Raw genomic sequence first — 70,908 nt, 5'->3', positions numbered from 1 at the left:
TTTGCGGCTAGAGCAAAATTTGCCACCGCAATAGTAACCTGGTTATGGTTATCGGCCAGGAGCTCAACCACCAAGTTGCCGCAAGGTGTCCCCACTCTGGAGCTAATCAGAGGCGCTAAAAATTTATGTCTGGGGTTCCTGAACAAGGGGCAAATGAACATGTAGTGCACAACATCTTCAGGTACCTTACAGCCAAAAACGCAACAGCGCTCTTTGGTTGGGATACCTAAATACCTGCCTTCCAGATAGGCCGTGGGCATTGTTTGGAATCTAAGTTCCGTGAACGCTCTTCATAAAGAGGTGCATGTCAAGGTATCAAAGTACCATGGCTTAGCATGATTGGGTTTAAAGAGGGGGAACCAGGGTGAAAAAGGGGCCCCAACTATCGTTGCCCTGTCTTGGTTCGCATCATGGTCGAACATGCAATTTCGGAGCTCAGAAGGGTTGAGGCCTATAAATTTCCTTTGTGGGAGATCATACGTTTCTAGTATTGCCTGACCCCCTTGAGCCCATCCCCCAATCTGATGTTGCTCCTGCCAGCAAAGCTTTGTGAGGGAGGTGTCCTCCATGGTAGAGATCTTCCTCCAGTACCTTAAGTGGGCCAGATCAATTTTGGCTGTCAATGAGGGGAGGCCTAATTCGGCTCTTAGATGGGCAGCCGGTGTGCCTCGAGGGAGGCCCAAAATCTGTCTCATAAATGTATTTTGTAGGGGCTCAAACCTGGATTTAAGTGAGCAACCCCAGAGCTCCGATCCGAATAAAATTTTCGGCAGGACTTTGGCCCTGAAGATTTTCAGCATCGGGTTGATCAGCTGGCCCCCATGGGTATAGAAAAACCTTTTTATTTGACCAGTCACTCTAGCGCCTGATACTTTGGTAGCCTCCAAATGGGATCTCCACGAGAGCTTATCACTAAAATTTATACCTAAATATTTAAAGGTGTGGACCTGATGTAGGGGTTGCTCCTTTAGGGCCCAGTTTGATTTTGCCTTCTTATGCTTCCCGCAGATCATTATTTTAGTTTTGGAGTGGTTAACCTGCAGCCGGTGGTCTTTGCAGTATTCCTCCAGGCGGGTCAGCATTCTTTTTAAGCCAATTTTATTTAGGGAGAGCAGGGCCAGGTTGTCAGCGTATAATAAGGACGATATTTTCCTGGACCCCACCGCTGGGGCGAAAAAGGAAGGAGAGGCCAATGCTGTGACGATATCATTTATGAAAAAATTGAAGAGGAAAGGGGCCAGAATGCACCCTTGTTTGACTCCTCTCTCTACTGGAATTGCTCGCGAGAGAATTCCGTTCCTCCCCAGTCGGACTCATAACAGGTTTGCCTGGTGAAGAGACCGGATGAGCCATAATAGTCTTTTGTCAATATTAGATTGGCTTAGTTTATGCCATAGCAGATTTCTATCGATTGAGTCGAAGGCGGCGGTAAAGTCCACAAAAGCCACGTAGAGGGACCTGCTTGGCCCTGATACAGACTTTTTTATTAAATGGTAGAGGACAAAGGCCTGGTCTATTGTGCTGCTGCCTTTCCTGAAACCGGTGTGTTCTTGATGAATGATGGAGTACTTGGAGTCCCAATCAAGCAGTTTGTTTAACAAGTAACGCCCATACATTTTAGATGTCACATCTAATAGACTCATGGGTCTGTAGTTACAGGGGTCCGAAGGGTCGCCTTTCTTGAATATGGGCACCAATATACTGGTGCGCCAGCCTGTGGGAATAGCGCCAGTAGAATTGATGTTTGTGAAAAGTATGGCTAAGAGAGGACCCCACCAGGTGATTTCAGAAAGAAATAATTGTGGGGGCAGCACGTCTTCCCCTGGGGCTTTGCCAGCTCAGAGGGTCATAATTAGATCCCCAATATCCACGCTAGTGATGGGGGGCCATGCTGGAGAAGGGCCGGATCATCGGGGGGAGACAACAAGGCAGATGCCGTGCTCCCAAAGGTAGCGCGATAGTGTGCAGCCCATGTTTCTGGGAGAATGGGGGGGATTGGCACAAAGTAATTTTGTGCCAGCCCTCCCTGAATTAGCCTCCAGAATTCAGAATCATTTCCTTGACGTGAAGCCTGGCCCAGGGCCCGCCAGTTATTAGAGAAAAATGCCTGCTTTTTTTCTTTAAGTAATCTTTTATATGCCCTTTTTAATAAGAGCAGTTGGGAAATTGCTTCGTCAGTATTATCTCTCCTGGCGGTTCTAATTTGGGTGCATAGTTCTCTTTTCTTAATTCTACAGTCCCTATCAAACCATGATTTAGGGCCATTTGGACTCCTGCCTAGAGTTGTTGAAGTCACCAACGGTTTGAGGGCCTTAATAGTATCCTCATATACCCTGGGGATATCCTCCAGGGTGTCTAGAGCCAACTGGCGAAGCTCTCTCAGGGTGCTCGACTCTAATAATCATCTTGTTGCAGACCCAATATCTATAGACCATTTGAGGCGCTTTGTCCCTTGCAAACTGTCCAACAGCGAGGCAAATGTGTGTGAATGAGGGAGGTGGGAAAAGCCACAGAAGGTTAGTCTCAAAGGGAGATGATCGCTGTCCGGTCTGGCTTCGACAGAAAATTCCTTGACAAAGGCGGCTAAGGGAGGCGACCCAAGGATATAGTCCACTACACTTACTCCCTTTCCTGTGATGGAGGTGTAATATCCATTAGAGATGTCCAAGTACGATCCATTGAAACAGATTAGTTGGGATTTAACAATCAAATGGAAAAGAGCATGCCCATTTTTGTTTACAGTCTTATCCCGGGACGACCATGATAGGGTGGCCATGTCGCTTGATAGGGCCCCAAGATTATTTTCTATGCTGGGATAACTAGCACCCATTCTGGCGTTGAAATCGCCGCCGATGAGCAGGAGATGGGAAGGTTAGTCGCATAAGAGCTTGTCCAGATAAGTCTCCAATTCCGACCAGATAGGCATTGCGAGGTGAGTTTGAAGATCCGGCGATGTTCCATGAAAGAAAATTAGTGTAAAGTCCAGGGGATTTAGGATGTCTTATAGAAGGTGTTTTTGGCGCTGATAACAGTCCCGAGGAAACCCGTTTGGTTTTTGGCTCTGTCATTCCATAGAATTTCCCAGAGCTGTAATTTGCTCTATGTCTAGAATCAGGGTGCTTACATTGGAGGAGATTGGGCCCTCCTGGCGTGCCGGTCTAATAGGTTGGGGTGCTGGCATCCCAGGAGATCCCAGTTCCTCCCTGTCCAGATAGCACATTTCTAACCAGGAGGGACCGCCCGCGGGCTTAGCCCTATTGCTAGGGGGCCTGGCCGAAGCTGTGGTCCCCTCATTTTGAGCTGCATTGTTGGAAGGAATCAAGTTAATTTCAGCCGTTAACTGATGGGTGGAGTGGCTTATAAAGGTTGGCCTGAATTGATTGGCCAGCCACCCAGTTTGTAGGGCTGTACGTGCAGCCAATGGTTTGGGATGCTGGGGCCCTCCGTTATTGACAGGAATATGGTTACCATCTTGCAATTTTCCTAAAAGTGTTTTTAGGCGAGTCAACCTCAGGACAATTGCACTTTGCTCATTCTTTGGTAATCCGCAGAAGGATTCAATCAGTTGGGTTTCTTCTGGTCGCAGTGAGTCATCGAGGGAGATTGGTATACCTTCCAGATCTTCTAGTGGGGGAGAAGTCCGATGGGCCGAAACCCTGGGCAGAGTATGACATAACAGGCTTCTCAGAGCTGAAGAGGCTATGCCTTGCCTGCTGGCAGTTGAGTCCAAGTGGGTGGGGTCTAAGGATTGGGGTGGAGCCGCATTCTCAAAAAATCTCCTGATTGAAATCCCAAATCCCGCCCAAGCGCCCCTGCTGTCATAAACCAGTCTGGCTAGACTTGCATTCTTGAAAGAGACAATGGCGCATGCGGTCCTGTAGTTGTTGAAAAGATAGTCAATAAGTTTAATGTGGAATGTGCTAATCTGTCCAGGGAGAATAGGCTCCAATAAGTCCAAGAAATGGAGTTTCCGATGGTATTGTGATTGGAAACCACGTGGCTTTGGGTAATTTATGAAGGCCAACTTATCCTGGATCAGGGTCAAATTCCAGAGTGCTTTGGGTGGGTGCCTCTGGACCTCCCCCCTGTGTAGTCCAGTGGTGGAAGAGGAACAGTAGCCTTGAGAGTGCCTCGAGTCGTCGTCAGTTGATGTGGGCAGGGGGCCAGGCATTTGAGAAAATAGTGTAGGAGTGGCTGCTGCCATGGGCTCGATTGCCCTCTTTCCCTTTGGTGGCTCTTTGGAAGCCTCGGCTGTGTACATCTCAGGGGTCTGAGTAGAAGAATCGAGTAATTTGCTTGTAATTCAATTTTTTATACTGGGGAAATCTTGGGTTTTTTATGTTCTTAGTCTTTTTTGCAGTTGACCTCTGACGTCTAGGAATGATTTTATGCTTAGGAACTCCTTTCCTTGTCTGGGAGAGCTGGCTAGTGGTGGGGTCCACCTCTTTGTCTCCTTTCCCTTGGAGTGCCTTCCCCACGCCATTCACCAGGGTACTCAGCAGGCTGTTACATTCAGAGATGAAGGATTTAATGAGATCGAGTTCCTCCAGGATCAGAAAGGACCAGCCTGCTAGGGAGATGTTATTTGTGCAAGGCGAAGGAGAATCTGGTTTTTTTTGTGGTTTCGATATTCAAATTTCTCCTTTTAGGTGCAGAGACAATTGATTCCAAGACTTCTGGCTGTACAATCTCCTTGGACTGTATGGAAGCCTGGTAATCTGCATCCGCTAGTTCTTTTGCTAAAATTGAAGAGGGGGGGATCTTTTCTTAGCCCATAGATGTCGCTTTTAGTGTCTAGGGACCAATCGAGAATGGGTCCCGCTGGCGATAGAAAGTCCTGCGACACCTCCTGGGGCTGGGTCTCGCCCTGCTTGGGCCAGAAGAATTGCGTAATCTTTGCCTGAGAGTCATTTAAAGGAGCCTCTTCCATTTGAGGTGTTATACCTAGTTCTTTACACCTCTTCCTTGTAAATACCATGATAGTGGTGGTGGTCCCGAAACCCTCAACCAGAGCTCAATGAGGGGTGCGTCGGGGTGAGGAAGAAGAGGCTACTTGGAATACAGCAAGCCTTTATCTATACTTATCTTTTATCAGTGGGAGGACAAGTTCCTCCCTAGTCATTCCGCGGTCTGGTGACTTTAATCCCTCTCCTCTCTCTTCGGAATGGGGCCAAGTTGCTTCTGTTTTCTCTTTTCTTACCCTCGGGTCCTCCCCCCACCATATAGTGTCCATTGAATAATGACTGTCCGGATGCAGGATTGGGACCCTGGGAGTTCAGAGGATGAGGAGGAGGGGGGAGATGTTAGTTTCCCAGAGTTGCAGGAGAGAGAGAGGACAGAGATAGAGATGTCTGCCGACAGAGACCTTGAGAGCCTGGTAACCAGGGAAACAGATGGCTCCCAGAAGTTTCCCACACCCTCCCCTCTCTCCAGCCCAGAGCAGTTAGAGACGGAAAAAGGAGGGGTTCCAATTCCCCCTCAAGCGGAGAAAAACCTGCCTGACAGTTTAAACCTTCCCCTCCCTCTTCCCCACATCCTAGAAGCAGATACTTTAGAAGAAGAGAAGGCCATGCCCCCACCCTCGCCTCGTTCCAGGAGGCGTCTCAAAGTAACAAGGGAAAGAGAAAGGAGGAGTTTAGAACAGGGCGCTTTGAGACGAAGTGAGAGAATTCGCGTCAGAAAAACCCCTTTATAAAGAGTGGGGGGAGCAGAGCGCCCCTGTTCTGTCACCTTTCTTCCATGTTGCAGGTTCTTGTTTGCAGAAGTTGTTCATGCGACGGAGGAGTCTATGTCTGGAAATTACTTTAATAAAAACTGATTTGCTTTCACCAAGTGATCTGATTCTTGAGTCCCAACCTGAACACGACAATGACAAGGAGCCCCCCCCCGGGGAACTTCAAGCACTTTAACGAGGGGCCATTAAGTTAATAGCCTTGGGGCTAACAATAAACAAGCAAACGAGCGAGCAATCAGGACTACAGCTGTTCCCAGGACAGGGCTGGTGTATATCAGTGCTTTAAAAAGTAAGTGAGTTAAGACTATAGGAACTGTTAAAACTATTAAGACTGATAAAACTGTTAAAAACTGTTAAAAACATCCGAACCTCGGGGAGGAAGTAAAACAGCCTGTGTTACTTGCCGCCATCTTGCTGCTCCCTCCGACCAGAGTCTACAATTTAAATAACATCCCAGAAGCATATAAAGATTAAATAAGGAAGAGGTTTGAGGCTTTAAACTTAGTTGACAGAGAACCAGAAGAACTATGGAAAGAAGTCAGAGATGTTATCAGGGAAGAATGCAAAAAGACAATACCTCTAGTTAAAAAGAGAGAAAGACCTCAATGGATGACTGAAAAAACTCTTAAAATGGCTAAAGAAAGAAGGAAAGCAAAAGCAAAAGCAAAAGGAGATAGAAACACAGTCAGAACCTAAATGCAACAATACAGCGACTAGTAAGTAGGGACAAAGAGAACTATTACAATAGCTACTGTATAGAAATAGAAGAGGACAACAAAAAGGGTAGAACAAGAGCCCTATTCCAAAATATTAGAGAAATGAAAGGGAAATTTAAACCAAGAGTAGGGATGTTGAATAATCAAGAGGGGAACACACTGACTGACTGAGATGAAATAAAAGGAAGATGGAAGCAATACACTGAAGAACTCTATAAAAGAGATGCAAGGATGACAGATTCATTCACAGAGGAACCGTATGATGAAGAACCAGAAATTTTAGAATACGAGGTGAAAGCTGCTCTTAAAATACTTGGAAGAAACAAATCACCAGGAACAGATGGCATACCGATAGAGTTGCTACAAGCTACTGAGACTGAACCTGTCCAAATGTTGACAAAACTCTGTCAAGAAATATGGAAAACTAAACAATGGCCCACAGACTGGAAGCGTTCCATATACATCCCAGTTCCAAAGAAAGGGGCCCAGGGAATGCAATAATTATCAAACTATTGCCTTAATATCCCATACAAGTAAAGGAATCCTCAGGATTCTACAACAAAGGCTCTTACCATATATGGAGTGAGAAATGCCAGACGTCCAAGGTGGATTTAGGAAAGGAAGAGGCACCAGAGATCATATTGCAAACATACGTTGGATAATGGAATGGACCAAGGAATTTCAGAAGAAAACCACCCTGTGCTTTATAGATTACAGCAAAGCCTTTGACTGTGTAGATAATGAAAAACTATGGAATGCTTCAAAAGAAATGGGGGTGCCACAGCATCTGATTGTCCTGATGCGCAACCTATACTCTGGACAAGAGGCTACTGTAAGGACAGAATATGGAGAAACTGACTTGTTCCCCATCAGAAGGTGTGAGACAGGGGTGTATTTTATCACCCTATTTATTTAATCTATACGCAGAACAGAAAGCAGGATTGGACCAAGATGAAGGAGGTGTGAAGATTGGAGGGAGAAATATCAATAATTTAAGATATGCAGATGATAATCAGAGCTTGGAAAAGTTACTTTTTTAAACTACAACTCCCATCAGCCCCAGCCAGCATGGCCACTGGATTGGGCTGATGGGAGCTGTAGTTCAAAAAAGTAACTTTTCCAAGCTCTGATACTACTAGCGGAAACCAGTAATGATTTGAAATGAATGCTGACAAAAGTTAAAGAGGAAAGCACAAAAGCAGGACTACAGCTGAACTTCAAAAAGACTAAAGTAATGACAACAGAAGATTTATGTAACTTTACAGTTGACAATGAGGACATTGAGGATTATCAATACCTTGGCACAGTCATTAACCAAAATGGAGACAATAGTGAAGAAATCAGAAGAAGGCTAGGACAGGGGAGGGCAGCTGTGAGAGAACTAGAAAAGGTCCTCAAATGCAAAGATGTATCACTAAAGTCAGGATAATTCAGACCATGGTATTTCCAATCTCTATGTATGGATGTGAAAGTTGGACGGTGAAAAAAGTGGATAAGAGAAAAATCAACTCATTTGAAATGTGGTGTTGGAGGAGAGCTTTGCGGATACCATAGACTGTGAAAAAGACAAATAATTGGGTGTTAGAACAAATTAAACCAAAACTGTCACTAGAAGCTAAAATGATGAAACTGAGTTTATCATACTTTGGACACATAATGAGAAGACATGATTCATTAGAAAATATAATAATGCTGAGAAAAACAGAAGTAGAAAAAGAGGGCCAAAAAGATGGATTGATTCCATAAAGGAAACCACAGACCTCAACTTACAAGATCTGAACAGAGTGGTTCATGACAGATGCTCTTGGAGGTTGCTGATTCATAGGGTCGCCATAAGTCGCAGTCGACTTGGAGGCACATAACAACGACAAAAGAAAATAATGATAGTCTTGGAAGTGCCCAGAGACTGTTACAACCCTGAGCCTCTGATCAGAGTTCTGTGAGTAGAACTAACAGAGGGGGTTGCCCAAGAGAAGCACTCTTTAAGACTTGAGAAAAACTATTGATAGCCTGTAATATTCAGGTGATGTGCCTCAGTGGGAGCAAAGAAGGTCTAGGAAAGCATAGGCGACAGGCACAGATGAAATCCTTATTCTTCATCCTGTAGACAGGGGAAAGAGGTGAGTCTGAGTCAGGTGTGTGTAAGCAGGAAACAAAAGAACAAGCTTGCAGTTTTTGAAGATTTGGAAGAAACACACAATGAACTGAGTTGTTCTCTGCAAAAATCCTATGGTGTTAGTGGTTCCTCTAGAAATCTGATGGGGAGGGCTGTATTGGGACATTAATACTGTGAATCTCTGTCTAGTACATGTGTGTAAATAACCATATATCACAAACACCAGTCAATATCCAGTAATCTCATTCCAAGGAAACTTAATCCTGAGTAAGTGCTGGAAACCTTGTAGAAAGTGCTTTGAAACCTTGTAGCTCAGAGAACTGGGGTGCACATAACATACTTCTGGATTACCACTCCACCAATCTGAGGCATGTCCAGAACAGGTAACGAGAGAGGAAGTTCTAAGCTTAATGGATAATATAAAAACTGACAAATCACCGGGCCCGGATGGCATCCACCCGAGAGTTCTCAAAGAACTCAAAGGTGAAATTGCTGATCTGCTAACTAAAATATGTAACTTGTCCCTCGGGTCCTCCTCCGTGCCTGAGGACTGGAAAGTGGCAAATGTAACGCCAATCTTCAAAAAGGGATCCAGAGGGGATCCCGGAAATTACAGGCCAGTTAGCTTAACTTCTGTCCCTGGAAAACTGGTAGAAAGTATGATTAAAGCTAGATTAACTAAGCACATAGAAGAACAAGCCTTGCTGAAGCAGAGCCAGCATGGCTTCTGCAAAGGAAAGTCCTGTCTCAGTAACCTATTAGAATTCTTTGAGAGTGTCAACAAGCATATAGATAGAGGTGATCCAGTGGACATAGTGTACTTAGACTTTCAAAAAGCGTTTGACAAGGTACCTCACCAAAGGCTTCTGAGGAAGCTTAGCAGTCATGGAATAAGAGGAGAGGTCCTCTTGTGGATAAGGAATTGGTTAAGAAGCAGAAAGCAGAGAGTAGGAATAAACGGACAGTTCTCCCAATGGAGGGCTGTAGAAAGTGGAGTCCCTCAAGGATCGGTATTGGGACCTGTACTTTTCAACTTGTTCATTAATGACCTAGAATTAGGAGTGAGCAGTGAAGTGGCCAAGTTTGCTGACAACACTAAATTGTTCAGGGTTGTTAAAACAAAAAGGGATTGCGAAGAGCTCCAAAAAGACCTCTCCAAACTGAGTGAATGGGCGGAAAAATGGCAAATGCAATTCAATATAAACAAGTGTAAAATTATGCATATTGGAGCAAAAAATCTGAATTTCACATATACGCTCATGGGGTCTGAACTGGCGGTGACCGACCAGGAGAGAGACCTCGGGGTTGTAGTGGACAGCACGATGAAAATGTCGACCCAGTGTGCGGCAGCTGTGAAAAAGGCAAATTCCATGCTAGCAATAATTAGGAAAGGTATTGAAAATAAAACAGCCGATATCATAATGCCGTTGTATAAATCTATGGTGCGGCTGCATTTGGAATACTGTGTACAGTTCTGGTCGCCTCATCTCAAAAAGGATATTATAGAGTTGGAAAAGGTTCAGAAGATGGCAACCAGAATGATCAAGGGGATGGAGCGACTCCCTTACGAGGAAAGGTTGCAGCATTTGGGGCTTTTTAGTTTAGAGAAAAGGCGGGTCAGAGGAGACATGATAGAAGTGTATAAAATTATGCATGGCATTGAGAAAGTGGATAGAGAAAAGTTCTTCTCCCTCTCTCATAATACTAGAACTCGTGGACATTCAAAGAAGCTGAATGTTGGAAGATTCAGGACAGACAAAAGGAAGTACTTCTTTACTCAGCGCATAGTTAAACTATGGAATTTGCTCCCACAAGATGCAGTAATGGCCACCAGCTTGGACGGCTTTAAAAGAAGATTAGACAAATTCATGGAGGACAGGGCTATCAATGGCTACTAGCCATGATGGCTGTGCTCTGCCACCCTAGTCAGAGGCAGCATGCTTCTGAAAACCAGTTGCCGGAAGCCTCAGGAGGGGAGAGTGTTCTTGCACTCGGGTCCTGCTTGCGGGCTTCCCCCAGGCACCTGGTTGGCCACTGTGAGAACTGGATGCTGGACTAGATGGGCCACTGGCCTGATCCAGCAGGCTCTTCTTATGTTCTTATGTTCTTAACAGCTGCATTCCATCTGTGTGTGACTTGTTATGTGCAGGCTGACATTAGTGAAACACTTTGTTTGCTAAATTTTATACATCAGATGTTTAAATATCCGCCTCTGATTCACTACATATAGCATGTGCAAACCCACCATTTTAAGGGAGAAAATTCAGCCAACTGCCACAATTTCTACAGAAGGGAGTAACAAAAGAGGAAGGCCAAACAAGAGATGGATTGATTTCATAAAGGAAGCCAAAGACCTGAACTTACAAGATCTGAACAGGGTGGTTTATAACAAATGCTTTTGGAGGTCGCTGATTAATAGGGTCACCATAAGTCGTAATCGACTTGAAGGCACATTGTGATGTCCTTATATGTTAAAACCTGTAAATATGGTAAGTGCGGGTTTATTAAGGGATATATGGTAAGTGAATTGAATGAGAGGGGGGAGAGCATGGGTTGGAAGGCTGGAGAATGCTGGATGATTGGCTGAGTGTTTGAATGGCTGAAGGTATAAATGGGAGGATGACAGTTGAGAGGAGGTTGGTTGGTGAGAGTTGTTGGAGAGTCGTTAGTGGAGAGTTATTTGGATGGGTTGGTTGGTGAGAGTTGTTGGAGAGTCATTAGTGGAGAGTTATTCGGATGGGTTGGTTGGCAGAGTTCTGAGGGAGGGTTGGATTATATTTGGCTGATATTTAGACAGTATATATATGACCAGAAACATAAAGAGCAGAGCTTGGAAGATTACTTTTAAAAAGTAATAAATTACCGTTACAGTTACATGACCCCAAAAAAGTAGTAATTATCGTTACAGTTACAATTGCTCTGAAAGTAACTGATTACTTTACTTTTACTCAAAAGTAATTGCTACAATTACATTTTAGTTACTTTTTAAAAAATTGCCTACAAGATGCTGGCCTTGGCTGCTGCACATCTAAGTAGCCTAAAACAACATTAAAAATAAGCACACACACACAGAGGGTAGAATATTTTTTTTTATCCATAAGATTAACAGAATGGCATAACAGAATCTCACATCCCCTCACCCCACCCCAGCAATGATGATACCCCAAAACACATATTTTTTGGGTGTGTGTGTGTGTGTGTGTGTGTGTATCTATATCTATAGCCTCCAGCTCTTTTCTCCTTCCACTCCTGTCCATTTTTAAACAATTGTTTTCTCCACGCTGTCTCGCTCTCCACCTCCTCCCTTGTTGCCTCTTAAGCACCCATAGAGCATGAAGGAAGAACATGATTTTTATTCACAAATCAGAGGAGCTGCACAGAAGCCCAATTTGAAGCACATGATTTTTATTCACAAATCAGAGGAGCAGAAGACTTCCCCTGCTCCCCCCCAAGTAATGCACGAAAATAATTCTGGAAACGTTACAATTACTCCTCAAAAGTAATGAAGTTACTACTCGTTCTATTACCAGCAAAATGTAATGAAGTTACCCACTCGTTACTCAAAAAAGTAATAAATTACAAGTAATTCGTTACTTGTAACTAGTTACTTCCAAGCTCTGATAAAGAGTGACACTATATGAAACCATATGCTTGTTAAACATTCCTAAAGTAATCTTGTTATTTCCTGGTGTTATCAAATAAATACTTTTATTGGTTTACCAAAAGTCTGATCCTTGGCTGGGAATACACAGACCAGAAGGGAGGGCACGGTAATTACCAAGGCTGAAGGGAAACTGTATCATATGGTGGCAGCGGTGAAGGGAGATACTGTAACATCAAGTATCCAGAGCAACCCAGGATTGTATGCTTTATAGACAAAGATACAAGGGGGTTGTGGACAGCAAGGGCACCCAGACACAAAGTAACAAGCTACAGAGAGACTGAGGTAAAGTCTCAAGCAGTATTGTTTACAGGGAGTGACTGGTGGTGCTGCCTAGCAGTGGTATCTTGAGAGATCTGTGCTAGAGCGGAGTGAAAAAAAATAAAAACAACGATCCTGACTGGTAGTGTCCTGAGGTGGGGCCTTGAGGTGGGGCCTAGTGAAAGGCGGTAGCCACAAGCAGGTGGGAACCTGATGGGAGGAGCCAAAGGTGGGAACGTCACATACATAACAGCCACAATTTTATTGCCCTTACAATGGCAGCTAAGTTTGTTTTTGGGGACACTGGCACAGCAGTACAAAAAGGGGTTCTTCCCTGTTTGCTCCTGTAGAGAAGCCAGAGTGCAATTTTGGGATCTGCATATGGAAGGGCTGGGAAGAGTAGTGTAGTTGCAGCAGGCTGGCACATCAGGTGGTTGTTGACCAGATGGCAGCTTTTTGTTTTAAATGTTATAACTTGTTTGCTGTCCAAGTCCCATCCCTTTAAGCTGGAGGCAAGGGAACAAAGAATTGGATGCACTGAAGGAGAGCTCTGGGCTAGCATGAGTCAGTTGAAAGGGAAAATGTGGCTTTTACTTCTTGAAGGACAGGACAGAGAGGGAATTAGTATTTTGGAGATAAATTAAATTCAAGGGGAAATTGATTTGGGGAGATCTAGGCTGTAAATGATTGGGGGGTATGGATGATAAATAGAATGTAAGGATATATTAAATTAAGAGGCAAATTGATTTGAAGGACCTGCATGAATATTTTTAGGGTAGGGGATGAGTGTACTGTGTGGATTAACTGAAGACGTATTGATTTGGGCACGACTGGATGGGAAATGACTAGGAGTACAGTTAATAGAAAAGGAAATGGTGTTTGGAACTCAGACCCCATCTCTGCCAAAGACTGTGGGGAAGTCTCATGTCTCTTACTCTCTTCGGATTGCTGTTTGTGAAATGGATGATGTGCTACAACAGCAAATGAAGAATTCAACAAATGATTTAATTTGATGTTGGGGGCTCAGCTCATGCTGGGGTGTGGTCTCAGGCACATCACTTATGTCCATCTAGTCCAGCACCTTCTTTCCAGCATGGGCCAGCCATATGCCTCTGGGAAGCAAATAAGGCAAGTGTTCACTTTCTGTTGTCCCCTGGATCAGGCATTCGGAAATACATTGTTGAAAAGTAGTAATGCTATAGCCAGTAGATGGCAGTAACAGGGACTTTCTTTTATGGCTTTGTTATGCCATTAAACCAAAGGAGAAGGGACAAACTACATTGTATAGTTTGGCTATGAGGAGATCTACTTAAACTTTCTGTAGTAATCTGACTGTTGGGGCTTTAAATTTAGAACATACTATTATTATAGACTGGAGCAAGACTGTACCTTTAGACTTTTCTTGTCAGTTGCTGCCCAGTGTTCTCGCAACAAACTGCCTATTTTGTAGTGTCAAATTGTGTAGGACATAAAGGTATTTCTTTAGAGCAGTGATTCCCTAAGTTTTTCTCCATGGACCACTTGAAAATTGTTGGGGATCTTGATGGATCTTGTATTTATTTTTCTGCCTGTTATAGCAATTGTAATGTGTTGTGCTAGACGCTATAAGATTTTAAATTGTATTTTTATTGCTTTTAATTCTTACATATTGTATCTTATTTTGCTCCATAGAATTCAAATTGTAATACAATAAAATACAATAGAAGAAATAATCAATATGACTATTTAATACAAGTATGGGGAATGTTTGGCCCTCTAGATGTTGCTGAACTCTGTGTGTGTTATGTGCCTTCAAGTCAATTATGACGTATGGTGACCCTATGAATCAGCAACCTCCAATAGCATTTGTTATAAACCACCCAGTTCAGATCTTATAAGTTTAGGTCTGTGGCTTCCTTTATGGAATCAATCCATCTCTTGTTTGGTCTTCCTCTTTTTCTACTCCCTTCTGTTTTCCCCAGCATTATTGTCTTTTCTAGTGAATCATGTCTTCTTATTATGTTTCCAAAGTTTGATAACCTCAGCTTCATCATTTTAGCTTCTAGTGATAATTTTGGTTTAATTTGTTCTAACACCCAATTATTTGTCTTTTTTGTGGTCCATGGTATCTGCAAAGCTCTCCTCCAACACCACGTTTCAAATGAGTTGATTTTTCTCTTATCCACTTTTTTCACTGTCCAACTTTTACATCCATACACAGAGATCAGGAATACCATGGTCTGAATGATCCTGACTTTAGTGTTCAGTGATAATCTCTGCATTTGACGATCTTTTCTAGTTCTGTCATAGCTACCCTCCCCAGTTCTAGCTTTCTTCTGATTTCTTGACTATTGTCTCCATTTTGGTTAATGACTGTGTCAAGGTATTGATAATCCTTGACAAGTTCAATGTCCTCATTGTTGACTTTAAAGTTACATAAATCTTCTGTTATTACTTTAGTCTTTTTGATGTTCAGCTGTAGTCCTGCTTTTGTGCTTTCCTCTTTAACTTTCATCAGTATTCGTTTCTGATCATTACTGGTTTCTGCTAGTAGTATGGTATTGTCCGCATATCTTAAATTATTGATATTTCTCCCTCCAATTTTCACACCTCCTTCATCTTGGTCCAATCCCGCTTTCTGTGTGATACGTTCTGCGTATAGATTAAACAAATAGGGTGATAAAATACACCCCTGTCGCACACCCTTTCCGATGGGGAACCAATCGGTTTCTCCATATTCTGTCCTTACAGTAGCCCCTTGTGCAGAGTATAGGTTGCGCATCAGGACAATCAGATGCTGTGGCACCCCCATTTCTTTTGAAGCATTCCATAGTTTTTCATTATCTACACAGTCAAAGGCTTTGCTGTAATCTATAAAGCACAGGGTGATCTTCTTCTGAAATTCCTTGATCCTTTCCATTATCCAACGGCCTTGGTCGCCCTGTATGATGACCTATGTCGGGAGAGAGACAGGGGGAGTGTAACCCTGTTGATTCTCCTTGATCTCTCAGCGGCTTTTGATACCATCGACCATGGTATCCTTCTGGGGAGACTCACGGAGTTGGGAGTTGGAGGTACTGCTTGGCAGTGGTTCCGCTCCTACTTGGTGGGCCGCCTCCAGAAGGTAGGGCTTGGGGAGCACTGCTCAATACCCTGGACTCTCCATTGTGGAGTCCCACAGGGATTGGTTCTGTTCCCCATGCTTTTTAACATCTACATGAAGCTGCTGGGTGCGGTCATCAGGAGTTTTGGAGTGCGTTGTCATCAGTATGCTGATGACACGCAAGTCTATTTCTCCTTTTCATCTTCCTCAGGTGAGGCTGTTGATGTGCTGAACCGTTGCCTGGCCGCGATAATGGACTGGATGAGAGCTAACAAACTGAGGCTCAATCCTGACAAGACTGAGACGCTGTTGGTGAGTGCCTTCTCGGCCCAGACGGTGGATGTTCAACCTGTTCTGGATGGGGTTACACTCCCCTTGAAGGAACAGGTTCATAGCTTGGGGGTTTTGTTTGATCCATTCCTGTCTCTTGAGGCTCAGGTAGCCTCGGTGGCATGGAATGCGTTCTACCACCTTCGGTTGGTAGCCCAGCTACGTCCCTATCTGGACAGCGACGACCTCGCCTCAGTTGTGCATGCTCTGGTAACCTCTAGATTGGACTACTGCAATGCACTCTACATGGGGCTGCCTTTGAAAACAGTTCGGAAACTACAGCTAGTGCAAAACGCAGCAGCCAGACTGTTGACGAGGACCAGACGGTCCGCACATATAACACCTGTTCTGGCGCGTTTGCACTGGTTACCTATCAGTTTCCGGGCCAAATTCAAAGTGCTAGTTTTGACTTATAAAGCCTTACACGGTGCGGGACCACAATACCTAGCGGCACGCGTCTCCCGATATGAACCTACCCGTTCACTACGTTCAACATCAAAGGCCCTCCTCCGAGTTCCAACTCACAGAGAGGCTCGGAGGGTTGTAACGAGATCTAGGGCCTTTTCAGTGGTGGCCCCCGAACTATGGAATAGTCTCCCCAATGAGGTTCGCCTGGCACCTACACTTTTATCTTTTCGGCACCAGGTTAAAACCTTTTTATTTTCCCAGGCTTTAAAATTTTTTTACATTTTATTGTTGTTATACAGACCAGGCTGTTAATTGTTTAAAATATATGCTCAGTGTTACTATTGTCATTTTAATGTATTTTTATTGTATTGTATTTATTGTGCACCGCCCAGAGAGCCTCTGGCTTCGGGCGGTATAAAAATTGAACAAAATAAAATAATAATATGATCTCTGGTACCTCTTCATTTCCTAAATCCAGCTTGGACGTCCGGCATTTCTCACTCCATATATGGTAAGAGCCTTTGTTGTAGAATCTTGAGAATTCCTTTATTTGTATGGGATATTAAGGCAATAATTCAATAATTACTGCATTCCCTGGGATCCCCTTTCTTTGGAATTGGGATGTATATGGAACGCTTCCAGTCTGTGGGCCATTGTTTCATATTCCATATTTGTTGACAATTTTTTGTCAAAATTTGGACAGATTCAGTCTCAGTAACTTGTAGCAACTCTATCGGTATGCCATCTGTTCCTGGTGATTTGTTTCTTCCAAGTATTTTAAGAGCAGCTTCCGCCTCACATTCTAAAATTTCTGGTTCTTCATCATACGGTTCCTCCGTGAATGAATGAACTACATGAATTAACTACATAAATTAACTCTGTGAATGAATGAACTACAACTCCCATAATCCCTGGCCATTGGCCATGCCAGATGGGAGTTGTAGTTCAACAACATCTGGAGGGCCAAAGGTTTGCCACACCTGATTTAATGTGATGGATGTGCCATCTGCCGACTTCAACCACAAATCCACAGACCTGCTGTGGACTACCTGAATGAAGCTTGCTGACCCACTGGTGGTCCATGGACCACAGTTTGGAAACCTCTATAAGAAATAAAAGAAGCAATTAAAAATAAATATGACTAATCTAGACACACTGCAGACCACCTGAATGAAGTACAGATTGGGAACTCTTACTCAAATACAGAGCCCTATTCATTTTCCCTTGTTGACGCTAAGTTCATACCAGAGATACCCCACCTTTGTTACCCTCGTCAGCTAAGTAAGGAGAGTTACTTTCAGCGCAAACCTGCGCATGTTTACTTCTAAGTAAGTCCCTCTGGTTTCAATTGGGCTTAGTTAGCGTGCGTAGGGCTACTGCCAAACGCGAAAGCAGGACGGTGTCGCTCCGTACCTCCTCTGATGGGAGCTCTGTTCATTTCAATAGGACTAACTCCCGAGTAAAGGTATGTAAAATCAGGTCAGAAGTTCGCCTGGAGTAGCGTGATCCGCCGTGATGGCGCTTCTTAGTAGCTTTCCTTGTACTGTTTTTACTTGTTCAGCAGATGGAAATGGAAGCTTCCATTTCCGCCAGAGTGCTCTGACCCGGTGTAGCCTATGCATGTCGACTCTGAAGTAAGTTCCAATCAATGAGTCCAGTAGGACTCACCCTCGCGCAAGGGCGCACCGGACGACCTAAGGACATTTCCCCTCTCGGCATATGCCTTTGTACAAGGTGCTCATATTTCTATGTACTGTTGTGATCTGTTCATATTCCTTCCTGTCGGATTTTATGATTGCTTCAACGGGCTGCCACTTATTTTCTTGCCGGTTGATTGGATCGGGTGTTGTCACGCGCTATGGGTTTCCATAGGGACGCTTGGCTCAGGTACGTAGGTAGTAGGGGACGTCCTATTCCTCTTATTGGTTGGGTATCTGAGACCGGATTCCTGTGATTCGCCGTTTTGATCCTCGTGCCGCGCCCCCCTCAATGAGGTTGGTGTGTCACGTGAGGAGAAAAGGTGCCAGGCTGTGGCAGCGGCGAGCGCGGAGCCATGAAGTACTATGAGGTGAGGGGACGTTCGGTGGCCCGGAAGAGCGGGTGTGTTTGGGACGCACACCAGTGGTTGCCCTCTTGTCCCGCGGGAAATTCTGCCCTTTGCGCTCTGACCTAACGGGAGGTGGTGGGTACGACGCACGCGTGGGATTGTGGCTCATGGGAAGCGCACGCGCGTGGATTTGCGCTCAGGGGCGGGCGAGTGAAGGTACGCATGTGCACAGAGGAAATGGTTGTGGTGTGAGCACGTTCTTGGTATTGGAGGGAAGCGATAACTTAACCTGATTCAATGTAGATATATTCCTTTATACTGTGTGTCGCTTCTGTGTAGGACATGTCCTCTTTTGCCTTCCAGGCTGCTTCCACCATGCCTAATGATACTCCTGTAACACTTGAAGGTTTCCATAAAACACTGGGTTAAGTTGGTTTGCTACCATTTTTTTAATTTAAAAAGTCTTTTGCGTGGATTTTCCCTTTTCATACTGTGTTCTTAGTGCTGATTGCACTAGTTATTTCTTGCACACTAGATATAGAGGTTCCCAAGCTGTAGTCTGTGAGCTTCATTCAACTGTGGCAAGTCTGTGGATTTGTGGTTGAAGATGGGAGATGTCACATCCATTGCATTAACTAATCATACTGCTTTTAGTGCTTTTCTTATTTCTTATATTTTATTGTATTACAATTCGAATTCTATGGAATACAGTAAAATACAATATGTAAAAAATAGAAAAAGCAAAAATATACAAATAAAAACCATACACCATTTAACGTAACACATTACAATTGCTACAGCAGGCAGAAAAATCATTAAGTGTCTGCCAATACCCCCAGCAATTTTCAGATGGTCTGGGACATTTTTTTTGAACCACTGCATTAGAAACAGTTTTCTACCTTAGTTTGCTTGTTTTCTTCATATTTTAAGTGGGCAACTGCTACTTTCCAGAGATAAAAGTTATTTCTTTTAAGTGAGAAGTATTTGGATAACCATACTGCCTCTTGTTTAGGTAACTATATTGCCTCTAGTTTTCCAGATAAATGATGTCTTTCTGCAGATATTCTTTTACTGTATCAGATTAAAAAGCCTGATCAAGTTCTGACACTTCCCAGGAGAAAGTTCACTGAGTAGTAGTAGAGGAGGTTTACAGTGCAGTAGCCATCATTAGAAAACTTTTTGCATTCTTGAAATTTGAGCATATGCCTTTTAGTATAGTGACTGCAGAAAGTTTTTTAATAAACTTTATTCAGATTATTTCATACAAAGATACTGGGGAGCCAGTAGTGGCTATAGTGTTGAACTAGGACCCGAGAGACCAGGGTTTGAATCTCCACTCAGCCATGAAGCTCACTGGGTGGCCTTGGGCCAGTCACTGCCTCTCAGCCTAACCTACCTCACAGGTTTGTTATGGAGATTGAATGAGGAGGGAGAGAACCATGTACACGACCTCGAGCTCCTTGGAGTAAAGATGGGAGAGAAATGCAATAAATAAATAATACTTGTTTCACCTGTTGCTGTTTCTTGATTATGCTGTTCTTTGGCTCACACAGCCCTTTTGATTGCTCAAGAGAACCTGTTTCTTCAATACTATCTTCTTCTCATTGTGCAAAGATGGCCTTGATGTGTTAATTTCTTGGCTTTCCTGGCAGATTAATAGGTTGCAAACGGGTTCATTTGTGTACAAAATTTCATTTAAATAGTCAAGGTGGATTGATGCAAGCATGGAATACTTTTTAATAGCTGTAACTGTATAGCAGTCTCTTGAAAATGTCAACATGTGTTAGGCGGCTGGGTTTCCTAAATGAGTGAATGTGAGGGAAATCTTTCTACCGAGCAGTATGAATGTGGATCCTCCTGGTTGCCTTTTTTCTTTTTCTTTTTAGTCTGGCATCTACATATGGTTTACCAATAAGTCTGGCTTCTTTATGCTACAGCGGCCTCATTTATAATAATGCCATAGAGAGTAGAATGTGTATGGTGCAGTTATAAGTTGCTGTAATGCATTGACCATCCTAGGTCAGGATTGTCCAAAGACTCATGTTCCTTCCTGGAAAATGAAAGTACATATCTATATGTAAGATGCCTGAAGGGCTTGCTGCCTTTATAAATTTGTTGCAGTGAAGAACTCTGATGTTTGAAAGAGAAGAAGGAACACACATCAATTCAGAAAGCAGTGCAAACAGAACTGTCATTGGAAAGTTAGAATCAGGACTTTCTGAGGCATATTTTATCTGTGTTGGATGCATGAGCTTGAGGCTTCTTTCATAGTGTTGACTGCTGTCTCTTCTTGGAGATTGGCTGTTGAGCTAGCTAGACCACAGGTCTGATTCCAGCCTGGAAATTCCTGTATTTGTAGATTTCCAAACACCCCAAGCAGGAACACCTGCAATCCATGCATCAAGCCAACATGTGGGATAAATTGATATGAGGTGCTGTGCTTTGAGCCTGCATGTATCTATGTAGTGGTGTAATTTATTGAGATACCATCAAATAAGGTAGACTTACTTAGGTTTAGTCAGTGCGGGCTTTGATTTTGCTTATTACTTATGGCTGACAAGTACTGCGCAGGTTCTGCTTAGAGGAGGCCAGCCAACTGTCCAACTAAACAAATCATAAGTACTTGTGTATCTTCATTATTTAAGAGTGTGAGCTGCAGACTTGGCCTCCATGGTCATGAAATGTCCAGACCAGAGTTGGATAGAAAATAACTGAATTGATTCCAGTATTCTGTTGTTAATTGGGTTCATAGAGTATATACTTTCATTTTCTATTGGCTAAGGGAAACAGTGGCTTTCACATTGTGTTTTGGGGGATCCTGAGGTTTCTTGGAACCTTATCAACTTCTCAGTGAGAAGATCTGTAGACAAGATTTCCTGAAGTTCAGTTTACAACCACTACCATTCTTCCTATGCAGCTGCAGAAGGATATTGTGTTCGTAGGGCATGCTTACATGGGGGTAATGATAACACCCAACAGGCCCAGCTAGTGTCCAGATGAATTGGGTGTACACCTTGGAATATGCCCCAAGTTCTGTGTAGCATATAAGGGTTCCATGGCCAATGCTGAGGGGTCCCTTGGCAGACAAATCTATGTAGAAAGGGTTCCCTGAAAGTAGAAGGTTTTGATACCATTAAAGTAAGAGAATCACAATCGGGTCTGCAGAATAAGTTTGAAGTGAATTTTTTGTGTTAAATGTCTTCCTGTTTTTATTATGCCGAGACCACGATTGCTAGCCAATTCTCAGCTCCTGCCTGGAGAGAATTTCATTTTTCAAAGTTTATCTCAGTGTGTTAAGAATTTTTAAAAATACAAACATAATGTAGAGAAATGCCAACTTGAATGTGGCTCCTTTTTTAAAGCTGTGTTGTGGGTTTGTAACTTTTAAGGAACTGAAGTTTGTAAGGCAAGTGTGCAAGTATTCTGCTGCAATCTGGAGAAAGACCTGAACCGTTAAGTCTGTCTCTTCGGCAACGAGGTCAGAGCAGCCTGTGCACCTGTCCTGTAAATGGATACATGCGTAGGAGTGCAACACTTACTAAGATTGGCTGTATGTACTGCCTCTCCAACTAGCTCAGCACTTTCTCACATATACTGTGTGGTGAATGATCCTATCTGAATAGTGAGCAGGAGAATATTTAATTGCTTTCCAGTACCTCGATCTGGAATAGGGCAACATCCCCTGCCCAGAAAAAAACATGGGATCCTTTTTTTCTAAATACAGACAGATGTGCTCAGCCCCGCTATCTCTAGTTAGCAACAAGAACAGATCTAGTTACATCAGAAAGGGCAAATAAGTTCAGCACTTGCATCCATATTATCATTCTATTCCTGCTGTCAGTTTCAAGTTAAGCCTTTCATAAATTAGTTATAAATCTGATTTCAACCTGCTTTATCAATAGAGAAAGTTTGCCTAGGGATATCTGTTAGTTGAATAGGATGTTATTTCTACTGTTCACAAGAGCCATTTGTTATCTTGGAGATGGGGAAAGGGTCAAAGATCTGCTTCAGGCTGGAATTATGTAGTAACTGTTGCTGTTGCTTTCTTTCTTAGAACTCGTCTAACCAGTGTATTTGCTTATGCCTGGTACTGAAGTCTGTCCAGCTAACTATTTGCACTGTGCTTCTAAGTCATTTTAACTGCTACTGCTTAGTCCTCAGTTACAGCTGGTTACTGTTTATATAGCAAGTTTTAAAAGCTGGAAGTTCAGAGAACAGAGAAAAAAACCTTACATTTAAAGCAGTTTCTAGTGGCCTGTGTGATGTCCTTATATGTTAAAAACTGTAAATATGGTAAGTGCGGGTTCATATAGGGATATATGGTAAGTGAATTGAGTAAGGGGGGAGTACATGGGCTAGAATGTGGGAGAATGTTGGATGATGATTGGCTGAGTGTTTTGAATGGCTGAAGGTATAAATGAGAGGATGACAGTTGAGTAGGGGGAAGTTGAGAGGAGAGTGATTGGAAAGGAGTTGAAGTGGGAGGCAGTTGGGATTGAGTTGACAGAGTTCTGAGGGAGGTGTTGATTCTATTAGGCTGATATTTGGACAGAATATATATAACTGGAAACATAAGAGTGACACTATATGAAACCATACACTTGTTAAACATTCCTAATCTTGTTATTTCCTAGTGTTATCAAATAAATACTTTTATTGGTTTACCAAAAGTCTGATCCTTGGCTGGGGATACGCAGACCAGAAGGGAGGGCACGGTAATTACCAAAGCTGAAGGGAAACTGTATCTATTGGTGGCAGCAGTGAAGGAAGAAATTGTAACATCGTCAAGTATCCAGAGCAACCCAGGATTGTATGCTTTATAGACAAAGATACATGGGGGTTGTGGACAGCAAGGGCACCCAGACACAAAGTAACAAGCCATAGGGAGACTAAGGCTAAGTCTCCAGCAGTATTGTCTACAGGGAGTGGCTGGTGGTGCTGCCTAGCAGTGGTATCTTGAGAGATCTGTGCTAGAGCGGAGTGAGAAAAAATAAAAACGATGATCCTGACTGGTGGTGTCCTGAGGTGGGGCCTAGTGAAAGGCGGTAGCCACAAGCAGGTGGGAACCTGACAGGTGGAGCCAAAGGTGGGATTGTCACAGTCTGTCTCTCTGTTTTGTGATTGAGTTATCAAACACTAAATAAATTAGGAGAAGGCTTGATTCTTACTGGTCACCAGGAAGCAGGTTTAGCTCACAAAATAATGGTGTTCCCAAGTGATCCTATTTCATTTCTCTCATAAAAGTGGATAGTTGAAGTTCATTTCCAGGGAAAAGTAAACCACTCCACATGGATACTGTCATTGTGAGGGCAAAAACCTGTTCTCCATCCTTGATGTTGGCTTGTGTGGTTCCTGTTGATGACGGTTATCTACACATACTGCCTATCTCAGTGATAGGCCTTTAGCAAGAAGAATAGTCATATACCCATTCTATGGCATACTTCTATAATTTCACACCTAAACATAAATGCCCTCACATAAAGCCCAGATAGTACATACGTTTAGATCAATGAGTAAATCTGCACAGTTCACCTTTATCATAAAAGACCACTTGGAATATTTGTCAAACATGTCTCAAAGAATCTTTGATGTGCGCACAACATAAATCTCATTACTAGTGGCATTATTTTTATGGAGATTGCATATGACATTGTGTGGACATCACCTTGCACAATTTCTCTGCATACTTTATTCTTGTAAAGATCAGGGATGAATTCTGGAAGTTGTTCTTTCTGATGGGTTTATTTGATTATGTCTCCAAATCCAAACTCTTGGACAAGTTCATGAAAAAGTTTGACAAGATATGACAATGAGAAAGGAGCCGTGTTGTACACCTGCAGATCTTGCATGTAGACCAGGGATGGAGAAATTGTGGCCTACCAGACTTTTAGACTACAACTCTCATTAGCCACAGCCAGGCTGCCCAGTAGTCAAGGATATAGTCTAGCAACATCCCTAGTGTAGACCACAATCTCACTGAGAACCTGTATGCAATTCAACTTTTTGTTTTCTTGTAATACTTACTTTTCTTAGGCCACCTAATCTGTGAAGGACAGCTTAGGGGACATTTCTGATCTTCAGCTACCGCTACATGTGCATAAATTTGGACCAATTAATGGGCATGCTTCTTATTACTTGATGCTTCCATCATCATCATCATCATCATGAAAGATAGATTTGGCGATATTAACAGAACAAGTCTGAAAGAACAACTTCTTGCTTTCCTCAGGTCTTTGTGAGGACAAAGTTGGCTGAGAGATTGTGCTTTCGCTTGAATGGCCACAAAGCAATACACAGTTCATTAAAAATGAGGCTGGCATGTACTGTCTGGACTTTGAAACAAAGTTTGTTTTTTAGAGTTCATTTACTCTTTTATCATAACTCAGGGGTAGCTAACCTGTGGGCTTCCGTACGTTGTTGGACTCTAACTCCTATCAGCCCCAGACAACATGGCCAGTGATGATAAGAGTTGTTGTCCAACACCTTCTGGATGGTCAAAGGTCAGCCACCAAGTCATAACAGTTGAAACGATGTACTCTTACTCAAGACCAATCTCATTAATTCTTTGGAACTTACCTTCTCTCTGCTAAGTGTGATATATATGCCTTCTGAGTGATTTGCAAACTCATATATGCGTGACTTCCACAACCAATGTGCAGCAGGAAGACAGAAGGGAATTTTTTTTGCACTGAATTTCTGCACTGTTATAAATGAAACATCCCATTCTTTTCTGTTTTATCCAAGCCATAAAGACACCCTATCCTCCATCATTAGCATCCAGGCTCTGTCCATAGGAGAGGGGAAGAAGGGCACTGGAGGAGAGTGAGTGTGTTAGTTTCTTGGGCTTAGATGATCACTTCAAATCTCAAATGATCACATTTATTGATTATGAGCAGTACTTCTGTTAGGTGAAATGTATTATTTTATTCCTCATTATAAGACCTTCAGCTTGAGCCCTTTATTCCCTCCCTGTAATTCTCTTTATTACAGCCATAATTTTTGCCAACCTAAACTTGACTATATAAAACATAAATCTACTTCTCCCTTTTTGTTTTCTGCTGAAGGGCAGTGGTGTCTCATTCATGCATGTCGTGACCAGTTTGCTACTGCAGCTTTTGTCTATAAGCATAAAGAATTGGGGTTGTTGCAGCTGTACTGTAGCTCAATAAACTCATCAACTTGGAGGAGTCTGAGGTTGCAGCAACACATACACACAAATAGAATGGCAGGCGTTAAGAGGTATATCCCATTAGTCTGGGGAAATTGAGACCACTATCCATAGCTACAAAAACAGTGTTAACGTGATGCAGTCAAAATGTGTTTGCATGGGTGGCACCTTGGCACTCCTGATGCACAAGGTCCACCCATCCTGCTTTTGGTCAGCACAACATAGGACCTTATGAGATCTTCAGACAAGGGGAGATGGACCTTGTTAAACCAGTGAATGGGAATAAGATGCCTAAGCAAACTGGAGGTGCACACTTGACTTATAGAATATTCTCTCCTTGGTTTTCAAGGAAAAGCTGGATAGGCACCATGTGGGACAGGGATAGGGAGCCTGTTGTCCTCTAGATGTTGTTGGATCCAACTCCCATCAGTCCTAGCCAACATGGCCAATTGTCAGGAGTGATGGGAGTTGTAGTCCAACAACATCAGGAGAGTCACAGGTTCCCCTGATATAGGATGTTCTACCTTAATGTCAGCTCTACACTGCATCAGCAGTGTCAGGGGGGGCTGGAAATTCCTGGGTCTTTGGCGGGGAAGGAAAGTCCTTAGCCAGCAGTCGGGTTGTAAATCTGCCAGGCCTATCCGAAGCGTACTTGCCGAGTCAGAAGTCCAGAAGCGAGGTCAGTGGAGGTCCAGGATCAATTACCAAGGAGGTCAGTCAAAGAGATGCTGCAGGGAAACTAGGTCTACACAAAGCCACGCCTGACGTTGCAGTCAGCAACAAGCTGCAGCCAAGGTGTGCCTTATAAAGAGCAGGATGGACAGCAGGTGTGAGCCCTCAGCGTTTGGGCCTTAAGGAGACAGGCCTGCCTCTCTTCTGCCTGACCTTCTGCTGTCTACGTTCTGCAGGTGAGGGGGGAGTATCCTGTTCACTGTCTGTGTCTGGCTGCAGGGCCTCTGCTGTCCCTGGGGTGCTCTGCAGCTGAGGGGCAGAAGGAGCTGGATTCTCAGGAGGCTCCTCCGTGTCTCCTGCTGCTCCTGGGTCTGCTGCTGTTACTCCCGAGTCGTCCTCATCTGAGGAGTCCTCTGACGGGGCCATGACACTTAGCTGAATGCACTGGCTTCTCCATGATCTACTTTAAAAAAAAGAAAAACCACAACCAATCCACCAAACCACTAGAATCCCTGTGGTCTACCAACCTAATTCAAAAGCAAGAGCTCATGTCACTATATTTTAATAATTAACTAATCTGTGCTAAGTGATCCTGGGTATGCACTTTTACTTAGAATATAAGTGAATTGTTGGATCATAACATTCTGCCTAGTTCAGTGTTCTTGACAAGAATTCCAACAAGTAGCAGACTTTAAGTGGTTCCTGGAAATTGGTTGTTGGACCATGGTGTATCTGCTGCCCATCCCTGGCCCACTGGATTTCTATCTCTGACCCACTGCTTTCCTTCCTTCTATCTTTCAAAACCTTCTTCACTAAGAAAAAAAATCTTTTGAAAGAATCGCTTTTTCTACAATATGTCTGTTCAGCCTTTTCCTGAAAACCTAGGGGAGGAGATTCTGCAAGTAACCTGTGCAATTTTTCCTTCCTGGGATGTAGAAGGATAAGTTATCTGAGAGAGCTGGTGTCCTTAGCAGCTTGCTTAGTTTGTATTTGAAAGATAACAAGTCTACATGTGTATCTTGCAGTGTGTATCTGCAGAGTTTTAGGGTAGTGTTGGCAGCAATAATGACTCATTAATTCTGGATTTCACTGGCTTGATTTGTTTTTTTCAGATTTCTGATAGTTGAGGCACACAAGTTTTCCTCCCATTTCGATTCAGAAAAATAAACTCCTGCATCTGAAAAGACGGGGTGGAGTGAGGGCAGCCAGAATAGTGACTTGTACAGAAATAGTGCAGTTGACCTCTTTGAAGGCAGGTAATTCTAGAGCATCTCTGCATCAAATGTGATGGCATAATTTAATCACTGCTGATCCAGTCAGCAGAAAACTGCTGTTGTAGGATGCTCACTATAGAAGTAGTTGGGACCTCCTGGAAGGTTTTAATTAATTTAATTAATCAACTTCACTAGGTGGTCTCCCAATAGTGACCCAACATATGGTTTGGGAATGACTGGTGCAAGGCAAGAGCTTTTATGCATTGTACTGATCAAAGACACTACTTGAGCTTACACAGATCAGGACATGTCTGTGTTGTGCTTTCTCAGTATTTGTGAGGCACCATAGAGGAAAGCTGAAGAGTTTACACTCCGTTTCGTGGTAACAGCTTGAACTTTGTTGATTCTCACCCAATGTGGTGTGACTCCATTTTAGTAGCTCTTAGCCTGCAAATAGCAACTTGTTAGGCTCCTGAGTTTGAGAAAGAGTACTCTCCTCTTAGATGTTTGTCAAGCAGCTATAAAACTATAGGAGTTTTGTCATTTGGGAATCTGAATATGATAATTTTGATTAAGGTTCAGTTTGCACTCTAGTCCTAGGAGTTTACCACTCCTATGTTTTCAAGAAGCAGAGAACGATTCAGTATGTTTTGTTCCAATAATGTTTAATGGATGTGAAACTCTGGGTTCTCTAAATGTTACCCTACCTTTGTGGGACCTGCTTGTCTGTGAGTGGCTCCTGTACAGCCATGCTGATTTGGGTTGATGGGAGTTGTAGTCCAAAACATCTGGAGGGCACCAGGGTGAGGAAGGTTGATCTAGAGGGTCCTGTATTGTGCTGTTAACATGAGTTGAATTTCCCTATATCTGTAATTAATCGCTAATCTTTTTTAAGTCCAGAAGAATTCTAAAAGCCCTGAGTGTTCATGCATTTTATACTTCATATTTTTCAAGGCATAACATCAAATATTATTATTATTAGAATTTATTACCTGCCTTTCACCCAAATGTCCTATGTGGGTTACAACCATTTTAAAACACATGATTAAAAATCGTTAAAAGCAACCTAAACAACATGACATTTTATATACTGGACATAGCTTCATTTAGGCTGTAATCCTATGCATGCTTACGTTGGGAGTAAGCCCTGTTCAACACAGTGGGGCTAACTTCAGAGTAAACATGCACAGGATTGTGCTCTTAGTTTGCTTGTTTGCCTTACATTCCCTGATGCTACTTTGGAAGTGGTTGGCTTTCACATGCTGCCATTTATTGGCATTTTGCAACCTTTTTGTTTGTTCAGACATGTTGCAATAAATTCAGTTTAAAAGAAAATCTAGGCTTAAAATGCCCAAAGTAATAGGAATATCTATGGGATTAAGTTGATGCTGCCACTAGGGGTTGCCCAGTTGGTGCTGACCCATAACAGGGTCTTTTCAGTGGTGTCTCCCTGTTTTTGAAATACCCTCCTCAGTGAAGTGTCTCTATCTCTGTCACTATTGGCTTTCAGGAGGAATTTAAAAACATTCCTGTTTACTCAGGTATTTTGATGACTGAAGGGGACTGTTCCTGGCAACCTGGACATCACCGGATGAAATAATGCTTTTTAACTGTAACTGTGTTTTAGAATGCTTTTAACTGCTTATAGAATGCTTTTGTTTTTGTTGTCAAATTGATTTGTTGATATGTTTGCTGCCCTGGGCTTCAGGAGGAAATTCAATAAACAAATAACAGGTCAGGATTGCCTTTTATCTAGACTCTGAGCCTACTGGAGAAAAAAAATCTTTTTAATGAAATTTATTTTGGTTAGCAAACACTTTTTCCCCAACCTCTTCTCCACTCTTAATCTTTTGAGTATTTAATGCTGTTTTATTCAGTCCCCTAATTTGAATAATTTAAACAGAAAAGTAGGGTTGGAATTTTCAGATGAAATCTTTTGTGTATGACACGTTCTCTGTTAAGTAATGGGTGTTCATAAGGTGATGGTAATTTATATTATAAGCCCAAATGAGGGCTGCTTTGTGCAACCTTTTGAAGTCCTTCCTTAGTCACTTTTAGATGCTGAGGTTTTGTTTGTACACCAGAGGGCACCGTCAACTTAATATTTTAAGTCTGTGTGCAGCAGCAGCAACTCTACTGCAGATGGAGACAGTCTCTATGCAGCTGTGTTAACTGAAGAGACTAGAGCCCTTATGTTGTGGTCACTGTGTATTTAGCTGTCTGTCCCACTTTGGTTCCTGTAGCTAGGACCTTCACTTGTCAGAATTTAGCCTTCCTATCTTAACACTAGTGGGTGGTCCAATCCCTTTGAACAGACTGGTTGTTTGCTTCCCTTGCATCATCAGAAATGAAATTGTGCTTGTTTTCTGCCTTGGGCAAAGCTACAGGCAGTCTCATGTAGATGACTGCATCCATATCTCTGATGATTTGAACCGTATAGGTCACATCCGTACATACATTTAAAGCATATTTAACACATTAAAACCACATGGTTAAACCCAAAGAATCCTGGGAATTGTGGTTTGTTAAGGGTGCTGGGAATTGTAGCCCTGTGAAGGGTAAACTACAGTTTCTAGGATTCTTTGGAGCCATGTACTTTACATGAATGATATGGTATGGATGTGACCCTAGATACTTAGGGAAAGTTTGCTGCTGTGTTATGACTGATTTCTTCTTTCTTTTACTTTGTGAATTAAAGCAAAAATTCAAAGCACAGTCCACATATCCTGAGATGTGATTTTAATGTGAGAGGGGTGATTAGTGGTAAAAGGTGATCACTGTATGTGTGTTTGTGTGCATGCACGTGCGCAGGCATGTTTTAAAAACCAGATCTATAACACTTTAGTGTAGAAGGTAGATCTAGATTTACTGGTGCATCTCAGGGTGGTTGCAGCAGATCTGTAGGAATTTCTGATTCCTAGTTTTTCAACAATAGCAGCAGGAAAAATATTCTGCCCCCCCCCCCAAAGAATATACTGCTGAACTGAAGGAAGATTGGGATAACAAGAAAATAAATCTGTGTGTGTATGTGTAAGGATTGTGAGCTCCATTTGGTCCTGGTACTCATTCCTGGGCTCAGATAATTTTTTTTACATGACTTTATGAGTCTGATTGGGATTCATAATAATAAAGACATGACTTTATGAGTCTGAATCAGCTTCCCCCCTTGAAATGCTCTTCTCTGTCTCATTTGACTTCTGTCTCAGGTCACCCTCACTGTCACTGTGATGCCTAAACAAATGACAGTAATCACCTCACTGCATCTCAAGGAAGCACCCATATGAAAGGTGTTAAATATTTCTTAGGAACTCTCTTGGCATTTTGCCCTGCTAGTTCCTCCTCTTGAAGCTGGGAGGTCATCACTAACTTATTTCTTTATCTCTCCCATTACTTGTACTTGCCTGTATTGCCACAGGTGCCATACTTCTGAGACCAGCCTTTCCTAACAGCTTCGTGAATATCAGAACAGTAGCTGGGGGATTGTGCAGCTGGGAATGCAACTAACTGTAAAGCTGCCAAGCTGTCAAGACACAGAAATGGATGCAGCATTTCTAAGGATAGCTTCATAAGGGGATATTTTTGTATGTGGATATATTACCGGAGAACAACAATATTAACATGCCACTCACGTGTGAGGGGTGGTTGGGTTGCCATTTAATATGTATCCCTTTAAAAAACTTGAAAGTGGCAATCAGGAATTTTTTGACTGCCTTTCCAAGGTAAATTACATGGAGAGATCTGTCATGAGTCTGAAATAATGGGATCTAACAACTATTGACTGTAAATTTTGTATCTTGGGAATTTAAGTAGATTATGGGGCAAAACTGTTGGTTCTGGGGGATATCAACATCCATGCCAAGGCCACTTTATCCGGAGCGGCTCAGGATTTCATGGTCTCCATGACAACCATGGGACTCTCCCAATATGCCATTGGCCCAACACATGTAGCAGGGCATACTCTAGATTTGGTTTTTGCAACTGGACATTGAGTTGGTGATCTGAATGTGGGGGGGGCTTACATCAGTCCCTCTGTCATGGACAGATCACTGCTTGCTGAAGTTTAGACTTACAGTGGCTTTTCCCCTCTGCAAGGGTGGGGGACCTATTAAGTTGGTCCACCCCCAGAGACTAATGGATCTGGATGGTTTCCAAAGGGCTCTGGGGAGTTTTCCGGCTGATAGGGCTGGAGCTCCTGTCGAAACCCTGGTCGAGCTGTGGAATACAGAAATGACCCGGGCGGTTGACATGATTGCTCCTGAGCGCCCTCTCCTGTGTAGAGCTCGTACGGCTCCATGGTATACCCCAAAGTTGAGAGCAATGAAACAATATCGGAGACGGCTTGAGTGCAGATGGAGACGAACTCCTAGTGGATGCAATTATACACTGGTAAGTGGCTATGGTAAGCTGTATTTAGGGGCATTAAGAGCAGCAAAAAAACAATATTTTACTGCCACTATCAAATCATCAATCTGCCGCCCAGTGGAGCTCTTCAGAATTGTCCGGGGGCTATTACACTCTGGCCCCAGGGACATGGTAGAACCATCTGAGGCCCACTGCAATGAATTTGCTAGGCACTTCCAGGATAAAATCTTTAGCATCCGCCAGGACTTAGACTCCAGTGTTATAGCAGGTGAATCAAACGAGGTATCCAGAGCACAGCCTTGTCCCGATTTCTTGGATGAGTTTCAGTTGGTGCAGCTTGAGGACATTGACAAGGTGCTTGGACAGGTTCGTGCAACCACTTCTGTGCTGGATCCTTGCCCTTCTTGACTAATAAAAGCAAGCAGGGATGGAACAGCTGGCTGGACTAGGGAGGTGATTAATGCCTCTCTGCGAGAGGGGGTGGTCCCTGGCTGCCTGAAAGAGGCGGTAGTGAGACCACTCCTGAAGAGACCCTCCCTGGACCCAGAAAATTTTAATAACTATAGGCCAGTGGCAAATGTTCCATTCCTGGGCAAGGTCCTTGAACAAGTGGTGGCAGGCCAGCTCCGGACACTCTTGGATGAGACCGATTATCTGGATCCATTTCAGTTGGGTTTCAGGCCTGGTTTTGGCATGGAAAAAGCCTTGGTCTCCCTGTATGATGACCTTCGTCGGGAGAGAGACAGGGGGAGTGCGACTCTGTTGATTCTCCTTGATCTCTCAGCGGCTTTCAATACCATCGACCATGGTATCCTTCTGGGGAGACTGGCTGAGTTGGGAGTGGGAGGGACTGCATTGCAGTGGTTCCACTCCTACTTGGCAGGTCGCCTCCAGAAGGTGGTGCTTGGGGAACATTGCTCGGCACCCTGGACTCTCCAGTATGGGGTTCCACAGGGGTCAGTTCTGTCCCCCATGCTGTTTAACATCTACATGAAACCGTTGGGTGCGGTCATCCGGAGCTTTGGAGTGCATTGCCATCAGTATGCTGATGACACGCAGCTCTATTTCTCCTTTTCATCTTCTTCAGGGAAGGCTGTCAATGTGCTGAACCAGTGCCTGGCTGCGACAATCGACTGGATGAGGGCTAATAAATTGAGGTTCAATCAAGACTGAGATGCTGCTAGTGGGTGGTTCTCCTGACCAGATGGTGGATGTCCAACCTGTCCTGGGTGGGGTTGCACTCCCCCTGAAGGAGCAGGTTTGCAGCTTGGGGGTTCTCCTAGAATCATCTCTGTCACTTGAGGCTCAGGTAGCCACAGTGGCACGGAGTGCCTTCTACCAACTTCATCCCTTTCCGGACAGGGATAACCTGGCTTCAGTTGTCCATGCTCTGGTAACCTCTAAATTAGATTACTGCAATGCACTCTACGTGGGGCTGCCTTTGAAGATGGTTCGGAAACTGCAGCTTGTGCAAAATGCAGTGGCCAAATTGGTAATAGGGACCAGACGGTCCAAACATATAAAACCGATTCTGGTCCACTTGCACTGGCTGCCTTTATGTTTCCGAGCTCAATTCAAGGTGCTGGTTTTGACCTATAAAGCCTTACATGGCTTGGGACCACAATACCTGATGGAACGCCTCTCCCGATACAAACCCACCCGTACACTATGTTCAAGATCAAAGGCCCTCCTCTGGGTGCCTACTCTGAGGGAAGCTGGGAGGGTGGCAACAAGGGAGAGGGCCTTCTCAGTGGTGGCTCCCAAATTATGGAATGATGTACCTGACGAGGTGTGCCTGGCGCCAACACTGTTATCTTTTTGGTGCCAGGTCAAGACTTTCCTCTCCTCCCAGGCATTTTAGCATGTGTTTTATATTGTTTTAAATTTTTAAATTGTGTTTTAAATTGTTTTTTTAAAAGATGTATCTTAAATTGTATTTGTTTTTAGTTACTGTAAACCGCCCAGAGAGCTTTGGCTATGGGGTGGTATACAAGTATAATAAATAAATAAATAAAACTATCAATCATTAAACTACCTTGTTTGGCATAAACACACTCGTATCTAATACCTTAGGAGTGCTTTGAAGAGACAGAAACAGCAAGCAATCAGATAGCCTGACACAGGTTGGCGTTGTTAATATTTTCAATCAGTGGGGATTAAGGGATACCATTACCACATTTTTGCACTGTCTTCAGTTGTATCTGAGGGTAGGAAGGCCTTAATTTCTTTGCTTTGATTCTCTCCTTGCTCAGCTTGCACATGTGCATATGCACATGTATTAAATGTGAGAGATCCCACAGTATGTAAGCTATAACTGTCTGTCGCCCAGCTTCATATTGTACAATGACAAAGCACTTGTTGCCATGTGTCCAAGGGAATGCAAAGCTGTATGTAGCTTCTGACCTTTCTGAGGCGATTTCACATGCTGCTGTCTCATCTCTGCCCTTCCCATCCCCCACAGGTGGACTGTGTGTGCATGGCAAATGAGCCACTTTGCCATGCATATGTTCAGTCCTTCCCAGAGGGGAAGGTGGTGGGTGATTAATGCATTAAATAGCTTTAGCAGCCAAAGTTGTCTTTTTATAAGTTTAAAGGTCTGTTAAGACTTGTTTTACATGACTGTGGCTGTTTGGACTCGGATATTAAGCTTGATGAGCTGTTAAGGTTTTAGCCAATTAATTCATGAATTTTTTGGCAAATATAACATTTTTTTTGTTGTGAGAAGATTTTCTGAGGACAGACTCTTTTGTTATACTGAGCTAGATAGCTCTTCAGCCCAAATAGCCTCTAGGGACAGATTTAATGTAAGCTTGACAAGTTTGCAGATTTAGCCCATCCATGGAAGGGATGGCTTGACAGACTGAATTATGTTCAAAAGGAGATGGCATGAATTGGCCCTTAGGAAGGTGTCAGACTGGAACTGTGGGTGACATTCCAGTCTCTGAGCTACACAGTGGGAAAATGCCCTTTCTCTTCATGCTATATGCCTGTTCATACATGTATTTTGCTTTCCACTGCATTCCTTATCCCAAGCTACTTTGAAAGAATGAGACATGACAGGAAATTTCAACAAGCTCCATCCTTGTTTTGCAAGAGGTCTTGTGTAAACTCATGTGTCTGAAACAGCATGTAGCACAAGCCAACCTGGTTTGTTGCTCTGTATATTCCTCTCCCCCGACACCCACCCCCAGGCCCAGTCCTCAGTTACTTACCAGGACTTACTGATTGTTTCATGCCAATGGAACTCTGCTTCTTTCTTTCTTGGATTGACTGCAGTGCATACTATCCTGGCAATGTCTTTCTTTCCCCACCGGCGGTGTTTGGGGAGGTCTGCAGGGCTGCTGTGTTGGAAGGCTGCAGTGTGTTCTTCCAGACATTTTCACAATTTCTTTGACATCTTGGTTCTTCTCTGCAACACTGCTCCTGCCCTTAATAACCCACCATGACACCATACATTCCCCCTGCTGCAACTGGTTGCTGTTCACAACAACTTAGTAAGGGCAGCATGATCTCTGTGCTGCTTCCCTTGGAAGAAATTCTTTGTTCTAGAAGCTCCGAGGGATAAGAGTGACCATTCCAGCCTCTGAGGCACAGTTCTATTAATACCTCTGTTTGGAGCTGGCCCTTGTTGTCGTTTGGAAAGTGCTGAATAGATTCCAAATTCTTTTTGCCCCATTTGGGACAGCTTCTAACTTCATAGAGTTCATGAACTCCCAAACGAGTAGGAAGCTGGTAGGAGGATACTTTTCACTTTATGGAGAGAAGTGAGTAGGAAAGCTTAACATAAGGGAAAACTTCATTGTGTTGGGACTGTAGCCTATCTAGTCCAGAATCCTGCCACCTTCAGTGGCAGACAAGGAACTAATATATTCTGGCCCCTGGTTATCACCACTTCCAGTTTGATGAGAAACAAGGTTATCATAACTAATGTGCAAAGGGCCTGACATGTCATCTAGCCACAAGTATTCTTTAACCTCTCCTAATGAGTCCCCTCCCCCCCTCTTTTTCTCACTCATTCACACATGTTTGCATACTCAGTCTCTCTTAATGCCGTTGCCTTAACTGCTCTGATACTACAGAGGCTGGCTTGTCTTGATCCAAACACTTGAATCATTGGGAAACCTGAAACTACATCTTGAGAGTCAGGATCATGCTTTATAAAATTAAAACAACAACAACAAACCTCTCATCAATGGAAGTATGTCATCAGCTTTCAAACAACACTTCATCAATGCAGATCGGTTGAGCAGTCTCAGGAGTTTTTGCCAGATGTCCCTGACAAGAGTAGGGTAGCTTTTTACCATTGTCTGTTCATTTGTCAAGTCCTTTGTTTTCTTTGAACTCATTTTTATCTTTTCTGGTAAGCTCTTTTTGTAACATCACATTTCCAAAGACTGAACTGTGTGTATGTCTGGGATTCATTTTTAGTTTATAGCCTGCTCCCTTTGCATTGCTGTTTAGCTTGACTACATTATGATTGCTACTTCTAAGGCTTGGTGCAAACTTAAAATTAATCAAGGTCAGTGCTAACTATGGTTCACTGCCTTGTCATCAGGTGTGGGGCATGTAAAGACGTGGCAGCAAAGGAACAATTGGGAGGTTCCTTGGCAAGTTGTGCTTGCATTTGGTTATCTTGGGCATCAAATACAAGCCCTGCTGGGGTTGATTTTACTTGGGTGCTCCCAAGTGTAACTGATCCCTCCTGACAAAAGGGGTGCTGCAGTCGGCACAGATCATCTGATTGGCACTGACTGCAACTCTTGCTGGGATTGGCTCCATGAATCTTCTTTTGCAACCTGGTTGACTTCAAGGTGGGCTGCAAAGAAAGAAAGGAAAGAATTAGGAGCACACTTAGAATGTGCTCCCAATTCTTTCCTTTGAAGTTGGGTCACCTGACGTCATATTTATGCTAGGTGATCGATAGATGGGCAGCCTCACACACCAGTCAAAGTGGTCCAGGGTGGTGCTGAGGGATCTGTATTCTCCACTCTTGGTCTAGATATTCAAATGTCACACTTAAGCATTATTTAAGGAAAACAACTATAGTTAAGCATTTTGTGTGAATTGGGTCATGGATTTTTTTCAAGTTCCTTACAAACAGGCTTACATGCAAATCCTCACTTCTGCTTTCGAAGGCACATGTTTACTTCTTAGGCTAGTTTCTGGCTAAATTGAAACTTGTCATTTCTTGTATAAACACCAAAAATAATTTATCCTAGGAGGCAATCAGTTATGAAGGTAAGGCATTTCCCTGGAAGATAGCTGAAAGTAACTATTTGCCGCCTTTACATCTGCTTTTGCATGATCATCATTTTAGTTAGGGGACTAGTTTTAGCTATTTATTTTATTTCTCACACTTCTGTCTTGCCACTTCTCCAAGAAACAGAGCGCCATGTATCTGGACATTACTGCATTTTTATCTAGGTGCAGAGGGTGTGACTGGACTAAGGTCATCCAGTGAGCTTTTTGTGAGCAGGATTTGAATCCTGATTGCCTGGTCCGAGTCCAGCCGTTATACCACACTGGCTGTTACTTTTGATGTAATGTCCATAAGGCATGTATAGGAGTTATGTGACAAGAAATAAAGACTATAAGAGGCCTGTAGGATGAGACTGAGGATCAGTCTAGTTAGATGGATCCTTCCTGTTTCTGTCAGTAGCCTGTCATATGGCTCTCTGAAACCTATAAGCAGAGTATGTAGAGACTCCACTGTTGAATGTCTCTGGCATCTGGTGTTCAGAGGTATATGTCTTTGAACATGGAGGTTCAATTTAGCTATTGTGGCCAATTGTAGTTTTATTCAGGTGATAGGACATAACAAATAAAGCAGAAAAGAATCTAGCAGAAAGCAGAAAAAAAATCTCGGAGCTCTCTCCCTCCCTCACCCCCAAATTTCAGATAACTTGTGAAATTCTAATAAGAAATGAGTGGCAAAATCTTTTTGGGAGAAGGAGAAAGAGGGCTTTAAAAACTTCCTGGTATGGCTTGACTGGCCGGAAGGCTTCTTGCAAGGAGTTCTGTGCCGGGCTCAGTTTTATATTTAGCTGGGAATGGTAGTGGTTCAGCTCCCACACTATCGGCTTACGCCTTGGAACGCGTCTTGCCGAACAGACTAGAAGGGAACCCCTTCTGTGTGCTGAACTGGATCTTGCTTGGAGGACTGAGTCTGGAACCTTAATCTTGGCTGGAATTTTTTTTTTTAAAGAATGTTGGACAATTAGCTCCTCTTGAGCAGCGATTTTGCTTGCTTATCAGGAGTGGTCTCCATGTAGAGCTGGATACGGGGAGAAAACAGTGGTGGTTTTTCCAGCTGTTGATTGTCCACACCCTTAAGGATTTCCTGTTGTGTAGAGAGGCATGGATGGGAGTTTGCTTCCTGCAGAGGGGTGTCCACCCCTTCATAGACATTACAATGAAGTAGGAGCCAAGCAGCTTACTAAGAAATCTAAACGGGGTGTTCTTTTTTTTGAGGTGGAGATTCTGGATGCCAAGACCCGAGAAAAGCTGTGCTTCCTGGACAAGGTAAGGGCACACATCTGTGGGGAGGGACATGAGGTGGGGGTTGGGTTTCTGCTGTCACTGAACTTTGTAATTAGATAAATAACCTTAAAAGGGGGAAGGCACTGGGGTCTCAAACTGAAGGTAAACCAGGAGCCAGCTGTCTGTTTAATAATACTGTCTGCCAAAGAACTGTATTGTCAGCTAGAGTGTAGTTTGTATTAAGACAGGAAAACTAATTGATAATCCTGGCTTTTGGGCAAGCTGGATGACTTTGGATAACTGCACTCATGTGAGAGAAGGAATTATCAGTATGCCTTGGAGATGATTAATTTCAAGAGATTTCTTCTTTAGTTACAGTATTCCTGAATACTAAGCTATTAAAATGTTTCCTGTCAATCGTGTATGTGTCCAAAAAAAGAGGTAAAAGAACTATGGCATTTCTTCTGTTTGTTCACATATCCTGGTATATTGAAAAGTAGACGTCATCTCTCATCCATCAGAAAAGATGACTTAAAGTCCACATTTCTACCTCTCAATTTCACGTCTAACTTGAATATTGTAATATTTAACATCATAATAAATGTGTGGTGCTTCTGTATGCCTTCCCCAGCTATTGGACTGTAGTCCCTATCAAGCATGGCCAGTTGTCAGGAATAATGGGAGTTGTAGTCCAACAGGGGACCCATGGTTGTAGAGCCCATGGGTATGCTGCCCTTGGAAGCCTTCAGTGTGACCCTCATGGGTGCCCCAGCTGCTGCCACCCCAAATTTTGCTGCCTCTCCATTCTGCGAGGCATGTGAATGATGCTCTCCCCAATCCATCAAAGAACAGTTTGGCAGGGCTGGGGAGAATGTAAATGAGGAGGGGAGCCACACTGGAAGGCTTGTGCCTGCTCCCTATCCTTCTCATGTAAATTGCTGTCCTCTATTTCTGCCAAACACATGCTGGGCAGATAGGAGGGAGTATAGGTCATGCCCCTCCTGATTGTGGCCAAGCCCACCAGCAAGCAATACCACTGCCCACCCACCATCTCATGTGGCCTTCTAGGACAAAAAGCTGCCCTCCTTTGCTGTGAAGCACACACTTGTTCGTGATTTACTCAACAATCATGAGCAGGGCCAGCGTTTGCAAACACGGGGCCCGATTGGGAGAGCATGGTCGTGGGTGGCGTCCTGGAGATCAATGCCGTTGACGGAGAGGATGGTGTTGCCCAGGCAAAGGGCACCACAGCGCTTGGCCGCCAGACCCGGGAAGATGCGCGAGATGAGGACGGGCATTCAGTTCTTGTGGCTGCCCTTGATGCTGATGCTTAGCTCGCCCGCCTCCACCTTCACCACCCACACGTGGCACACCCCACTCAGAGGGGAGCCCGGGGCCACATCGCAAGGAGAGGAGCATGACGAGCTGCCACCACCACCGGGCATCATCGGAGGAGGGGAAAAGGGCCATCTGGGAGAAGATGGGTGGCCGGCCACCGCCAAGGGGGGAATATCTGTACTGCCAGTCCCGCCTGCCGCTCTTTGGCTGCCCGTGGGGCTCCGTAGTCTGGAGGCAGCAGCGGCAGCAGCGGTGGGGCTTCTCCACTCAGTGCTGTTGGGCAGCCCGTTGACGGGCTCCACATAGCCATCAGCTTGCCCTGGGCCCTGGCATGTGTGCGTGCGTGGGTGGCTCCCCATGCCCCCACCTACCTGTCTCCTGTCTTTTACCATTGCCATTAACCAAGATGGTGGTAGCGGTTTCCCTAAGGGGGTGAAGCCTCTGCTGCCATCTTTGTTGATGGCATGCATGTGTGCTAGGTGCGCGCATCTCTGTCGTCAACTAAGATAGCGGCAGGGGCTTCAGTACCTTAGGGAAACCGCGGCCGCCATCTTCATTAAGGGCAATGCTAAAAGGCATGAGACGGGTAGGTGGGGCGAGGGAATGAAGGGAAAGTGGAAGCTCCTGCCCTGCAATCCATGGCTGCTGCCGCGGATCGCGGAAGGGGAGCAGAGTGGCCGCTGAGGGGCCCCCTGTAGCTCCAGGGGCCACCCTTTAGAACCGGCCCTGCACGTCGGAGCTGAGTGCCAGTGCCTCCCCACTCAGCTTGGTGCAATTCCCCCATGAGCACGCCCCCCCCGCTAAGCGTGGGGCCCAGTTGGTATTTTGCCAGCCCTGATCATGAGGTCTATCTAGGTAGGCTGTAGTCCTTGAGCTGAACATGTTAAGAATGCCTGATGTGATGTCAAATGTTTCTGTGGAGGGGGTCCTGGAGTGCCTTGAGCATTCAGTATTGCTAGCTGGCTGTTGCTAAATGAGCTAGAGTTTTTCAGGAGGCCAGCAAGTGTGACACCCTGTATGCAAATGTTCACACCCTTAAATCCTCACTGACAGCAGCTGTTGGGAGATGGATTTCCTCTGGGAGAGTAGGGCCTTAAACCTTCTCTTCAGAACAGGCTGTTTATTTAAATAAGCTTCCATTCTTTCTCTGTCATCATGTGTAGGCCTCTGCCATGTGTTATATTAAATTAAATTAGGATGAATAAAATTAAAAAAGCCAGACTCCTAACTTATTTCTTTATGTTAAGATTTAACATCATAATGAAAATTGCTTTTTAGTAAGATTTTGGAAAGTTGGCAAAATTAGCTGTTCATTAATGTGCATGTGCATACAACTGTCAAGATGGAAGAATCTCTCATATGCAATTGCTATTAATAGTTTAGCCTTCACTTAAAAGTAGAACTCCCAATGAAATCAATTTTTAGTCTGCCCCAGGTAAAGCACAGTAGAAAGCATGATGTACAGTGCCTTAGAACAAGTAAGTGCAAGAGTTATCCAGTGAACATAAGCAGTATATCGTGCTGCACATTACTGCGAATGATGAACACCACTCAGAGGTGCTAGCCAGTCTGATCTACGGGAGGATTTTGAATCTTTGATTTGGTGACCAGTTGGAAAGGATGAAGAACCGCTAAATCAGCTGCAAATGACCATTTACATTTGCAGTGTCATTCCTCTGCCTGTGCAAAGTAGATGAGAGAAGAATTGTGTCCTCTTCCTGTGACGTATATTGAAATGGCGATGAACTGGGTAGGTAGGAAAAGTCGTAGTGGGAGGAACATGGAGGACAATGATAGAAAAAATATCTAACTATAGGTATTTGAAGGGGGGGAGCAAGGGAAAGTGTCTGTCCCTCCCTGCAACCCAAACACTCACTAACTATAGCATTTCAGTTTTGTGCTAAGGCAGGGCAGTAGTGAACACAGCACCAAACTCTGTTTAAACCAGGGCTGTGGAGTTGGTACGCCAAACCTTCGACTCCGACTCCTCTATTTTTCTACTGTCCGACTCCGACTCCACCCAAAATACTTCCAACTCCACAGCCCTGGAAAGGGCTGTAAATGTCTTTTTAAATTGGAAGCTCTCATAGGAGCATTTTTATCGCTGCCTGAATATGTGCTGATCTTGGCATCACAGCATTTGTCTTCATCTGGGTCCTGTGTCATACACTGACACACAAAATGTTTTCCATCTTGAGTTATGGTGAAATGCTCAACTACAGCTGACTTCATGGGAAGCTTCTTTGACATTTTGAATTTATATTTTAAAAAATTTGTCAATCAAAATTTATTTTGAAGTCGGAGTCGGTACATTTCTACTGACTCCAACTCCACCCAAAATTGCTTCCGACTCCGACTCCACAACTCTGACTCCACAGCCCTGGTTTAAACCCTGTGGGCATTGTTAATTCTTTTAGACAAATGAGGGATCCTGCACTGCCTGTAGAGGAAACAAGAAGGGTAAATATAGAGAAGTGGCCAAAATAACATCTAAAGTTGACCTGAAATGAAAAGGGACAATTGTAGTTACCTCAGTCTTGTTGAGTGCTATGTTCTTCTTTAAAGCATAAGTGGGAAATTTGCAGTCCTAGAGTTGCATATGGCCCTCTGCAACTGACCTCTGGCAAGAGTGATCTGTCCCAGTATCCTGCTAGGTGCAGAGGAAAGGGGGGGGAGAGAGAGAGGGAGAAAAGGAGTGGCCCCACCCACATGGTCACTGCTAGCCTCACTCACAGTCAGCACATGGCCCCTGGCAGCTTATCCCGGAGGGAATGCAGCCCAAAAAAAGAGGAAAGGTTACCTGCAATTGTGGCATCTAGCATCAGCAATCAGCATCAGCCACCCTGAGTATTGCTTTCTTCACCTAGCTAAGAAGTGGAGCACAAGAACATGCTGCTCAAGTTGCTGGAGACCAAGCAGCATTGGCTGCTTCTTCCTTTGATGATGATGATGGTATCACTACTATTACATTTATATCCCACCTTTCCTCCAAATAGCTCAAGGTAAAGTACAAACATGGTTCTCCCCACTCCCAATGTTATCCTAACAACAACCCTGTGAGATAGGTGACAGTGACTGGTCCAAGGTCACCCAGAGAGCTTCATGGCCAAGCATGGATGTGCACCCTGGTCTCCCAGCTCCCAGTCTGACACTTTAAGCACTATATGACACTGATTCTCACACCGCACTGGCTCTCATAAACCAAAGATGAGATTGCTGAACAATAGGACTCCAGTTTTGCGTCCACATAATTAATTCCCTTAGCTGCAGTGCCACCATCCGCTGCACCCTTCTGTTTGAGCCACCTGGCATTCTGTAAAAGTTTGGCAGCAGATTTGCCTGTTATGGCCACAGAGGCCTATAAAATAACCACTGAGGTGCTAAGTGTCTCTCTTATGCAAGAAGAATTTTATTTGCAATGGAGTTGCATTGCTGACTTGTGAATTTCATTAGCTTGGGTCTTCTTAATCCCATCCAAGCTTTTGGGTTGGCTGGCTTGTTGTCAACAGCCCTGACTGTAACCTTCTGCCCTGCTGTGCTCCAAGGTAGTCTAAACAGCTACTACTGTTAACCTTGGCGATGCACTAGCAAGTCAGTTTTCTTACCCCTTGGAGCATTTCCTGTAGAGTTTTGCTGGACCTTAGAATCGACCTTGTAAGGGAGAAGAGAACCACACCTCCCCACTGGGGAGCTGGCCTTCAGCTGCCTTAGACACCCTATACCAGCACCTGCTTCGGTTGGCTGTGATGGTGGTGGGCACACCCTTCTGAAATGTCACCATCTCCTTCACCTCTCTCAGTTCCTTGCATGCCAGGGGTATTCTGCGCAAGGAAGGGAAGAGGAACACAGTGTTTGTTTTGAGTCATGCACGAGATGCCTCCTGGGATAAAGGGAAAAGCATGAGGAAATGGAAGGGGTACTGCCAGCAGTGAGTTTACCATTTGTTGCGTACATAGCTCGGAATTCTGGAATTATTATAAATACAAGATCTTAAAAGCAATTCCTCCTCCTAATTCTGTTCAGTGAATTTTTGCAACAATTAATTTTTACTGCAGCATCTGGAGATTTTCATATTTTGAAACGTTTTTCATGCTTGGGCACTCACGGAACCCCTATCTTCCGAAGCATAAAGGATGCCAAGGTGTAGTTCAGGGGTGGGGAATCTTTTCCAGCCCGAGGACCATATTCCCTTCTGGGCATAAGGGCCTCATGCCAGTGGTGGGCAGGCCAGAGGTACAAGTGGGTGGAGCAATGAATGTAAATATTACCTTAGTACAGTAGGCTAGTTCCTACACACACACACCCTCTCTGTCCTCTCTCCAGACAAACGAGGCATTATCAGAGTTCAGGGAAACATTCTAGCTAAGCAAAAAGCACTTGGGGAGTGAAGCAGGGCCAGTGAGGGGTGTGGCTTGGGGAGAGTTCCAAGGGCCAGATAGAGGGACCTGGAGGGCTGCATTTGGCCCCTGGGCATGAGGTTCCCCATGCCTGGTGCAGGTTTAGGGTGTTGTATGGAGTGAAGAACCGTGGTTGATGCAAGCTTCACTTCTGGTTTCTCTAAGTCTAGCAGAAATCCTCTATGATTCAAGTCCCTCCGCTCATTTTTCTGTATAACTGTTATGGATGCATAAATCTGTACCTGCTTAAAAATGAACACTTCTATGCTTGAAAGACGCATCACAGTTCTGCCTTATACATCTTTGCAAGTAATTACATGTAGTTGGACCCAGGCCATTAACGTATTTCTGTGGTAGATCACACGGCAAAACACACACACACATAGCTGCTTTGCATAGTAAGGAGGAGGAAGAGGTACATACTGCATTTTGAAAAGTGTGAGAAGGCTCTAGCCTCAGGGCCACTTCACATGCAAGCTGTCTGCACTTTTCTACAGTAACAGGGCATAATGCATGCATCAGCACCATATGTGACATGCATACATCTGTATCTTTTTAAACCACACGTTCCTCTAAAATACAAGCAGCAGTTTGGGATTGATAGCATTCTCTCATACATGTTTATTAAAAGGACAAATGGCAAAAAAGACATGCATGCTTCCTTTATACTAGGCCAGGTTCTTGTCCTAGTGTACAAAGCCCTGAACAACTTAGACCCAGGATACCTTGAAGACTGCCTTACCTAGTCGGTCCCAAGTCAATTGCTAAGGTTATCTGGGGGAAGCACTACCAGTGGTCCTCGCTGTCAACCAGAAGCATGACTTGTGTCAATGACGAGTCATGCCTTCAGTGTAATGGACCCAACTCTATATAGTCAGTTGAATATAAATCTTCTTGAATGATGGGGCATTACTGGGTGAGAGGAAGTCCTTTGTTTTGTTTAAATCTTTTACGAGTTTTTACATGTTTACATCTTTTCAGAGTTTTAGCATGTTTGCTCACATGGTAATGCAAGCAAGTGTGCACCCTTTAATGAACTTTTAAAAAAATCCTATACCTCTAAAACCATTACCCAAGATTGCATAGCTATGATGATGATAGTGGAGCTGTTTCATATAAATAATGCCATAGGCACTAACCAATTAGCAGTTATGACAGTTGCACAACCAAAGTTACACAAAAGAGTGCCGATTGGGCTGGGTGGGAAAAGGTAGTTTTTTCCTTTGCTGACTATGGCATGAAGTTTGAATGTTGAAAATGGGTGGAGAAGTTGCATCCTTCTTCTGTGTGCTTCACAGAATGATGCAAAACAAGTGCCAACATGCAGAGAGAAATATATGCTTTATTAGGCAGGAGTGGCTCAGCCTGCCTATTAGGGAGCTTCTTCCTATGTCTCTGTTGTTATTTCTGATACAGTACTATCTGTGGACCATCCCCACAAGGCAACTGATAAACCACTTCACAAATCTCATTAGAGAATTCTGAGCAAATTACCCTAGTTGGGGCAAAAACAAGAGGAAGAGGCTTCCTATGCCAGCAACAAGAACAACCTGTTCTGAAGAGAATTCAGATTGTCTGAGTCATAGTTCATGCTGTGGGCTTAGCTGTAATTCAAGACCTGGACTGTGCTTCCCAGGTTGTGTTGCTTTTTGAAGCTGCTGGAGGAGCTGATCCATGTTTGGCACCTACCTTGGAATCTTCATGCATTTCTCTTGCTTTGATTTGAAAGCCGAGTTGGGTGCTCCCAAGCTCACAGGCCAGCTGTCTGCAGGACTGTCCCAATGGATTCTTCTTGCAACACCTCCATTGCTGGAAGAGGGATGTTTTATGTAGGACAGACACAGCCTATTTCTAATTCCAGTGTCAAGGTGGTGTGAGTATTAAGGCCTGTGGTGGCTACAAAAAATATGATGGAAAACAGACCTGCAGCTGGGAAGATCCTGTCTCAATGAACACAGACCTTCCAGTCTTTTATGATCCAAAATGGATGTATAACGGCCAGGCTTCTGCTTCTGCAGAGTGAGGGACTTAGATTCTGTTTAATCATTTTTAATTGGTGCTCTATGTACATTAAAGTAAGCTTAAAAAATTAGCATCTCCTCTCTCTTTAGGACCCCCCCCCCAAGCTGTTGGCAGGGTTTATATATAATCTGTGTTTACATAACATCAACCACCTGTGCCAAGAGAGGCTGAATCTTGTACATATTTATAATGTATATTTTTGATACAGTAGGGCCCTGCTTTACGGCACTTTGCATTACGGTGCTTCGCTTATGCGGCGGTTTCAATTAGATGCAATTAGACTAAAGCCCCACTCATATGGTACTTGTTTCGCTTTTACGTCGGTTTTGGGCATCGCGTGCCATTCTATTCAATGAGTTACGCTTTTCAGCAGTTTTTGCTTTTCAGCGGGGGTCCGGAACGTCACCCGCCGTACGAGTGGGGCCCTACTGTATTGTTAATTTATTCTTCTCCCTCTGCTGTTCCCATGAAGATCAGAAGTAGAATAAATTATACACTTTAGCAGGTACAAATATATATCTCCTCTCATTGGCAAGCTCTGCCTCTTGACCAGTGGAAATTCTGCTGAGTCCAGTCAACATGTTTTGAAGCCTACTGAGGCATCCTTAAGGACTAGACACTTTCCCCCTTTTTAATGGAGACTTGAGAGTGCGGTCCCCTACTAAAGACTTGCTGGTTCATAGGATGGAATTGGAAGCTCCAGTATGCTGGCAGACAGCCAGATTAGCTGACAGAACAGATATGCTGATGGAACACTGCCAGCAGAACTATTCCGCCAATGGAAATATGCTGCCAAAGATTTGAAGTTGGGCAGAGCTGTGGGTGGCTCAGGAGAGGAGCACATCTGCGCTGTGTACACTGCCCCTTCAATCCATGGCTACATCACTATCAGTGGTGCATCTTTATAAATAACCACCCATGTGTTGATGATTGCCCCATTCATGTCACCAGGACAGAAGCTAAAATAGAACAGGGATGGGGAATGTATCTTCCCCACCCCACCCCAAGTTGCTGGGCTACAACTCCCATCATCCCTGACCATTTGGCTATGATGACTGGGGCTAATGGGAGAACACCAGGTTTCCCACCCCAGGATAGGCTATAACTCCGCACCCAGTCACAGCACACCAATATATAAACCCCTACACAGAGAAACCACAGCTTAAGATAGGATGTACAGCATGAGGCTGTCTCTTTCCAGCCCCGTGCATAGTTGGAGCCCACAAGGGGGAACCCTGGGGTGAGGGTGGGGGAGAAAGGGCACTTTGCATACAAAGGAAGCACAAAGCAGCCTGGCTTACAATGGAAGTGGGGCACGTTGCTAACATTCACTAAAGGCTTTGAGATTGCTGCACATGTTGTTTTCTTTGTGGTCGGGAAGAGTAGATAGGAACCTCTGTCCTCCATCCTAGTATTATGTGGCTTCAGTTGGGCTCAGTATGGGACTTGGGATGGAGTGGGGAAGCCTGATGGTCTAACAGTGGCTCCCCATGTTCTCCTCACCCACGTTTCTGGACAGAGAGGGCAAGTTCCTCAGGTGCACAAGTGAAATGGGCACTGCTGCCACGGTGTATTACCTGTTTATAAAAGTATTTATATAACGCCCTTTCAGAAAGTATCAGGATGGTGCACAGAAATACAAAAACATTTAAAAACCATTAAAAGCAGAATAATCATTAAAATGACTATGTATGAAGCAACTGTGGTGGAGGAGGGAGAAGAAGAGATGCGCAGGGATAGAGCTGGCAAAGAAAGCATGATGTGCAGGGGGAGGCACTGAATCCAAAATAGCAGGGTGTGTGTGTGTGTGGCAGGGGGTATAGTCAAATGAGTTGCTGCTGGAGGGGTTGGGCCAATTCAGCTGGTTGACCCATGCAGGAGCCAGGCTGTTGGTCTGTGCAGCACTTCTCTTGATTGACTCGGGTGTCCCTGGGTAGGGAGCGTCTCATCCCTTTCCTACCTCCAGGGCATAAAACAGGTGTGGGGAACCTTCGGACCTCCAGATGTTGCTGAACTACAACTCTTATCAACCCCAGCAAGTGTTGTCAGTAGTCAGGGATGATAGAGTCGTATTTCAGCAACATCTGTTCCACCCACCTAAAACTTGTCCTGCAGCCCTTATGCTCCTGGTGCTCAGGACTAGGTCTTTGAGGCTGTGGGAAGAACAGGTGCCCCATGAGGTTTTGATTCCTGCCTGCTGCTAAGTGGCTAGGTAACTGCTCTATTGGGTTAGCAGTATGAATTCAAGTTATCTCTCTTGTTCCTGGCATGGACCTTTTGTTTTTACGAGGCATGATGGCTGAGCTCTGCCTCCACGGTCGGAGACAGAATACTTCTGAGTACCAGTTGCTGGAAACTGTAGGAAGGGAGAGTGCCATTGCACTCAAGTCCTGCTTGTGGGCTTCCCATAGGCATCTGGTTGGCCACTGTGAGAACAGGATGCTGGACTAGATGGGCCATTGTCCTGATCCAACAGGGCTGCTTTTAAGTTCTGATGCATGTAAAAAGTAAGTGGGGCATGTTGCTCCTGTAATGGGCTGAGCCCATATAGCCTTAAAGTGAGGACTGGAGAGACGGCTTTTCCAGTTGTGGCCCCCACCCTGTGGAACTCCCTCCCAAATGATCTCCGCCATGCCCCTTCCATGATGAGTTTCCGCCAGGCCTTGAAGACCTGGCTCTTCAGGCAGGCTTTTGGGGTTGGCTAGATTTTATCTTCATTGTTTTTAGATTTTTAATGTCTAGGTATTGTATGCCTATTTTGTACGTCGCCCAGAGTGGCTGGACAGCCAGCCAGATGGGCGACCAATTAATTAATTAATTAATTAATTAAAGTTTATTATTCCTGTAATAGCATATATAGTCTGCTTACATCAATAGAGCAAAAAATGTTCTCAGAAAGGGTTTCTTTGCCCCTTTTCGAGTAAAGCAGTAAATTCCCTATGAATACCTGTAGTAAAATGCAGAGAAATAAGGCATCTAGACAGTCGGCCAATGTACTCTGGCTGATATAAATGAATAAGAGGAACTTCTTATATGGTATGGTTAACACCACAACAGTCACTTAACTGTTGATAAAAGGGTTGGTTAGTTACAGTTGCCATCTCAAGTAGATGGCACAGAGAGACAGTAAACATGGCCACGCAGCACAGCTGATAAGACCATGGGAAAATGCCCCCTCTCTGATTAGAAAGTATATAAAAAGCCAAATCATTTACTATTCAGTACCCATTTCCAGCTGGAGTGGGTCGAAGATTGCAGGAGTGATATACCATCCATGTCATCTGATGGGTGAGATGTATTTCCATGTACTTTGTACCTTTGCCTCTGTAACAAGACTTTGAGTTTAACTCGGTTCTTTCATCTATTGTAACTAACAAAGGAAGTTGTACCTTCAAGGTCTTATACTTTGATGTTAAATGAATGAATGATTTGTATTCTCATTTTCTGTTTCTGCTATGATGGCTAATGCCACTTAGAATGCATTTTAATAGCTGTAGTGTGCAAAATATGAATAAATAGCATACGTTAGACTATTCAGCTGTCTGAAGCCTGACTCTCAATTAGAAAATTTCTAGTATCTCCCAAGACCCAAGAAATCTTTGGTGGGGTTGTGAGGATCCCACCTCAGACCGCCACCTGTCAGGTCCCTCCAGTCAGGATCCTGGTTTTTATTTGTTCTCTCACTGGTTCTAGGGCAGATCTCGCAAGATCCCACTGCTAGGCAGCACCACCAGCCACTCCCTGTTTCACAATATTGCCTTAGGACTTTGCCTTAGTCCCCTTCTGGCTTATTGTTACTTTGTGTCTGGGTGCACCTTCAGGCCACAACCCCCCTGTATCTTTGTGCCTATAAAGCATACAGCCCTGGGTTGCCCTGGATACTTGATGATACACTATCTCTTCACTGCTGCCACCATTAATACTGTTTCCCAACCTTGGTAATTACCCTGCCCACCCTTCTGGTCTGTGCAAGCCCCAGCCAAGGATCAGGCTTTTGGTAAACCAATAAAATATTTATTTATAAACACCAAGAAATAACAAGATTACTTTAGGTATATTTAACAAGCGTATGGTTTCATATATTGTGTTACTCTTTCTATTTCCAGTCATATATAATCTGCCTCAATACCAGCCAAATATAATCCAACCCACAACCAACTCCAATCCACACTCCACAACCAACCGACCCTCTCTCAACTGTCATCCTCTCATTTATACCTTCAGCCACTCAAACGCTCAGCCAATCATCATACAGCATTCTCCAGCATTCTAGCCCATGTACTCCCCCCTCTCACTCAGTCCACTTACCATGTATACTTTAATAAACCTGCACTTACCATATTTACAGTTATCAAAATAAAGGGGCATCACAGGGGTCTCTAACTATATCCACCTACTATTAGACAACTGCTGATGGAAACTTGTGAGCTTAGGTGAATTAACGTTCAACATATAAGGACTCTGAGTAGAAACAGATAAAGGGAAAAAGCAAGAACCCTCGACCCTGTGCATTCATAGGACATGGGGCCAGCCTTGCCAGTATCACCCCCTTTCCCCTAGTGGAATTTGATCTCCCATTTCCTGCTTCCCAGACTCTTGTCTACTAGAGTAGGATATTTTCTCTCACTGAGTGGGTATTGAACCCTGTCCCAGAAGGGCTATGTGTGGTCTCTGCAGGCTTCCTGCCCAAGGATCTGTGCAGGTCCTGTTTGGTGTGTCATCTCTTTTCCCTTTGCCTGTACAGTACTCACAAAACAGCGTTTGAGAGGAACATAAGGGGATTAAACGGCTTGCTGTAGCTGGCTGAGCCACTGGGACTGATGGAGCAGGGGTGCTGTGGAGTCATCCTGCATGTTGTGTGTGGGGTAAGACTGGGGTGTGTGTCTGTATCCCTGTCATTGTGAGTTTATTGGTTCCCTCCATGTGTGAGTGGCACGTTGGCAGCAGCATCGGCATAGTCCCTGATTTAGTTGCTGCTGGTCATGTTTCCAGGGATGCGATGGGCATGTCTGCCGTTTCCCCACTGTTCTTGTATTTTCTGGTTGTATAGTTGGTTTATCCCTTCCTGGGCTGAATGTTGGATGTGGTAGCTGTTGTGATGGCATTTCTCTAGTCCTCACATAATGCAAGTATAGTATTCTTCTAGCATGATTGCCAGGGAAGACCCTTGGATCAAGGGGGCTTGAACTTTGCTCACTCTTTAAGCATGCAGGATGTTGTGCTTTCTTTCCCTGATCACCTTTTGTTTTCTTTCAGGTTGAGCCTAATGCTACCATAGCGGAGATCAAGAACCTCTTCACTAAGTCCCGTATGTATGGAACAAGTTTCCTTGTGTGACTCCTGCGGTACGCACGCACGCACACACACACACACACACCAGCACGGACCCTTTGGATTTTCCCCCATGTCATATCCTCGTCTTCACAATGGGAGCAGCCCACAGAGGGAAGGAGGGATAGAGCTGAAAACACAGAGTCAAAAGTGCTGAACTACTTCCTTAATGAGTAAAACTTGCCACTTGAAACACACATAATGTCACTTTAATAATGAAGCCTTGAAAATACTATTTTGGCTCAAGTTTTTCTTCTAATCGGAAACAAATTCTGAAAGGGTGATAGCTTCCGATTCTGAACTTTCATTCTTATCTCCACAGATTTTGAGAAAGGAAGCTATTAACCTATTAAGCAATTGACCTGACCTTGCTAGTTTACTTTTTTCTATGTTGGCTTATTTCTTGATTTAGTGTGTGTACTTCCAGATGTGTGTGTTTGTTAGTTAATAGTTAAATTTGTATCCTGCATTTCCACCAAATGGCGCTCTAGGCATCTAACAGCAATATACAAAATACAGTAAAGGAACAATAAAACATAGATGTCTTTCTTTTACTTGCCGCTGAAAGAAGGAACATCTCCAGTTAGGGCTGGGACTTAAACCCTGGAGTCAGTGCAGGCCATTGTCAACAACAATGAACTAGATGGACCACTGGCCTGACTCAGTATTTAACAGCTTTCTTTTTCTTTTTTTCTTTTCCCAGATCCTCAGTGGTATCCAGCCCGGCAGTCTCTGCGACTGGATCCTAGTAAGTTGGTATTTTAGAAAGCATTCTTATACTTTTGGTGTCTCTTTTTTGTAGGTAGCTTGTCTTAGCTAGGAAATTATGGTGGGTGGCTGGGAGTGGGTTGGCAGACTCCATATGGGGTTGCTAAGTCTTTAATCATAGGATGCAATGGATGTGGGAATTTCTGGCCTTGGGAATTCTTATGAGGCGGATGTTTGAAAGTTTGTGTAACCAGTCATTTCTTGGATGTCCAGATTATTGTGAAATGAGACCATCATTAAGCATCCATCATCTCTTTTGGAGCTACCCCCACCCCCAATTGTGGCTTCCTCTTTCTGGATGTCAGGCAGCCAGAGATTTTCTGAAATGTAACCAAAGAAGGAGCCATTTGGTTTGGTGTCCCGGTCAAGGTGCCTAGGCAACTGGAGCATCGTTTTGATTTCTTCTTTCTTGCAGAGGGGAAGTCTCTAAAAGATGAAGACATCCTTCAGAACTTGCCGGTGGGCACCACAGCAACACTGTATTTTCGAGACTTGGGAGCACAAATCAGCTGGGTAACGGTAAGGGCTCCTCTTCCTTCTCCACGGGACCCCTCCCCCCAGCTTTCCCATGTCCTTGTTTTTCTTACTCTCCGTTCGTCCTGCCTTCTTCCTGTCAGGTGTTCCTCACAGAGTATGCTGGACCCCTGCTCATCTACTTGCTCTTTTACTTCCGGGTACCCTTCATCTATGGTCATAAGTATGACTTCTCCTCCAGCAAGTACTCTGTTGTACAGTAAGTATGTGCAGGCCAAGGTAGGCATTTTGCTTTTTGTGTTTAGCTTGTACTGGAATACTTCCCACTAATTTAGCGGGGATCTGAGCCCACACCAAGGATAGTCAATGGGAAGAAAAATGTGTCCCATTTTACTTCCTCCCTTGTTGGTTTGGCCTCTCACCCTTCTTGCATCCTGCTGTTGGAGTGGGAACCTTTCATTCCCAAAATGGTGTCCTAGGTTCTCTGAACTACAATCGGCATTTCTAGAAGCAGTACATCAGCTGGCAGAAGATAACAGGGTTGCGTACTGAATTATCTGTGGCTGTTGGACACAATATTGAGTGCTCCATAGCTTTCCCATGCATTTTTAATTTTTTTATTACAAAATATCACAAACATCCCCATGCATTTGTTCCTGTGGCAGGATTTTAGGTTAACACTTCTTCTAGAACAATTGACCTGACTCTGCTAGTTTAAACACCTTGCAGTGGCTGATCAGCAAAGGCCTGCAAGTAGTCCTTCTGATTGGCTAAAATATGAAAGCTCAAAGCATAACACCAGGAGGACTTGTGGAAAGCTTGGTTTTAACCGTCCTCACTGAAGTTGCTGCTTAGCTGTGACAGAAGTGTGTTTGTATTTCTCTGGAAGATTTCACTGCTATAATAATCTCCTCTTCTGCCTGCTTTCTCTTTTTCCTTCCCAGCTTGGCCTGCATTTGTCACTCTTTCCACTACATCAAGCGCCTCTTGGAGACCCTCTTTGTCCATAGGTTCTCCCATGGCACAATGCCCTTACGTAACATCTTCAAGGTGAGCAGTGCTGGTGATGAAGCTAGGGGAGGAGCAGCATCAGGAAAGGACAAGCAATGTGATGGCTGCAAAGGGCAGCCCTCAGAAGACCTACCTGTGGTTTTTAAGTAGCAAATGGCCTTGGGCATCTTCATAGAAATGAGGGGGAGGGTTGGCCTCATCCTCTGCTTGAGCCTTTCTCAGGCTATGAAGTTGGTATAGTTGGCAGATCCCTGTTTTGCTACAGCTTAACCAGAGAGCCATATGTGTTTCTTTTCTTTCTCCAGAACTGTACTTATTACTGGGGCTTTGCTGCCTGGATGGCATACTACATCAATCACCCATTGTATACTCCACCAGGTGAGCCTGGAAAAGAAGGGGAAGCTGGGATCTTGGTGGTTAGTGCTGGGCAAAGAGTCCAAGTGGCCTTTTAAGCAGTTTAGTATTGATTGATTGATTGATTGATTGATTGATTGCACTTGTGTACCGCCCCATAGCTGAAGCTCTCTGGGCGGTTTACAGCAATCAAAAACATTATAACAAATATACAATTTGATACACATATTTTAAAAACAATTTAAAACACAATTTTAAAATTTAAAACAATATAAAAACAATTATAAAAATAATAAAAACAGTATTAATGGGATTAATCTTTCTTGCCTTGAATTTACCAGAAGAGTATCACATTGTATTCAGCATTGGTTCTTGGCACAGGAGATAGCGTGCTGCTGATTTGTTTAGGTGTTAATTGGTCAATCCAGCATATCAACAGGACGACGACCATGGCTGTGTAAACTCTGTTAGTCTGGGAAGTGCAAAAATCTAACGATACATCAGAATCTCATCTTTCATTTCTTTTTAAAACTAAAATGTATAGGGCTTATTGTTACAAAGATAGGCTTGCGGCTTAAATTGTCAAAGCAAAGGAAGGCAGTGAGTATGTGCTTAGAGCCAATCAGGATTTCCAGGAGATCAGAAAGCAGGTCTCCAGTGCTCCACATAGCTCTTTGAGAGGCAGAATAAGTTATCCATGTGTTTCCTATTCCTAGCAGGATTCAGTTTTTTTATTTTACACAAGGAAAGATAAGCATTGAACTACAGTGATACGCACAGTCCACATGTTCTTCCCCCAAGGGATAAATCTTTAGTTTCCCCCTTCCCTTTCCAAGATTTTCCAAACTAAATAATTGCATGCGAGGTAGTAGCCCTGGCCTTTGCTTCCTGCTGCCCTCTGCTGAGGGTGGATAATTCTGTCGCATGCTTAGATCATTCAGTTATTTCTGACATGGAGACATGGTACCTGTCACCAGAGGACACAGCATGTTACATCTCTTCATGAGCCACTGCTCTGGGATTTGCATCCTTCCAGTGAGAAGGCACACAGAACAATGGCTCATGCAGATATGTGAAGGGATGGGGCTGCTCTGTGGGTGTGTCTTTCTTTGCATAGTGGTTAACAGTGGCAGACTAGGACTGGAGAGGTGTAGGCTCAAATTTCCCACTCAGCTGTTAAACTCATCAGGTGACTTTGGGTCAGTCACACTCTCATCTTAGCGTACCACACAAAGTTGCTCTGAGGAATTAAAAAAAGGAGGGTGACATGTACGTTGCCTTGAGATCCTTGGATTAAAGGCAGAATATTGTTTATATTTATATCCTATCTCCCGTTTGTATAAATTACTCCAAGGTCTAGATTAATTTTTAACATCTCAACAGACTAGCATATCATAGCTACTTAACCTCGAATGTAACTTTCTGGACTTACTGCACACAAGCCCAGTTTGATCCCATTTCATTGTTGTGCCTGTAAAGCATGTTGCTGGGTTTAGTCTCTTTTCAAAAAATATTTAAAAGTTTGTAAAAAGTGACAGCAGATCTTCTCCCTTGATTTTTTAAAGGGCAAACATACCAATTGTCTCTTAACATTTCATTTTATGATTTTGTCCTTCATGCCCTGTATCTGGTTAAAAGAAACAAAGGGAGGAAGAAGGCACTGATGTCTCTGCAATGACAAAGTGAAGTCTGATTGCAGCTCCTCTCCCAGTTTCGTTTCCCTTACTCCAGTTCCATTATACATGCCTTCACAGACATATTTGTAGCAGCTATCATAAGTCCTCCATTCTGGAAAACACCATTGAGTTCTGCTGTCAGTGTAGAATCTACTTCCTATAGGAACATACTAGCTGTTCCTACTGCCACAATTACCCTCATGTCCTAATGTTTTCTGTTTTCTCACTCTCCCCCTCCCCTTTTAGCATATGGACACGAACAAGTGAAACTGGCACTTATCATATTTCTGGTAAGAATTTGTAGATCCTTAAGGATAGGGGGTGTAAAAACAGCCCCAATGTAGGGTTAAAGGGAGGTGTGCGCGTGCATGTGTAGAGAGAGATTACAGAAAATGGGGCAGGAGAGACTTGGGTATGTGGGGATTTGGGACTATAGGCAGACTTGGGATGGAAGTTCAGCCATGCAGAGGCAAGGATATAAATCTGAGGGGTTATTTCTGCAGAAACACAGCTGTGCAACAGTCAGGGCTACCTATCTGTGGCATGAGACCAGGCCCTGCACAGGCTGATGTTTTTCTGTGCTCGATCTTGCTCAGACTGTAATGATTCCCCCACATAATAGAAAGTTGCTATGTGGTTTCAGGTGGTGACTGAAAAAATGGAGTCTGATAAGAAGTGCCCAAACTCGTGATGAGAGAAAGAAACTAATTCCTCCTCCTCTTCCTGTTTGTGCTTCTGCTGTGGTTAAGACCAGGCTGCCGCCTTCTGTTCTTGCTAGCACCATCTATGTACTTGGCACTTTCCAGAGAATTGGGAGGATAGGTCCCTTCCCCAAGGAGACGTGGTGGTAGGGAGAGCTGTGTGAGGTTGGTGGTTGGTCTCTTTGTATGTGTATGTTGTCACTGGCTTTGTTTCCTCTTGCAGTTCTGTCAGCTGGGAAACTTCTCAATTCATATTGCTCTGCGGAACCTGCGCCCTGCTGGTGAGTACAGAGGGGCCTTTTGGAGTGCTAAAACAGGAGGCAGATGAGCAGCACGATTAGGATCTACTCTTATGGCCAGCCCATGACTGATGAGACTCTGTGCAGATAGTCTTTGACTTCCTTCAGTGCCTGTGTAAATTTGCATGATTCATTCATGCACTATTGGTGTGCTTTGCAGAATCTAGGTTATGTTATTGGGGATTTTTTAGGAAGAAAAGTTTGAGTGGAAGATAGCAAAGGAGGTGTGTGATAAAGAGGATAAGATAGGTGCAAATAGGGATTGAGGAACAGCCAAGAGGAATGAGGGGATATGTAGATTAGAAGCTTGTTCCCATGCCTTTACAAGAGTTCCCTTCTCTGTCAGACCCATACACTCACCCCCATTTTTGCTGGGGTTGTTGAGGCCATAGATATCTTTACTTAGTGCTGATACTCTCCAGCATTTTTCATTCTGTGTGTGTAGGCATACATGCGCGCACACGCACACACCCTCCCTACTTGAAGGGGCCCTAGAAGTCATGTCATCCAGCTGGTTTTTGTTGTTGTTGGAGGAGACATTATACTAAAATATCTTGACAGATTCTGTTAGTTGACCATTTTTCTGTAAAATTCTTTCATAGGTTTCAGCCAGAACATAGGGTGGTAACCAGCTAATGTGTCTTGTCAGTGCAAGAATATACCCTTGCACAACAGAACTCTCTCCCTGCCTCCAACCCAGATCTGCTCTGGAGGGTTGGGGGAACCCCTAGAACAGATTTAGGGGGCATGCAGGGGAGAGTAGGAGGAGGAAGTTCTGTTGTGCAAGTGGAAATCCTTGCACTGACGGAACACATTAGTTGGATATCACTCATTATGTCAGAGAGAGGTGCTAAATTAATTTAGATGCCATATTTCTTTGATGGACTGCGTTCAGGCGGCTCTCAGTTAAGATGTAGGGTGCCTCTGGTCCACATCTTTCTGGTGAAATAAATAGTTGAAGTGCAGGACCCCATGCAGTGGTGTCTGCAAATACCTCAAGCCATGATGGAGTTTAAGATGATGAGGGTAGCAGTTTTTCGTGGAGCTGCCTGTGAGGAGGAAGTAGAATAAAGTCCCCGTTGAACAAGTTGGCTCCACCAAAAGGCATCCTCGTATACCACAGCTGCCATACCTTTCAGTAGAGAAAACAATATCATGTGTAGAATAAAGGTGTGCATTACTTTCTTTATGAATTAAATCAAATTCTTCTTAATTCTCTCCCTAGGTTCCAAGGCCAGGAAGATCCCATATCCTACCAAGAACCCCTTCACGTGGCTTTTCTTGCTGGTCTCCTGTCCTAATTATACCTATGAGGTGAGAACAGGATAAAGCCTTACAACACATTAGAGATGCTTGAATGTGGAAGATGCCCCATGTATCTTGGTCTGTACACATTTTTATATTCAGTATGTGGCAGGAGCAGCAGCTGCTTGACAGCCACCCTGAGTGCTTAATTTTTCCTTCTGGACCTGTTTTTTGACTGAATGGCGAACTTTTATTCATCCAGGACATCGTGTGTATGTGGCTCCTGAACATTACATAGGATGTTGGTGTTTTGGTTTAGTTTTCGTCCTTCATATTCAAATATTTGATATGCTGCTTGCCAGTTGTAATTTAAAACGAATTTGTATAACCAGCAGAGGTCCTCTGTCCTATATGGCACTGCAGAGGGAACATTGGGTTAACCTTAATGTTTGTTGAAATAAGAGTGTTTTAATCTTGCTTCATAATGTGCCTTGAGCAGTTAGTTGACACCTTGAGCGCTTGCTCTATGTACACTTTTCATCCCTTATTTTCTGCAGTAAGATACTCATTTGGTATCAGATTGGCATTGAGTACCCATTTGAGAAATTCCAGACCCATTTTAACTGTGGCTGTTGTACTCCGGTGAATGTTGATATTCCTTCTCTGAGTTGTAAGTAGGGCAGCCACTTCCTTCTACTTACACAACAGCCTTTGACCTAAATCCAGTATATAAGACCAACTAATTTGTCAGGCAGGTATGTCTTAAGGGGGAACAATCTGCTCCAGAAGTCTGCTTTCACTGCAAGTACAGAAATATACTTTAGGGATGAGCAAGGCTCTGGTCCCTTCTTATACCTGTGAGTAGCATCCAAAAAAGCTACTGATTTTTTTATTTCACCATAGCTGAGGAACACATTATTCATCTGAAGGATCTGCGTTGCCTGCCACAATCCTGACCTATTCTTTTCCTTCTCTTCCAGGTGGGATCCTGGATTGGCTTTGCCATTATGACTCAGTGCCTTCCAGGTAAGTCATGGCCTGAACTTAACAAAGATGTTGAGTCTTAACCAATACTTTGTAGGGCATAATGGTATGGCCATGAATCACTGATGACAATGTTGGCTAGGGCTGATGGGAGTTGGAGTCCAAAACATCTGGAAGGCACCAGGTTTGAGAAGGCTTTCCAGGACTCCAGTCTTCTGGCTATCCAGAACAGGATCACACTTGGGAATTGTCTGTGAAAGAGTGAAGATGCTAATTAAGCTAAGGAGGGGGAAATATCTTCCATATGAAATGTAGACGCCTAACACTGCTTGCTGAGATTATAGGTGTTGCATTACATGGGTAAGGTGGGGTTTTTGGTAAACATAGGTCACAAACGAGACACTGACCTGTGAGCAGAGAGGTTTGTCTTGCACTGGCTTGCACGAAGGCAGTGCAACAATTCTCTCCACTCCTTTCAGGAGGCAACAAAGATAGCCAGGTATAGAAAGTCTTGTGATAAAAGATTGAAGGAACTGGGAAGAGTAGACAAAATAAGATAGCACTCTTCAGATTCCTGAAGGACTGTTCCATAGAAGGCAGATCCTGTTTTCTGATGGTCAGGTTATAGGAAGGTAGTTTTTGGTTGAACATTAGGAAAAATGACTTGACAGTAAGAAGTTTGACCAAATCCTGGGGGTAGGGAAACCTCTCCCTCACCAGAAGACTTCAGGCATATACAGGACAGCCATCTACTGAGGGTGCTTTAGCTCTGGATTTTGTGCAGCAGACAGAGTTGGTTTTGATGTCCTGCAAGCCTCTTTTCAATTCTGACTCTAGATCAGGAATGGGGAACCTGTGGGCCTCCAATTGTTTCCAGTCTCCTATCAGCCCATCAACATCACCAGTTGTCTGGTTGTAGGCTAGCATCAGCTGGGAAGGCCACTAGTTTCCCATCCCTGCTCTAGATAATGTAGCCCAAGGCAAGTACTGCTATCAGAATCCTAGACTGTTGTAGAGTGGCTTGATATTCCAGCTTGAGTGTACTGTCAGCATAATTTTTGTTCGTAGTTTCCCACCTTGTACAGTTGCTAACATCGAGTATGTTAAGAGGGATATAGGGAGTAGAAAGTATGGAGGCCTGTATAGATACTAATGACATGTAACTCTCTCTTCTTTGACAACAGTGGCTCTGTTCTCCTTGGTTGGATTTATCCAAATGACGATCTGGGCAAAGGGGAAACACCGAAGTTATCTAAAGGAGTTCCGGGATTATCCGCCACTGCGTTCACCCATTGTCCCTTTCTTGCTCTGAGCTGGAGGCACTTGCCGCTAGGTCTGGGCGGATGGTTCTGTTTCTGTTTTTTACCTTGTGAGCAGGTGATATTGGATTCTAAAATGAGGTTTTCCTCTTGCTGCCTGCACTGTGATCTGAGGGAAGCTGTAGGGATTTCCTTGCTTTTGTAAGTTGCTGCCCCCTCCCCACAGAACCTTTTGTCCTTATCCCATTCCAAAGCCTTTCTGAAGTTGGGAGCAGCCTTTCCTACAAAGCACCCATCAAGTCAAAAGCTTCAGCAAAGGGAACAGTCAAATTTTCAAGAGAACAAAGCAACAGCTGGGTCCCAAGTCTGCAGGAGCAGGTTCCAAAAGCTAAATCTAGGCAGCTGGCACCTGGCCTAAGGTGAAAACTATTATCTCCCCCACTAGTGCTTAGGAGAGCAGGCCTAGGCTCTAGTATAGTTCATCAGTGTAATTTAGGAGCTGTCTCCTAGCTCAGCTTTGAGCATTCTTCTTGACAAAGTGAGCCCCCTAGTGCCAAATACTGGTATGGCATAAGTCTACTTTGCCACTGCTCTTTCTGGAATGCTTCCCTATTCTGAACGTTCCTAGCTTTCTGGAGGGAGTAGCACTGATGCAGATGAAACTGTCTTCATCTCTTATGCAGCATGGCTTTGTGCATCCTCTGGCCCTTGCTCCAAAAGTAGGTGTTGGTACCTGAAACCCAAAGCGAAGTATGATATGAACAGCAACATCAGGTGTGTTCTTCTCTTCCAGTGCAGTTGTGATTATATAATTCTAGGCAAGCAGGGTAGGTTGTGAGATGCGAAAGATTTGGAAAGTTTTCAGAGAATCTATCTACTGCTATAGAGGCAAAGGGGGCATGTTAGGTGTGACCAGGGAGCAGCCGACACATTATATGGGTGGCTTCAGTACCATCCACAGTGCAAGCCAGCACCTCCTTTGGCAAGTGAATGGATTCGGGTTAGCACTCAGCAGCCCTCCTCAGCCCACATGTGAAGCATATACTGTCTAGGATGTCAAGTTATGCCTTGTATAGCTGGAAGAGGAGGTCCTTGAAATGAGGTTGTGAAAAACAAAGCTTTTGCATAAGCTGCCATTCTATTGCCACTCCATGCATTACTTTGGACATCAGGCTCACTCCTGCTCGTTCCATATATGTGGTATCAAAACTGCTAATGGTGTCAGAATTCTGCAAGAGAAAGCTGTACCTACAGCTGCATTGAGGCTCTTGGGGCCGAGTGGGAATTCTTTGATAGCTAGTGGCTGTTTCAAGTCCCTAAAGAGAGGAAAGGCCCGAAGGTCTTACTATGGGGAAAATTCAGTGTTACAGAAATTTTGACAGCCTTCCTGAGTGGAACTTGCTTCTCCTTTCCCATTTTGTCTTAATGTCACCGACGTTGCAATCCTGTGAAAACTTAATTGGAAGCAAGCCCTATTTAACTCAGTGCAAACTTCTAAGTAAACATGCCTAGGATCAGGTCGAAAGTTTGCAGTAGTCTTTGTTTATGCTGCATGTGAGTAGTCAGATACTGGAAACCTGCTGGGCTCCATGGCAGCTGTTTAAATGAGCCACTGACTTGCTATGGTCTGTTTCATGTGGAACCTTCTTCCTTCTTGGAATTCCAACAATAAAAATAATCCAACCCCCAGACCTGTTTCTTTCTAGAGCACCATATAATTAAATGCAGAAGCACTGGAGTCTTGCCTTGCTCTGTGCAACGCAGCCTAGTGAAAAGGAAGAGCAATACTCTGCTTCATATTGGACTATCAAGTCTAAGAGAGGCAAGATGCTAAAAAGCAGAAGGTAGCTCAGAAGTGGCAATTGCACTGCTGCACCTTGCTACAATTCAATAGATATCAAAAGCTTGGAATTATAAATAAGCTAACTAATGGAAGTTCTTGAAAGCCTGCTCACCACTTGAATATTACTTTGAGCAATTCATGAGTTACAGATGACATGTTGGCTCAACAATGAGTTGTTGAAAGTGATCAGTAAGATTACTTTGGAACCTCACAAGCGGCGTAACCCAAAAGCTGATAACAAGCTGTAGATTATCCTGGCTAACAGCTGTTTCTGAATCTACCATGAGCATATCCAATACTTAAAAAAAGTTTGTCAGGCCATGCTTTGTTAACTTCATATATACTAGCTATGCATTGGCAGGAGTATTACTTCACTGAAAATTAAACAAAAAAGTGCAAATATGCAAGTATTTTCTCAATTTAGGCTAAGGCAGCAATCCAGTACACACTTACCTGGGAAGTAAATCACATTGAACCCAGTGGAGCTTACATCTGAGTAGACATGTATTGGATTGCAGCCTAAGTGGATTAAGATACAAGGGCACTAGAAGCATAGAATCCTGTGAGAGAAACAAATCCTTATTATCTTTAATTTCTGAGCTAGTTGGAAAAGGAACCTGTGTTTTGAGTTTGTCTGTTTAGAACTTCAAACTGTTTTAGCAAAGTGATAACCTGCTGCACTAAGATGCCTAAGTGCAAAGGTTTCTTACTATAGATTTCTGCACTAAGAAGTGGCATTTATAGTTTAACTTTTTAGGCAGTTGTCATGCCCTACCAGTGGAGGGTTCATAAACTGCAGTAATAGGAAATTTGTGGCCCACTCATCTGTTTATTGGACTCCATCAAGACCCCAGCCAGCATGGCCAATGACCAGGGATGATTAGAGTTGGGAGTCTGACAGGTTTTCCACCCACACCTTAGTTGAATTGTTGCTCAGAAAAACCTATAGCCATATTTCAACCAGGACCTAATACAGCCTTCCCCAACTTTTGTGTCCTCCAGATCTTTTGGACTACAACTTCCAGCAGTCAGCCTGGCCAGTGAAGTTGTAGTCCAGAATATCGAGAGGACACTAAGTTCAGGAAGGTTGATTTAACAAAAGCTTTCATAGTTTTGGTGCTGTCTGGCTTCTTCAGGTAGGCCACACCCTGCCCACCTCCTGCCATCTGGTGGGTGTGGTAACTCCTTGTGATTGTATGCAGAGCAAAATATCACACTCAGAAGCAATGATCACTAGGCAAAAATGGATTGAAAGTTTATATCATTGAGACCCCCCATGCACCCAAAAAGCGATTTCAGGAAAAGAATGACAAAGGTTAAAAGCATGAGCTATGTGCATACCCAGACTAGCAGTTAAAACACACACAGCAGTTGGTACCCTGGTCTCTGTCTCTGCACCTTTTCATTAGTCAATACATCCAACAACTCAGAAAGGAGACATCTTCATCCCTTCTTTTAAAGATGATCACTACAAATAAGAGTAATGAGGTCGGGGGGGGATTGGAACCTAGCAGTCAGATCCAATTCCTTCTTAAAATTGGGAATACAACTCGGCAGTCTTTGCTATGAGAAAATCCAAACCTTAAAAGCTAAGAAGCATTCATTAGTCCTAAATGTTCAAGTGCAGTTTATTTCATATAATTTCAGGCAAACCACAGGATAATGTCTTTATTATTTTCCACATAACAGACCCGGCAGATTCCACAAGCCTCTTGTGGAAGAGAGGCACACTGAAGCTAGTTAAGATGCTGCTGCAGCTGCTGCTTTTTCCTTTTGTTCAATGCGCTTCTTCCGAGTCAGCAAGCGCCTCTCCCGTTCAAATTCCTTCATGCGCATGACATAGCTATAGGAAAGCACACAAGGGCAGGGTGTTTCAGAGCAGTTGATCCTTACCAAACCATCCTCATATTCCATGGTTTCTAGGCTAGAAAATACTAGTTGGTTTGAATCCTTCATGTAAGTTAAACACACACTTGCAGACTTTTATTTGCACCAAGAGATAGATACCACTTTATGCACCCATTATTAAGACTCTGCTGATAAGGGCTCAGTGAGGCACTCTTAATTTCTGTTATTATTTAACAGCCCTTCGTCCAAAGGTCCTAGAGTGGGTTGCAACAATGTTAAAATTCGACATTAAAAACAGTTTAAAACCAACCTAAAGTCCCAAAATACAATGGGTCCTAAAAACACATAAGCGTCAAAGGCCGGGATAAAGAGGCACATCTTCAACATTTGCCTAAAACTGTACAGTGAAGTTGCCAGACGCATGCACCTAGGTGGGGAGGGAGTTCCACAACTTAGGGGCCACCACAGAGAATGAACCATTGGTTCTCAGCTGAAAGGTGATTTTACTGGATGCCAGTCCATCACGTGCGTGGGTAGTAGTCTGTCGTCTGAGTCCAAGGACAGGAAATGGGCTGAAGTTGCAGCCCGAGGGGGGATTGCTGGCCTGCAGACCCCAGTTCATCTCCTGTCCTAGTCCAAGGCAGATGCATCAGAACTACTCTCCACATGAGTTCTTACCATTTTTTTTTTTTAATTCCCTGATTTTTCTTTTGCCCTTCTTTGTCCGGGGCTACAGAGCCGAAGTTTCCCTTCCCCCCCTTTTATTGTCTTGTCCCCTTTTAACCCATTTTTGTACCTTTAAGTTTTAAAAAAGTTTTTTGGTGTGAACGGGCGCCATTTTGTCTTTGCGTGGTCGGGAGCCCGTCTCAGCCTTTGTTGAGGCTGCGCAATGGGGCACCTGAATTTAGCTCCTCAGAGGCTGCCCCCTTCCTCGTTCTCTGCGACCCTACCGGGGCAGGACAGCAGTGGCCTATGGGAGGTTGTGGCCGTGGCTAATTTGTCCTGGTGCAGTGAGTACAATGTGGCAGGGTGTTTGTTATTGCGGCTGCAGCCACCGCCAGTGAGCTGCTGGCCAGTGGGATCCAACGCAGCCAGTCCCGCCACAGCCCTGTTTTTTGCCCTTGCGGCTCCTGCAGCTTGTATCCAGCACGGATTCCCCGGTGATCAGCTGGCCAGCAGGTCCATCGCAGTCCTGCCAGTACAACGCGGTGGGGTTTGTTATTGCGGCTGCAGCCACCACCAGCGTTCTGCTGGCCGGCAGGATCTTACGCAGCCGGTCCCAAGCCACCCCCCCCGAGCTTCCAAGGGTGGCAGAACTACTAAAAGGGTCCCCTCTGCTGATCTCAACACCTGAGAGGGTCTGTAGGAAAGGAAGCGGTCTTTCAGATATTTGGGACCTAAGTCATTTAGGGCTTTAAACGCTATTGTGAGCACCTTGAATTGGGCCCAGAAATAAACTGGCAATCAATGCAGCTGTTTTATAACAGGTTATATGAGATCTAAAGGGAACCCCAGCCAGTAATCTGGCTGCTGCATTTTGGACCAGTTGAAGTTTCTGAGTCATCTTCAAGGGCAGCCCCATGTAGAGTGCATTGCAAGTAATGTGGAAGTTACCAGAGCATGGAATACTGGTGCCAAGTCATCTCTGTTCAAAAGGATTGAAGCTGGTGAAACAGCCAGAGCTGGAAAAAGGCACTCCTAGCCACTGAGGCCACCTGAACTTCCATTATTGGATCCAGGAAAACCCCCAATGCTGCTCCCCAGAGAGTGCAACCCCATCCAGAACAGGCCATCTCCCCACCCCCCAGCCATGAGAACTCTGGACACATAACACTTGTCTTTTCAGGATTCAGCTTCAATTTATTGGCCCACATGCAGCCTATCACTACCTCCAGGCACCAGTACAGCATCTCAACTTAGTGCCCCAACCAATGTCAGGAGAGAATGCCGTTAAAAATATTTACTAGTTTAGACTTGACTTTACCTTGAAGGACTTGCATAAGTGACTTTATGAGCAAAGAAACTCAAAAGCCAAACTGAAGCTCACTTAAGAAAGAATAGTTAACAGACTACCACGTAAGATTTCCCCTTACCCACACCATGGGGGTTGTGACACAATAACTTCCCCACATGCTACTTGTTAGTCTCACTGAATTCTTATGGTGGGTGAAGTTTCTCTGAGTGATACAGGAGTGTTTGCAGCAAGTGGTTTTCTAGACCATCTCCAAGGCCAACTTGGAAGGGTAGTTTACAGAATGAAGAAGACTAAAGGCAACAACGAAAAAGGGAAAGTCCAACTTACTCCAGGTGTTCACAGTAATCCCAGTCATGACGCTCATGTTTGCATGCAAAGATATTTGGAAATTTGTCACGTTTGCACTTCAAAAACTTAATGAGATAGTGGGCACAATAATCCCGGTCTTTCATAGGAAGCTGGGCATCATTCATCTGCTGCTGTGTTGCTATCATCACTGTATGAGGAAAAATGGAAGTGGATGAGATGGATACAGAGAAATCAAGATCCAGACAGAAGCTCTTCACTATCATCAACCTGTTTGAAATTCTGATGCTAACAAAAGGAATGGTAGTGACTTATGACCTTTGGAAGCCCATCTGTTCTATTAAAGTCAATAGGCCATACCAGTATAAATCCAAGTACTTGTCCACATAGTGGTGGATATAGCAATCACAGCTTGTTCACACCAGTGCAAGAATACAGAGGTTTTGCCCCAGGTTTAGCACTACCGTAAATCTTATTTAAGCATATTTAAACAAATGCATTGTGACTTTGCTGTACCAGGAGCTGCCAACCCATTGCCTGCTGATGCCATGGTGCCCACAAAGGCCTTCAGTGGTACTCCCAGCAGGTAGCCCAGAATCTGAGGAAGAAAGTTATAGAGTAAAATGTGCAGGTACCATTCTAAGCAATTTCTGTGAAATGAGCCAGCCTGGCTGCTTCTGCCTGTCAGTGTTATTAGACGAGGAGCTATGATTGGTAAGTGAGTTGTTTGGAAACCAGGCACTAGGAATCCCTGGGCTCTTAAAGAACTGCTGTTTCGGCCTCCCTTTTAGTGCACTTTTCCTGCTTCTGTCTTTTTTTCTAGTCTTTGGGATCTCCACAGTTGCCCTTCCTTTTCCCCTAGTAACCAGGATGCATCTCTCCTGTGCTGGATTCACCTGTAATCAGGCAGTGCCTAGATGTTATCTTCTGCAAATAATAATACGCACTAAATGAGGTGAATGTTAAAGAATCCCCCTTTCCCCCCTCAAAGGCAAATATGAAAACTTTGCAAAGAGCCTTGGGCATGTCTCCTGTTTTGTAGGAACTAACAACCAGGATCTCATTAAAAATTCACTGTATTAACAATATAGTAGTATACATGTCTACTCAGAAGTAATTCTCCTTTTGTTTAATGGGACTTACTTCCAGGTAAGTGGGTACAGGATGGCAGCCTAGGCTTTGGGTTTAAGGTTGGCATTAGGGAAAAACAGGGTTCTTGTGTCTTTAACAGCTGTATGACAAGCAGAAATTCAACAGGTCAAGCATTTTCTTATACAAAAATATAAATACCGGAAAAGCTTCATTGTGACTATGCTCTAATTTTGTGTTATGCCATGCCCTCATGTCAGCCATTTTCTGACTGGTGCCCTGAGCGCACACTCAAAATTTGAAATGTGACCTCCAGTCCAAAAAAGTTGGCAACCCCTGCAGTAGACATAATAGATGTGCTCTCAAGATACCTTCGGTGTCGTTGCTCCATCATCAATAACATACATATATACTTATGCATCTTCCCCATAGTGGGTTTTGGGATTTTTGAGAGACAAGCTCCAAGAAGACTCCCTATCTGGCTGAACAAAAACGTTTGATGGCAAGAGAGATCATAGCAATTAATTTGTTTTCTATCCTGGTCTTCCTCCCTCAGGAACTCAGGGTGGCACAAAAATCACAAAATAGAATCATCATAAAACCAGTTTAACTAAAATCTGTATCAAAACTCAAAAGGCAGCACTTCATACATTCTAGAAACAGTGATACACCACAAGGATATATTTCGGAGCACCTCAAGCTAATACACCTTAATAAACTGCTAATAGCTGGAAACCCACTGCATTAAAGCCACAGAATCCTCTGTCAGCTCCCTGAGCAAGAGATCAGCAACCTGGCCACTAACAGATGTGATCTGTGGACAGAATTCCAATCCCAGTCACGCTAGAATGGGGGAGGTATACTCTGTGGGCTGTGTTCCCATAAAGATGGGAAATAGATGTATAAAATAAATAAATGGACATTCCAGTAACACTAGCCATTTGTACTATAGGAGAGGTTTGTAAATGGAGTTATGGTTTTTGAGGCACAGATTTAATCTCATTTATTACATTTTATTTTACCCTTTCTCCAAGGAGCTTAGGAAGGTGAACATGGTCCTCCTTTTTATCCTCACAGTAACCCTGGAGGTAGGCACTAGCCCAGGATATATCCCAGTCAGCTTCATGGCCCAGTGGGGATTTGAAACAAGCTTCCCCTGTCCTAATCTGACACTCCTAACCTGTGGCTTTAGCGGGGTCTACAAACTGGGCACAAAAAAACTCCCAAAATTTCCTGTGCAGTAAATTAATTGTAGGCAAAATTTTGTGTGTATGTGTTTATGGGCTTTTTTCTGGGGAGGGGGTCCATAGTTTTCATCAGATTCTCAAAAAGGTTAAGAACCAATGCTCTAAAAACCATTACACCACGTTGGTTCTCCAGTGATACTGCCATATTAAGAGGCAGTCCGGGTCTGAAATACCTATTCGGAAGGAGGGATCTGCTCCACTTCACACACACACCTGCGGGGGTGGACTAGGACAAGGAAAGAAAAGCTACCTCGCAGGGTGGTTGTGAGGGCTGAGTGGGCGGGCTCTCACAGCAAAGGGGCCGGACCGGGTTAGGCTCACGGGCTACAATAGGTTAAGGATCCGAGGAGCGGAGCCAAACGCTGGGTGACCTTCTTTCCTCCCGACCCGCTCAGCTCACCGCGTTCCTTGCGCTCAGGGAAGCCATACAGGGGATCGAAGGCGGGCATGTTCGACGGCTCCGGCTCCACTTCTGCGTCCCAGAGATACCGGCGAGCTAAATGCGCCCCCATCTTTACCGTCTCTGACCCTCCTTCTCCTCCTCCTGCTATTTTTCGCTCTTTCCTTCCCCCAGCGGAAGCGGAAATAACCCTTTTGATTGAATAGACTTCCGGTAACAATTGAATGCCACTTTCAAAGAGCAGTGAAACGTATAGAAAGAACCATCTCATATTACCTCTACATACCATTTTTAAGAAGCCATTTTTAAAATGTTCCTGGGGCGGAAGTAAGAACTCATTTTAAAAATCAGTGGAGAAAAAACCCTATGTTTTACATAACTGTAATTGGGCACCAGCTATCTGCCGCAAAACGACTGGTACAAGTTGTTTCTGCTCTTTTCTAAGTCAGTTTTTGCTAGTGTGAAACATTTTGTTTTTGTTTTCCAACATTAGCCTTACTAATGCAAATTCCAATGCAAAAATCCCGTATGTTATCCCCATATTGCAGGGTGGAGGGGGCTGTGGCTGGGAGGCAATGGCTCGCAACAGCTCTGCAGAGCTAACTCTGAATATGGCAAATTGAGGGTTGGGCTTCGGGTGAAAGTCGTTTACAACCACCATATAATTTAGTCCAGTGTTTACAGTTTATCTTTGTGACAGACATAGTGGTTCTCCTCCCTCTCGTGTAAACTGGGGGTTCCAAATAAAAAAGAATTAGGGGGCCCTTATGCTCTGCAATACAAATGTAGGTGGGGTCGCTCCTACCTTAGCATCTCTAGAGTAAAAAGTGTTACATAGTTGTAATATTTGGGTTAGTCACAACCACTGTAGGGCGTGGCACTTTCACTGCATAGGGAAGAGATTTACGATGGTCTCTGGCGACGACAATCATGGCAAACATGAGAAGAGAGACAAAAAGGATTCCTTTGCTTTTAATTTTTTCAGCTGGGACTATAATAAACTTCTGGAACTAGTAACTTTAATGTGTCTTCTTACCATTAACTCTGTGCCTCTTTGGCTTCTGAAATTTCAACTGTCTTTGATAAGGTTCTGAAAGCAGGCATTCTCAAAATGGTAAACACTTCTCAGCATCATATGCTGTTGTAGCATAAGATACACGCAGCCCTGAATTTGCCGCATGTTAGACAGGCATAATGGGGGCAAAGACTGCTCATTCTTGGAATTCAGTGAGGAATACCGCTGTTACGTAGCTAAAATGGCAGGACTCACAGGAGAGAAAGGTATTGGCAGATTGTGCCATAAGAACTCAGTGGCATGGAATGCTAGGACACAAAAGGCCCTCTTTACATGAAGAGGCAACAGGTATACTAAAGTGGCTGTGGAGGGCGTGTGGCTCCTTCCAGTCCCTCATGTGTTGAAGAATAACTCCTGAAGCACGAAGACTTTTCTATCCATACAAGCTGCCTGCACAATTTTGTTGTTGTTGTTATGTGCCTTCAAGTCGATGGCGACCCTATGTATCAGTGACCTCCAAGAGCATCTGTCATGAACCACCCTGTTCAGATCCACACAATTTAGAACCCTAAAATATCAGGATTCCAAATCATGCAAGGATTCTACATGGATAGAAAGGGCTTCTCACTTTAGAAGTTATTCATCAACAGGAGTCAGGTACCCAGGGACAGAAATGAGAGCTGTCCATAGAATTCAGTAGAGAAATCCAAGAGTTTAATATAGCTGGGATTGGGCACCAGACCAGTGTGCCTATTGTGCTCACTATGAAAAAAAAACAAAAGGTGGCAGCAAAGAGAAGCTTTCATTCTCTTTCTCAGTTCTCATTCGGTATGAAACATTTAAGATATAATCCTGCTAAATAAAATGCCACAGCAAATGTAGTTCATTGTCCCTATATTGCAGGCTGGAAGCAGTAGTGGCGTGGAGTGAGAGACTTTCAATAGCTCTGCAGTCACACTGAATGTTGCTGGTTAGGCTTGGAGTAATACTCCTGCAGTGTTTATTTATTTTATTTATTTATTATTTGATTTATATCCCGCCCTTCCTCCCACCAGGAGTCCAGCAGTGTTACCCA

The 70,908-nt window shown here is 44.0% G+C and overlaps 2 protein-coding genes and 1 long non-coding RNA gene across 6 annotated transcripts; 1 reads left to right on the top strand and 2 right to left on the bottom strand.

Moving 5' to 3' along the window:
* Positions 1-18,279: 18,279 nt before the first annotated feature.
* Positions 18,280-61,799, top strand: TECR (trans-2,3-enoyl-CoA reductase). 3 transcript variants are annotated; one of them, XM_061616611.1, is made up of 13 exons: positions 18,280-18,376; positions 38,243-38,293; positions 51,265-51,316; positions 52,043-52,087; positions 52,523-52,626; positions 52,725-52,840; positions 53,526-53,631; positions 53,898-53,970; positions 55,869-55,912; positions 56,547-56,604; positions 57,848-57,936; positions 58,848-58,893; positions 60,036-61,799. In XM_061616611.1, the coding sequence occupies exons 1-13, from the start codon at positions 18,362-18,364 to the stop codon at positions 60,161-60,163; spliced, it is 927 nt and encodes a 308-aa protein (XP_061472595.1). In that variant the 5' UTR covers positions 18,280-18,361; the 3' UTR covers positions 60,164-61,799. The 3 variants fall into 3 exon arrangements, with proteins under 3 accessions (XP_061472595.1, XP_061472594.1, XP_061472596.1); XM_061616610.1 differs by lacking the exon at positions 18,280-18,376 and having other exon boundaries at positions 37,895-38,293; XM_061616612.1 differs by lacking the exons at positions 18,280-18,376; positions 38,243-38,293 and having other exon boundaries at positions 51,308-51,353.
* On the bottom strand, positions 23,784-35,394 carry LOC133380076 (uncharacterized). The gene is made up of 2 exons (XR_009761360.1): positions 34,984-35,394; positions 23,784-26,658 (listed from the first exon to the last, which is right to left on the bottom strand). It is a non-coding gene; the product is annotated as an uncharacterized LOC133380076 (long non-coding RNA).
* Positions 61,800-63,563: 1,764 nt separating the features above from the next.
* Positions 63,564-69,055, bottom strand: NDUFB7 (NADH:ubiquinone oxidoreductase subunit B7). 2 transcript variants are annotated; one of them, XM_061616615.1, is made up of 4 exons: positions 68,819-69,055; positions 67,226-67,313; positions 66,104-66,272; positions 63,564-63,796 (listed from the first exon to the last, which is right to left on the bottom strand). In XM_061616615.1, exons 1-4 carry the CDS (start codon positions 68,843-68,845, stop codon positions 63,694-63,696), a joined length of 387 nt encoding a protein of 128 aa, XP_061472599.1. In that variant the 5' UTR covers positions 68,846-69,055; the 3' UTR covers positions 63,564-63,693. The 2 variants fall into 2 exon arrangements, with proteins under 2 accessions (XP_061472599.1, XP_061472598.1); XM_061616614.1 differs by lacking the exon at positions 67,226-67,313 and having other exon boundaries at positions 68,819-69,026.
* Positions 69,056-70,908: the final 1,853 nt, after the last annotated feature.

This window comes from Rhineura floridana, chromosome 3 (assembly GCF_030035675.1).
Source record: "Rhineura floridana isolate rRhiFlo1 chromosome 3, rRhiFlo1.hap2, whole genome shotgun sequence".
NCBI lineage: Eukaryota > Metazoa > Chordata > Lepidosauria > Squamata > Rhineuridae > Rhineura > Rhineura floridana.
The sequence above is the reverse complement of the archived record's forward strand: the minus strand, read 5'-3'. Positions and strand labels throughout refer to the sequence as shown.

Bases quoted from the DNA above. Each gene is read 5' to 3' on its own strand.
- TECR (XM_061616610.1), top strand. From the start codon at position 38,129: ATGGATGGGAGTTTGCTTCCTGCAGAGGGGTGTCCACCCCTTCATAGA. The intron at 53,632-53,897 runs GTGAGCAGTGCT...TTCTTTCTCCAG, and splicing joins CCTTACGTAACATCTTCAAG to AACTGTACTTATTACTGGGG. The intron at 55,913-56,546 runs GTAAGAATTTGT...TTCCTCTTGCAG, and splicing joins TGGCACTTATCATATTTCTG to TTCTGTCAGCTGGGAAACTT.
- NDUFB7 (XM_061616615.1), bottom strand. From the start codon at position 68,845: ATGGCTTCCCTGAGCGCAAGGAACGCG. The intron at 66,273-67,225 runs GTAAGTCCCATT...TTCCTCATACAG, and splicing joins CTGTACCCACTTACCTGGAA to TGATGATAGCAACACAGCAG. The intron at 63,797-66,103 runs GTAAGTTGGACT...GCTTTCCTATAG, and splicing joins GATTACTGTGAACACCTGGA to CTATGTCATGCGCATGAAGG.